The sequence below is a fragment of the Henckelia pumila genome, chromosome 2 (genome assembly GCF_033568475.1).
Source record: "Henckelia pumila isolate YLH828 chromosome 2, ASM3356847v2, whole genome shotgun sequence".
Classification (NCBI taxonomy): Eukaryota; Viridiplantae; Streptophyta; class Magnoliopsida; order Lamiales; family Gesneriaceae; genus Henckelia; species Henckelia pumila.
Genome location: NC_133121.1, coordinates 83,347,186 through 83,419,274, shown reverse-complemented (window position 1 = coordinate 83,419,274; position 72,089 = coordinate 83,347,186).

Below are 72,089 nucleotides of genomic sequence, written 5' to 3'. Positions count from 1 at the left end.
TGATGATATCCTTAAATCTAGAGGATTTGCTTTAGCTTCTATGTGTCAATGCTGTAGGGAACAAGAGTGTAGTGACCCGTATCCAGAATTAATGATTAATGAGTAATTAATCATGCAATCATGTTTAAAATTAGTAAAACATGATTAAGGAATTTCCAAAAGGCTCTAAGGAGTTCAAAAATGGATCTAGAACACTAAAAAATGGTCGGGACGGTTCCGAGGGTTCGGATGGTTCGGATTCCGAACCGGGTTAGGAGGCTCCGAACTGGATCGGAGGATCCGAACCTAAGATCGGAGGATCCGAACGGGTTTGGGGGATCCAAACTCGGATCGGAGGCTCCGAAGATAATGCGTAATGGGTGACATCATTGATGGGACTTCGGGGATCCGAAGTCAGGAATGGGGGCTCCGAACAGGAATGGAGGCTCCGAAGTCTCTCCTCTCTTCTCTCTCGATTTCTAGGCCTTCAAACTCAGATATAGGGAGATCTAGGCGCCCTATCGGGATTCCAAAAGTGGCGCAGCGATCTAGACGTCGTAGCGGAGCTGTGGCCTAGTTTTGAGGCTATCGACAGCAAAGGGCTAACGACAGACGCAGGTATAGCTTTGGCTTCCTAAAAATATTTAGGAGTATTCAATAGCTTAGTTAAGGCTTTTAGAGCTTAATTATTGATGCATGGGTAATTACATTGTAGTAGCAGTAGACTGGACTAGTAGGCTTGGAGTCTAGACCAGCGGAGTTAGGTTTTGACCAGTAGTGTTAGAGGTACGTAAGTACTGACCGAGATAGCCGGCATGATATATTTTCATATATGTTGCATGAGTATGTGCTATATGTTTTATCATGTTTTAGCATGTTTTACCGCCTTAGCACATGCACGATTTTACGTATGACTGCATCCCGAGAGATGTGAGTCATTGACAGTATCCATAGGGAACAGTGATCTCATGTTGGAATCGAGTCAGGTATGACAGTTTCCATATGGGACTTGTATCATGTTTTGGATTCGGGTCAGGATGGGGTTGGCTCAGCTCTGATATAGAATATATGAGTACCCCACGGAGTCGCTCTCTAGCCGGTACTGTATATTCCTGGCGCCATGAACAAGTGTTTTACCTGGGATTTTAAATCATCTGTGTGCGCATATTTGTACATATATCATTGCTTTCGTATTGAGCATAGTCGCTCACGCCCCTGTGTTTGGGTATTGTGGTGTACCTTGTGGCGGGGCAGGTTTGAGGCTGGACGGTCCAGGCGGCTCTCAGCAGGATTGAGGATCCAAGAGTGTGAGGTTTTAGAGAGTAGGGATTTGTTTACCCTGAACCTTCGATTTGGTTGTATAATGATATTTATACACTTATTTTATCGTCGGTTATATTCTGCCGATTGGATTTGTTGTATTTTAAATTATCCGCTCCTTATGCTTTAAGTATTATTGCATGCGCTTTATTATAACTCTGATTAGATAGTGGATCCGGGTTGGGTCACTATAATTTCTGGTATCAGAGCGCATTGCACTGGGAATTTCATAAAAGCGGATTAAGTAATTATCTGTTCTTATGCAACAGATGACAAATTACGATGAGAGCCACGATAGCGTAGGCGGCGGTCAATGGGGCGATCCGAATGATCGTAGACGTCGTCGAGGTCAGCATGAGAAGCACAGGCGAGTTAGCATGCGCAGATTTAAGGAGGTTAGCCCGAAGCCCTTGATAGGTGGTGAGATGCCTGAGGAGGCTGAGAATTGGCTCGAGAGGATGAAGCAGTGTTTTCAGGAGTTCCGTTGCACAGACGAGGATAAGATGGAGATTCTTGCCTTTATGCTTGAGGGTCGAGCGAGGAAGTGGTGGAGATCTACTTTTGCACCATTCATAGCAGCGAGAGGAGTATCTACTTGGGGCGAGTTTCGTACAGCTTATTAGAGATTGTATTTCCCTTCAGCTCTTCGACAGGCAAAAGCCAGTGAGTTACTGAGTCTGCGACAGGGTACGATGACGATCGAGGAGTACCAGCAGAAGTTCTTTGATCTGCTACCTTATTGTCCTCACATTGCTGATAGTTCTATGGCAAAGTACGACCATTTCCTTCAAGGTCTGAACCCTGAGATTCATTGGATGGTTGCTGTGGGCAGTGATATGACCTACAAGGGCTTGGTGGACCGTTGTCGCCAAGCAAAGGACAGTATCAGGAGGAACAGGGGACTCTTCTCTTCTTCTTCCAGGTCAACGAGTGCCAGTACTTTGGGTCCGAAAGGACAGTCTTTCAAGAAGACAGGAGGTACTTCTTCTTCTTCATGTGGATATGGTGGAGTGCATAATTTTGGTGGTCAGAGACCGAACCGATGTCGTTAGTGCAGACGCAGGCATCCGCCATGACAGTGTGGTCGATCGACCAATGCATGCTTCCAGTGTGTCCAGGAGGGTCACATGAAGAGGGATTGTCCGATGCTTATTGGGGCAGCGAGTGGTTCAGGAGGTTCTCAGGCATCTGTTCAACCACCTCAGTACCAGCAGCCACCTTATCAGCAGCAGTATTCTCAGCAGCATCAGCAGCCGCAGCAGTCTCAGCGACAGCCTACTCAGACTCCTTCTCGTGGTTATTCTTCTTTGCGGCCACATGCCCAGGGTCAGGTCTTTGCGCTTAACCAGGAACAGGAAAAGGCTGACAGTGATCGGATGATCGCAGGTACCTGTAGTTTATGTGGTTTTCCTGCGTATGTTTTGATTGATACTGGTGCATCATATTCTTTCGTATCAGCACGTTTTGCTAAGAAGTATAAGTTGACATTTATTCCCTTAGACGTGTTGATAGTGGTTTCTACTCCTATGGGTAGCGAGATTTTAGCCAAGCATCTACTTGTGGGTTGTGTTTTGGATTTTGAGGGGCATCAACTTAGTGCTAACCTGATGGTTATAGCTATGGAGGATTTTGATTGCATAATTTGGATAGATATCTTGACTGCCTATCGAGCGATAGTGGATTGCTATCAGAGGTTTGTTCAGTTTCGTTCGGAGGATGACGAGTCTTGGTATTTCTATGGTGAGGGAGCGCGACCCCCGATGCCAGTGGTTTTTGCTCTGAAGGCCCGACGTGCTTTAGAGTCTGGCGGGGAAGACTGCCTTATCTACGACATTGACGCATCCTTAGGGGAACCAGATATCCGAGAGATACCAGTGGTTCGTGATTTTCCAGATGTGTTTAAGGAGGAAATTCCAGGTTTGCCACCAGTACGGGAGATCGAGTTTGGCATTGAGTTACTGCCAGGGACTGCACCGATTTCCAGAGCTCCTTATCGTTTAGCGCCATCAGAGATGAAAGAGCTGCAGAAGCAATTGCAAGATCTTCTTGATAAGGGCTACATTCGACCCAGTGTTTTGCCATGGGGAGCCCCAGTGCTGTTTGTCAAAAAGAAGGATGGTTCGGTGCGGTTGTGTATCGATTACTGTCAGTTGAATCAAGTGACAGTGAAGAATAAGTATCCTCTTTCGCGGATAGATGATCTCTTTGATCAGTTGCAGGGTACTTCTGTCTATTCGAAGATTGATCTTCGGTCTGGATATCATCAGTTGCGAGTTCGGCAGGAGGATGTTTCTAAGACAGCATTTCGTACACGGTATGGACACTATGAGTTTCTAGTGATGCCGTTTGGTCTGGCGAATGCTCCAGCTATTTTTATGGATCTGATGAACAGGGTGTTCCGCGAGTTTCTAGATAAGTTTGTGGTAGTGTTCATCAATGATATCTTGGTTTATTCTCGCAGCATGGATGAACATGCCTATCATCTATACACTGTACTCCAAGTTTTGAGAGAGAGGTAGTTGTATGCGAAGTTGAGCAAGTGTGACTTCTGGATCGACCGAGTTCTATTCCTTGGTCACGTCATTTTTCAGGAGGGCGTATCTGTTGACCCTAGCAAGACAGATGTTATTCTAAATTGGTCGCATCCGACTACAGCTTCTGAGATTCGTAGTTTTCTTGGTTTGGTAGGATACTACCGGCGTTTTGTGGAGAATTTCTCTCAGATAGCTAGGCCTTTGACACAGTTGACGAATAAAGATGCTTCTTTCGTGTGGTCTGAAGCTTGTGAAGACAGTTTTTGTGAGTTGAGACGTCGTTTGATGACAGCTCCAGTTCTTGCTCTGCCGTCTGGATCAGGTGGGTTTGTAGTCTACACTGATGCTTCTTTCCAGGGTTTGGGGTGCGTGTTGACTCAGAATGGCCACGTGATTGCTTATGCTTCTAGACAGTTGAAAACTCATGAAGAGAACTATCCCGTAAATGATCTAGAGCTTGCAGCCATTGTCTTTGCTCTGAAGAAATGGCGTCACTATTTGTACGGAGAAAGATTCGAGATCTACACCGATCATAAGAGTTTGAAGTATCTGTTCACTCAGGCTGAGTTGAACATGCGGCATCATCGTTGGATTGATCTGTTGAAGGATTATGATTGTGAGATCAATTACCATCCAGGTTCATCGAACCCCGTTGTTGATGCGCTTAGTCGCAAGATTTATGTTAGTTCCCTTCGTACCAGTTCGGTTTCGAACGCAGTGGAGGAGTGTTGTTCTTTGGGATTCACGTTCCGTCATAAGAAAGAACAGCAAGGGATTCGTGTTTCTTCTGTGCATGCAGAGCCAGCCTTGTATCGACAAATTCGGGAAGCTCAGAATTCCGATCTGAAGACTCAGAAGTTAGCCCGTTTGGCGGAAGGTGGTAATACTTCTGGTTTTCATATGCAAGGAGACGATCTGTTGTGTCTTTCTGGTCGAGTTGTAGTACCCGAGGATTCTGCTTTGAGGGATGAGATCCTATCGCAAGCTCACCGCAATAGATTCTCTGTACATCCAGGCAGCATGAGGATGTATAAGGATCTTTGCACTCGATTTTGGTGGAAAGGGATGAAGCGCAATGTCTATTAGTTTGTATCCCGATGCCTTGTGTGTCAGCAGGTCAAGGCAGAGTTTTGATGACCCGGAGGGTTACTTCACAGCTTAGAGATTCCTGACTGGAAGTGGGAGCATGTGACGATGGATTTTGTCACCCACTTGCCTATGTCTTCCAGGAATTGTGATGCTATTTGGGTTGTTGTGGATTGATTATCTAAGTCACCGCATTTTCTTCCCTATAACCGCGATTATACCTTTGATAGGATGGCACAATTGTATGTGCGGGAGATCGTTCGATTGCATGACATTCCGTTGAGCATTGTCAGTGATAGAGATCCGAGATTCACCTCGAAATTTTGGGGTAGTTTTTAGCGAGCCCTTGGTACTACTTTGAGCTTGAGTACGGCTTGTCATCCAGAGACGGATGGACAGTCCGAGCGTACTATTTGCACTTTAGAGGATATGCTTCACGCAGCGGTGATGGATTTTGGTCCAGCGTGGCATGATCATTTACCATTGGTGGAGTTCGCTTACAATAATAGTTTCCATCGTAGCATTGGCATGGCACCATTTGAGGCTCTTTATGGACGTCGTTGTCGTACCCCTCTGTTTTGGGACGAGGTTGGCGAGCGTCAGGTTGAGGGTCCTTAGATGATTCAGCAGATGACTGATGCAGTGGAGTTGATCCGACGCAGGATTAAGGTGGCCCAGGATCGACAATCTAGTTACGCGAACACTCACTGGAGGCCGTTACACTTCGAGGTAGGGAAGCATGTATTCTTGCGTGTATCATCTTTCCAGAAGGTGATGAGGTTTGGTCGCAAGGGTAAGCTGACACCGAGATATATTGGTCCTTTTGAGATTCTCGGAAAGGTTGGGGACGTGTCTTATCGTCTGGAATTGCCACCAGTTCTTTCGGGGATCCATGATGTGTTCCACGTGTCCTTGTTGAGACAGTACGTGGCGGATGAGTCGCATATTTTGCATCCGATCGAGGTACAATTACATCAGGATCTGTCGTATGTGGAGAGACCCCTACGGATTCTAGACAGGAAGGAAAAGGTACTTTGTAACAAGCGTATACCGTTGGTGATGGTACAGTGGCAGCGCAGAGGTACAGAGGTAGCTACTTGGGAGTTAGAGAGCCGGATGCGAGCCGAGAACCCCGAGTTATTTTGAGATTTTGTACTTCTTTGTATCAAGTTTGTACTTGTTCAGTTGTAATAAAGAACATTCGTGTTGAGTTTTGTACTTTTTCTCTGACTTTAATTTCGAGGACGAAATTTCTTAAGTGGGGAAGAATGTAGTGACCCATATCCAGATTTAATGATTAATGAGTAATTAATCATGTGATCATGTTTAAAATTAGTAAAAAATGATTAAGGAATTTCCAAAATGCTATAAGGAGTTCAAAAATGGATCCGAAACACTCAAAAATGGTCGAAAAGGTTCCGAGGGTTCGGATGGTTTGGAGGCTCCGAACGGGTTCGGGGGATCCGAACTCGGATCAGAGGCTCCTAAGATAATGCGTCATTGGTGACGTCATTGATGGGACTTCGGGGGATCCGAAGTCAGGATCAGGGCTCCGAACAGGAACGGAGGCTCCGAAGTCAGGAACGGAGGATCCGAACCAGTTCGGAGGATCCGAAGTCGAGTTCGAACGGCCCGAACTGTAGCTATAAATAGAGGATCCGAAATTCATTTTCTTGCACCTCTCTCCTCTCTTCTCTCTCGATTCCTAGGCCTTAAAACTAAGATCTAGGGAGATCTAGGCGCCCTATCAGGATTCCGAAAGTGGCGCAACGATCTAGACGTCGTAGCGGAGCTGTGGCCTAGTTTTGAGGCTATCTACAGAAAAGGGCTAACGACGGACGCAGGTATAGCTTTGGCTTCATAAAAATATTTAGGAGTATTCAATAGCTTAGTTAAGGCTTTTAGAGCTTAATTATTGATGCATGGGTAATTACATTATAGTAGCAGTAGACTGAACTAGTAGGCTTGAAGTCTAAACCGGCGGAGCTAGGTTTTGACCAGCAGTGTTAGAGATACGTAAGTACTGACCGAGATAGCCGGCATGATATATTTGCATATATGTTGCATGAGTATGTGCTATATGTTTTATCATGTTTTATCATGTTTTACCGCCTTAGCACATGCACGATTTTACGTATGACTGCATCCCGAGAGATGTGAGTCATTGACAGTATCCATAGGGAACAGTGATCTCATGTTGGACTCGAGTCAGGTATGACAGTTTCCATATGGGACTTGTATCCTGTTTTGGATTCGGGTCAGGATGGGGTTGGCTCAGCCCTGATATAGAATATACGAGTACCCCGCGGAGTCGCTCTCTAGCCGGTACTGTATATTCCTGGCGCCATGAGCAAGTGTTTTACCTGGGATTTTAAATCATCTGTGTGCGCATATTTGTACATATATCATTGCTTCCGTATTGAGCATAGTCGCTCACGCCCCTGTGTTTGGGTATTGTGGTGTACCTTGTGGCGGGGCAGGTTTGAGGCTGGACGGTCTAGGCGGCTCTCAGCAGGATTGAGGATCCAAGAGTGTGAGGTTTTATAGGGCAGTGATTTGTTTACCCTGAACCTTTTATTTGGTTGTATAATGGTATTTATACACTTATGTTATCGTCGGTTGTATTCTGCCGATTGGATTTGTTGTATTTTAAATTATCCGCTCCTTATGCTTTAAGTATTATTGCATGCGCTTTATTATAACTCTGATTAGATAGTGGATCCGGGTTGGGTCACTATAGTCTTTTGATCACATATTTATTGGGAGTGTTCCTGAAGTGGCGGTTTGGCAATTCTTTTCTAGCATCTTTCGAGTTCAGAATTACCATTATTTTGCTAATTGGAAGGTAGCGGATGATTGGAACAGAGAAGAGAACATCATGGAATTAATTTCGTTTATGATTATTTGGTTTCTTTGGCGAGCGAGAAACGAACACAAGCACAAAGAGAGTCGCATCCACTCGGTCAGGATTATTTTGCATATTAATGAGTTTATATTTTCTATTGGCCATTCAGGTTTGCTCAGAGCTGCTCACTGGACAGGTTATGTTGAAGTTGCGCAGTCCTTGGGGTTGAACTATTCGATTACCCGAGCTACTTCTATTCGGGTGATTCGATGGTTGCCTCGTGCATTTGGGGAATTCAAGTTGAACTCGGACAGTTGTTCGAAAGGAGGGGGCAAGTCTGGGATTGGTGGCATTGTCAGGGATCATAGTGGCAAGCCGATCATTGCATACCATGACCACATTGGCTATGGTACGAATACGAGAGTTGAAATACTAGCTATTTTGAAGGGTTTGCAGATTTGCAAACTTTATAATCTGTTCCCACTATGGATCGAAGTTGACTCTATGGTGGCTTTAGCTATCTTGGATTCGGATAACACAGCTTGGGAGCTTAGTTGTAGTCTAACACAGATTCAGGGGATCTTAATATATTCAGTGGTTTGAAATTTACATGTTTATCGGGAAGCCAATGTTGCAGCGGATGAATTAGCTAATATGGATTTGGCTTATGGTTCGGTCATCTTGCAACCACAGGACATACAAGGAATACTCAAGAGTATTTGCATATTAGATAAATCTAGTCTACAGTATATTAGAGTTAAAACAGTCTGTAATTGAGTTTGTTGTTATTTTTTCATTTTTGAATTTTTTGGCTACTTCACTATTTTCGAATTGCTTTGGATTTTGTAATTTCTTGAGAGGTCTTGGCCTAGTCCCTCTCTCTTGTATTTATCCTTTTATCTAATAAACGGGCAGGGTCCGCCAACCCCCCCTTCCCACCCCCCCGCCACCACGGGCGGTGTTTTTTTTTTTTTTAAAATGAAGTTAAGTTGGTGTTAGCTCTTTTCCTTTTAACTTATTTTTTTCCGCTGTTTTGATTGTTCTGAGAGACCTCCTTCATTATTATTTACATTATTATCTTATTTGACAACTATGGTCAGAAGTTTCTTACCTCTTAACTTGTTTGTTTCTAAATAATCTATTTAGTAAAGTGTTTGATTTTTACATTCAGGATGGAGTTTAATATTGTAAGAGTGGGTGCCCAGTGAGCCAACTGTATGGCTATGGGCTTTGTTGACTCTTTGTATAAACAATCTTTTGTTTAATATTATTTACACTTTTATGGCAATGACTTTATATTACTTCATATTGTTATATTGTGATATACTATTGTTGTTTTGATAAAGACCTTGAATATACTATAGTGTACGTAAGATGTGGTAGAACATGGAGATGTCTATCATGAAATACATCTTATAGTCACTGTATATTCTAAAACCGTTCCTAGTCGATTGAACCGTCCGATAATAAGGATAAGGATCGCTCGAGTTTGAGACTAGCATTTGCGATGCGGAGTACCACGTTTCATTGGTAGGGAACATGGAGATGTTCGAAGCATGCAAATGGATATTCATAGGATGAATAGTCGAACTACCCTATCCGGACTTTCCAAGTGGTTATCACTTATCGAGTGGATAAAGTCCGCGGTTTTGGTTGTACACCATTAGTCCTTACGACTTGAAACATCATGGAGACTCTATATGCTAGTACTGTGCTTTGACTCGTTTACCGCCTCTGAGGGGGTCATCAGGTGTCGAGATTGGGTACAGTTACGACACATATAGGAGTCAATGCATTGTTGTCAAGGATTCACCACATACTTACGAGTGTGGATATCCTATGCGATCTGAGGAGATATTAGTGTGACAAATCTCTGGCCAGAGTACTTGATGTGATTTAAGAAATGGTTTCTTAGTAGCACATGCGATGTCACTAATTTGATCTTCAAGATGTATTGCATAGTTATCGAATCTTGAGCGACTCTCGATATACCAATGGTTGTTGATTCGATCGGGATATATGGATGAAGGGACCGTACTGTACGTTAACCAAAATCTACTGGTTCTTGTAGGCACTATCAGTGATACCTAGGGAATCATGGGGCGATGTTGCTAGGCGCTTTACCATGATTCGTTGGGCAAGTCGGAAAGTGTTGTTCCGAGTCACAAGGAGTTGTGAGCCCACGGCTAGCTGTATCCCTGAACCATTGAGGGTCACACAGTGTAATGGAGTTTTAATCCCCGTTGAGATAGTTAAATTTAAAGAGTTAAATTTAATGAACTAAGGAGTTGGACTTCTTAAATAAGAGTAAGGGAGTAGGATTTCCTAAAATGACATAGGGATGGACATTTTTGGAAACCACTGAATTCGGATTCAGGAAAATTTATTTTGACTTTAAAATGTGCAGAAATGGTTTCTGTGCACATTGGTGAAATCAGTTCATCAATCGGAGTCACGATGAATTTTATATTAATTTCTGAACGAGCGGGCTTTGCTTGTCGGGCCCCAGCTTATGACTAATGGGCCCTAAGGTGTTAGTGGCCTGCATTATAAATAAGTTATTTCAGTACAGAAATTACACACAACAGGTCATAATTTTTGAGACAGGATTTTCGAAACCCTAGCCCCTCTCAAAAACGTTTTCGGCCGCCTCTCCCTCCCTCTGCCCGAGAAAATTCCGGTTTGTGATTTTGAATCGCAGTAAGGAATAACGAATCAAATTCGTGTATTCTCTTCGCAGAAAACTTCTGATAGATTTTCTAGTGCAATCTATCAGAGGGATTAAACCTCTGTTCGTGGACCTGATTGAAGGCGTTCATCGGTTCCAGGGAGAGACAACAAGAGCAGAATTGTTCTGTTGGTGTCCATTAATCTCGTTGCGAGATTTGAGGTAAAATTTATTTAATTGTTATTTAAATTTTACACACACGTAATTCAATCGATGAACGGTTGATACCCATACCATGGAAACGTTCCATGAAAAATTTTTAAACTTCCGCTGCACCGGGTATCAATCGTAATTGGTCTGGGAACTCGCCAGTTTTCCAACAGTGGTATCAAAGCCAGGTTGCTCAGATCAATCGATTGAATTAATCAATTGTACAAAATTTTTGAGTCTCGGTTTTTGAAACAAAATAAATATTTTTAAATAAAAAAAAAATTTTTTCGGGGCAAAACCCGGGCAGCGATTGGATCGCTGCCCGGTGGGGCAGCAATTGTTGCTGCCCCGGGCGGCGCACGGCGCCGCCCAAAGGGGGCGCACGGCGCCGCCCAAGGCGGCGACCGTCGCCGCCCAGGGCGGCGCACGGCGCCGCCCAGGGCAGCGCTGTGCGCTGCCCAGCGCAGCGCAGCGCTGGGCGCTGCGCAGGGCGGCGCTCGGCGCCACCCAGGGCAGCGCACGGCGCCGCCCAGGGGCGGCGCCAGGCGCTGCCCTAAGGGGGCAGCCGGGCTGCCCCCGGCCCGCGCCCCGGGTGCGGGCCGGCCCGGGAGTGTCCCGGGCGGCCCGCGGGAAAAATTATATTTTTATTAATTTTAATATTTAAAATTTTATTTTTGGTCCGGTCAAAAATTGTTTTTGATTGGTTCACGAGATTTCGGATCGAATTGTTCGAGTCCGTAAATTTTAAAATTGATTTTGGATAAATTTGAATTTTTGGAAAATTTTAATATTTTATCCGTAAATTGAATTTTGAAATCAATTATTTTGGTACAATTGATGATAAGATATGATCTTATGATATATTGAGTAAAATATGATTTTATTTGTAAAATTGGATTTTATAGATAAAATATGATTTTATTTGATATGGAGATAAAATATGATTTTATATGTGAAATGTGATTTTATATATAAAATATGATTTTATCTTGTTTAAATTTGAATTGCCACAGCATGTTATCCAATAAATTAATTTTGAATTAAATGTTATTGGATAAGGATGATCGATTGCCATGACCAATTTCGTAGGTGTATGTTAGGAATTTACATTTTGTCTTTATTGTTGTTGGTTTTATTAATGGGCCTGGTTTATGGCCCGATATGAATGTCATATGTAATAAAAGTGGGCTTGGTTTATAGCCCGTTCCCACCCCCTAAAAATGTATCCCCTACTTGTCATTGTTATTTATTGTAAATACATTAGATTTAGTGGGAGATCAAGATTTGAAGATGGTGGGCCCAGCAGACAATGAAGACTGAAGAAATGTAAATTGGAAGCATATGTAATAGGATTGCATTTGCATACTGCATATTACCTAGGATTGGACTAAGACCCGTGATTGGCAACCACGGGTCAATTAGAAATGGAATCGATCATCCTATATAATATGTGATATTATGATTGTATGCATGTTTAGACATAAATTGCGTGAATCCGGCAATGCATGCAATAAATTAAATATGATGAGACAAATATTTTTATAAATAAAATCCCTCATTTTAAATATGATTTAAAATTTATATCAAGATAAATAAAGGAAATTTAAATATTGTTTAAATGTTCCTACCTTCCATCAACGGTCAATGTATGTGATGCTACCCGCGGATACGGTCCGGCTCATATTATTGGGGGGGCCCGTCCGTCGGAAAGCTGTACATTGGATCGACAAATGTTGTAAGTTGGGTGGAACTCCCATGGGATCGGCTCATATTATTGGGGGATCCACATGGCGACCGTCCATCACAACTTAATATTGATGGGTCATCTTGACATGTCACTTTAAACGGCGTCATATTATTGGGCCCTTATTGGACATGAGGTAAATACATGGGGGTTGCTTTGGAAGCAATTGGGCTCTACCTTTTGAGAATTATGGTTGGCTGATATTATTCGGGACCATAAGTTTGTCAATTGGACTCCATGTTCTCACTAAGGAAAAAGTTTCCCGTTTTCACTAGAGGGTGGTGAAATCGTTAAAATAGTGGGAGTGAGATTCATAAAATAAAATTCGCCAATTTTATGTCTTAGTAAATTATTTAAACAATCATCGATAATTGTCTGTTTTATCTCAGTAATCCACATGCTTCTGTTCTCCAACAAAACAAACTTATTGACGCAAACAACACAGAATGATTCCATAAGTTAAGATTGTCCTAAGTTCGGAAAAAGATTTTCTAAGTGTTAGAAAAGGCTTCTCCGAAAACAGCCCCGGCTAATGTAACTGCCGAAAGGTTGGCCGAATTAGAGAAATGGTTGGACCATGATCTCAAGGCCAAATGTTACATGAAAATTGGACAAGTCTAAACAAGTTTGCCATCACTGCAAGAAACCCGGTCATTGGAAACGTAACTGCAAGGAATACCTCAAGCAGTTGCGAACTGCAAAGGGTATGTTTTACATTAAAATGTTTTTCTTAATACTACTTCTTGGGTATTGGATACCAGATTAGATCTCATATTTGCAATGAGTTGCAAATGATGACAAGAAGTAATAGGCTAAGGATGGGTGAGACCCAGTCAAGGCTCGGGAATTGTTCCAGAGATAAATCCAAAGCTATAGGAGACATTTTTGCAGAACAATTTTAAGTTTTTGAGAGATGTTTTATTTGTTCCAGATTTGATTAAAAACATTATTTCTGTTTCTATGCTTGATAGAGATAGTTATTCTTGAAATTTTGTGAATGGGATTTGCAATATTTACAAGAATGAATGTTTGATTGGAAATGGACAACTTGAAAACGATCTATACAACTTAAAACTAAAAGACGTTCCAATTAATTATTTTGATAAACCGGCTACAACAAACAAAAGGAAAATCGATAGTCAAAACCCGGCAAACCTTTGGCACGCTAGACTAGGTCATATTTCCTCAAGGAGGATGAACAAGCTAGTGGGAGAGGGCATGTTTGATATGTCTGATATTAACTCTCTACCTACTTGTGAATCCTGCCTAAAAGGGAAAATGACTAAATCTCCTTTTAAGGGGAAGCCTGAACGTAGTCAAAATCTGTTGGATTTGATCCATACAGATGTTTGTGGTCCATTTAGAGTAGGGACTCAACATGGCCACACCTACTTCATTACCTTTACTGATGATTATTCTAGGTATGGGTATTTATATTTAATGAAATATAAGTCTGAAGCATTTGAAAAGTTCAAAGAATTCAAGGCTGAAGTAGAAAACAAGCTAGGTAAAAGTATTAAAGCACTTCGATCGGATCGAGGTGGAGAATACTTGAGTACCGAGTTTTTGGACTATCTAAAAGAGAATGTGATTCTCTCTCAGTGGACTCCTCCTATGACACCACAGCTTAATGGTGTATCGGAGCGTCGTAATCGAACTTTGTTGGACATGGTTCGATCCATGATGAGCTTCACTGAGCTTCCACCTTCGTTTTGGGGCTATGCGCTTGAAACGGCGGTATTGTTGTTGAACAACGTCCACACTAAAGCAGTGGACAAAACACCATACGAGTTATGGAATGGCAAAGCTCCTAAGTATTCGTACTTGAGGATTTGGGGATGTCCTGCTTACGTGAAGCGGACAGTGGGAGATAAGTTGGATAGTCGATCCAGCTTGTGTTATTTTGTGGGGTATCCGAAGAATTCAATCGGATATTATTTCTATTATCCTGCTGAAACAAAGGTGTTTGTTTCACGGAATGCCACCTTCTTGGAGAAGGAGTTCTTATTGGATAAGAAAGGCGAGATGATGGAACTCGAAGAAGTTCGAGAAGAACCCGAAATACAAAATAACGATCCCACACCTCAGGAACCATTGCTGGACACGCCTGCACCTAGAAGATCCGAGAGGACTTCTAGACCTCCAGTTCGATATGGTCTTCTTCTTGAAGAGGGTCAAGATGAACCCGACATTGGATGTGATCCAAGAAGCTTCAAGGAAGCAATTTCTGATGCGGATTCGAATTTATGGCTTGAAGCTATGCAGTCAGAATTGGATTCGATGCATACTAACCAAGTCTGGTCTTTAGTGGATCCTCCCGATGGAATTGTTCCAATAGGGTGTAAATGGATCTACAAAAGAAAGCTTGGGCCTGATGGTAAGATATTGACTTACAAGGCGCGATTGGTGGCGAAAGGTTATACTCAAAGGCAAGGAGTTGACTATGATGAAACCTTTTCACCAGTCGCAATGTTCAAGTCCATAAGAATCCTAATTGCCATAGCTGCATGGTATGACTATGAGATATGGCAGATGGATGTGAAGACTGCCTTTCTTAATGGAGACATTAAGGAAGAAATCTATATGAAGCAGCCTGAGGGGTTCACATCCATGGGAAGCGAGCATAAGGTATGCAAGCTTCAGAGATCAATTTATGGTCTAAAACAAGCATCAAGAAGTTGGAACCATAAATTTGATGAAACAATTAAAGATTTTGGTTTCATCAAGAACCCGGAGGAACCTTGCGTGTACAAGAAAGTAGTTAAGGATGCGGTGACATTCTTAGTACTTTATGTTGATGACATCCTACTCATTGGGAATGATGTAGGGATGTTGCAGTCAACAAAGATATGGTTATCAGGTAGATTTTCGATGAAGGATTTGGGTGAGGCATCCTACATTCTTGGGATACAGATCTATAGGGATAGATCTAAGAGAATGATAGGACTCACTCAATCAACCTACATCGATACCATATTGAAACGGTTTTCAATGGATGGGTCCAAGAGAGGACATCTACCCATGTGTCATGGAGTTTCTCTATCCAAGTCTATGTGTCCCAAGACTGATGCAGAGATAGAGAATATGACACATGTACCATATGCGTCAGCTATAGGTAGTATCATGTATGGGATGATATCTACCAGACCGGATGTAGCATTTGCTCTGAGTGTCACGAGCAGATATCAGTCTAATCCTGGTCAGATGCATTGGAAAGCCGTGAAGGACATTCTTAAGTACTTGCGAAGGACTAAGAATATGTTCATGGTTTATGGAGGACGAGAACTCAAACTGGAAGGCTATACCGACTCTAGCTTCCAAAGTGATGTGGATGACTCGAAGTCAACCTCTGGATTTGTGTTCATGCTCAATGGTGGTGCTGTCTCTTGGAAGAGTTCCAAGCAGGACACCACAGCGGATTCCACCACTGAGGCTGAATACATTGCAGCATCAGCTGCTGCTAAAGAGGCCGTTTGGATGAGGAATTTCGTCCAAGAGTTGGGCGTCATTCCTGAATTTGTTGGTCCAGTCCCGGTGTACTGCGACAACACGGGTGCCGTTGCTCAAGAAAAGGAACCAAGGTCTCATCAAAGATCCAAACACGTACTGAGGAAATACCACATAATCCGGGAGATTGTGGAAAGAGGAGACATCAGTGTCGAACGAGTGGCCTCTGCAGACAATATCGCTGATCCACTTACTAAGCCTTTGCCAGGACCATTGTTTGACAAACATCGCGAAGCAATGGGTCTACGTAGTATGACTAGTTGGCTATAGGGCAAGTGGGAGATTGTAAGAGTGGGTGCCCAGTGAGCCAACTGTATGGCTATGGGCTTTGTTGACTCTTTGTATAAACAATCTTTTGTTTAATATTATTTACACTTTTATGGCAATGACTTTATATTACTTCATATTGTTATATTGTGATATACTATTGTTGTTTTGATAAAGACCTTGAATATACTATAGTGTACGTAAGATGTGGTAGAACATGGAGATGTCTATCATGAAATACATCTTATAGTCACTGTATATTCTAAAACCGTTCCTAGTCGATTGAGCCGTCCGATAATAAGGATAAGGATCGCTCGAGTTTGAGACTAGCATTTGCGATGCGGAGTACCACGTTTCATTGGTAGGGAACATGGAGATGTTCGAAGCATGCAAATGGATATTCATAGGATGAATAGTCGAACTACCCTATCCGGACTTTCCAAGTGGTTATCACTTATCGAGTGGATAAAGTCCGCGGTTTTGGTTGTACACCATTAGTCCTTACGACTTGAAACATCATGGAGACTCTATATGCTAGTACTGTGCTTTGACTCGTTTACCGACTCTGAGGGGGTCATCAGGTGTCGAGATTGGGTACAGTTACGACACATATAGGAGTCAATGCATTGTTGTCAAGGATTCACCACATACTTACGAGTGTGGATATCCTATGCGATCTGAGGAGATATTAGTGTGACAAATCTCTGGCCAGAGTACTTGATGTGATTTAAGAAATGGTTTCTTAGTAGCACATGCGATGTCACTAATTTGATCTTCAAGATGTATTGCATAGTTATCGAATCTTGAGCGACTCTCGATATACCAATGGTTGTTGATTCGATCGGGATATATGGATGAAGGGACCGTACTGTACGTTAACCAAAATCTACTGGTTCTTGTAGGCACTATCAGTGATACCTAGGGAATCATGGGGCGATGTTGCTAGGCGCTTTACCATGATTCGTTGGGCAAGTCGGAAAGTGTTGTTCCGAGTCACAAGGAGTTGTGAGCCCACGGCTAGCTGTATCCCTGAACCATTGAGGGTCACACAGTGTAATGGAGTTTTAATCCCCGTTGAGATAGTTAAATTTAAAGAGTTAAATTTAATGAACTAAGGAGTTGGACTTCTTAAATAAGAGTAAGGGAGTAGGATTTCCTAAAATGACATAGGGATGGACATTTTTGGAAACCACTGAATTCGGATTCAGGAAAATTTATTTTGACTTTAAAATGTGCAGAAATGGTTTCTGTGCACATTGGTGAAATCAGTTCATCAATCGGAGTCACGATGAATTTTATATTAATTTCTGAACGAGCGGGCTTTGCTTGTCGGGCCCCAGCTTATGACTAATGGGCCCTAAGGTGTTAGTGGCCTGCATTATAAATAAGTTATTTCAGTACAGAAATTACACACAACAGGTCATAATTTTTGAGACAGGATTTTCGAAACCCTAGCCCCTCTCAAAAACGTTTTCGGCCGCCTCTCCCTCCCTCTGCCCGAGAAAATTCCGGTCTGTGATTTTGAATCGCAGTAAGGAATAACGAATCAAATTCGTGTATTCTCTTCGCAGAAAACTTCTGATAGATTTTCTAGTGCAATCTATCAGAGGGATTAAACCTCTGTTCGTGGACCTGATTGAAGGCGTTCATCGGTTCCAGGGAGAGACAACAAGAGCAGAATTGTTCTGTTGGTGTCCATTAATCTCGTTGCGAGATTTGAGGTAAAATTTATTTAATTGTTATTTAAATTTTACACACACGTAATTCAATCGATGAACGGTTGATACCCATACCATGGAAACGTTCCATGAAAAATTTTTAAACTTCCGCTGCACCGGGTATCAATCGTAATTGGTCTGGGAACTCGCCAGTTTTCCAACAAATATGCCTTGAAGTTCATCCCAAACATCAAAACAACAGAACTTGAAACACAATAGGCAACAACTCGAAAAAAGACGAAGAAAATTTTTGTAAGTAAAGCCTCCTATAGCTCCTAAACAGTCCAAGAGTATATTTTGGGACCATTGTGAGAAGAGTACAAGAAAGTTGGTTGATGAAATCATACAACAAATAGAGATATGAAAATATTGCAAAGTTGAGATCCCAACAGTTTATGAAAGTACCAGTGGGTTAAAAACCCACTTAGTAAAGATGTGTAAGTTGAGTCCTCTCTACGAGGCGAGTACAAATGATAAAGTTCAAATTGTATTGATGAATGAGACTATAGGACAAGGAGTGCCTTGGTTCCTCATAATTTTAATCAGAAAATATGGATTTGAAATTGTCAAGTTATGTGATTGTTGATGAAGTGTCTTTTAGGGTTGTTGAATGGTAGGGATTTGTAGAATTATTGCATGAATTACAACCGAGATTCAAGATCTCTGGTCGAAATAAAGTTGCAAGTATGGCTTATGATTTTTTCTTAGTTTAGAAAGCTAAGATACAAAGTTTTATCGGAGACCAAAAGGTAAGTATCACAACCGATACTTGGAAATCCATTCAAAACATAAATTACATGGTAGTGACATCTCATTTTTTGGATTGTGATTGGAAGTTTCATAAAAGAATAATTAACTTCATAAAAATCAATAGTCATGCCTGAGAAGAAATTGGTAAGATGGTTGGGGTTTATCTGAAAGAGTAGGGGATATAAAAAGTCTTTTCAATTATAGTAAAAAAATACTTCATCTAATGGCACTGCAATTGATTACTTGAAGAAAAGAATGAAAAGTGAAAACACATTGTTGTTTGAAGGAAAATACTTGCATTTGAGGTGTGTGTGTGTCATATACTTAAATTAATTGTCAAGGATGGCCTGAAGGAGCTTGATTCTTCAAATAAAGACATAAGGAATGCAATTATTTTTATTCATTATTTTCCATCAAAGTTGAATAAACTTAGGGAGTTTGTCGTGCTAGCCAAGTTTTCTAGTACATCAAAGGTCTCTATGGATGTCAAATCAAGGTGGAATGCAACTTATAAAATGTTTGAAATTGCATTAAAATATAGAAGGGTGTTCGAAAAGATGGCCGAAGAATGGTTTCCTTTTGTGAATTATTTTTGTGAAAAAGAGGAAAAGGGTAAAGAAATAGTGGGGCCTCCAATTGTTGATGATTGGGAGAATGCAAAGACTTTTGTACATTTTCTGAAAAAGTTTTATGATACCAATTCAAAGCTAAGTGCATCTAAAAGTCCTACCTCCCAATTGATTTATCAATCAATGATTGCACTACAAGTTGAGATTGAGAGAAAGAGAAGTGATGATTCAGATCAAACTCTTAAAAAGGTAGCATGTGCTATGAAGTTAATGTGTAGTGACCCTTACCTGGATCATCTACTAAACAGAACTTAGGCATGCAATTAACTTAATAAGACAGATATCAGAATAACTTGCGGAAACCATAAATAAATACAATCCCAAGGAAAGGAATCTGTAATTTTATCCAAATAATATATAACCAAATCGAATAGCTGTATCAACCCAAAACAACAGAAATAAAACCTAGACGAAGCTCCAGCTGGCCAACCACTGCCTAGCACCTCTTGGATCCACCCGCCTCGTCCAATCGCAAACCTGCCCCATGGATAGGGTGTCCAGAAAAATAGAGTACGAGACGTGAGCATAAAACGCTCAGTACAAGAGTATGAGTATACATGCATGCAAAGTGAACTCCATATAAACTTGAGGTCAAGGATCAAATAAAAGAGACAGACCGGGCCCTGGTATGTAGCATGCTGTGCCGTCGCTTCAGGAGGTGGCTCCCATACCATAATACAAGTGGATATGCCAGACCCAAATTGATGGAAGTCCAACCACTAACAGGATAGGGAAAAACCCTACTAACAGACATCTCGAAGGAGATAGCTCAGTATGCAAATGAATGCAGCATAAATCAATAACATATAAACCATGCAGTCACATAATATATGCATACTCAGTCAGGATATCTCGAACAGTACTTTCGTACCTCAAATACTAGGCAAGTGCTATCAGCCCTAGGTCCACGCCTATAACCCGCGCTACACTGCCAAATGATACTACTATCATTATAGCGCTCTAAAAGCCTTAACTAAGCTAAAGCATACTCCTAAATATTTTTAGGAAGCAAAATCTATACATTCGTCCGTTGTTAGCCCTTTGCTGTCGAGTGCCTCAAAACTAGGCCACAGCTCCGCTACGATGCCTGGATCTCTATGCCACTTCCGGATTCCCGATGGAACGCCTAGAATTCCCTAGATCTGAGTTAGAAGGCTAAGGAATTGAGAGAGAAGGGGTGATTGGTGCGTCTAAATCTGAATCTCGGCCCTCCTATTTATAGACGGAGTTCGGATCGTCCAAACTGGACTTCGGAGCGTCCGAACATGATCGGAGCGTCCGATCTCGACTTCGGATCGTCCGATCCCAATATTACGTCATTGCTTATATCAACATAATGACGTCATCCATGATGACTATCGGCAGCAAGATCGGAGCGTCCGAACCACTCTTCGGAACGTCCGAACCCTGACTTCAGACCGTCCGATCCTTAACTTCGGAGCCTCCGAACTCGACAACCTTCAAACCATTTTCAAGTGTTCTGAATCCAATTCCGGACTCCGATAATCCATTAAGAGTTCCCTTAATCACGTTTACTCTTACTTAATAGGATTAATGATTTGATTACGCTAAATCACTGATTTTGGGTACGGGCTACTACATTCTCCCCCACTTAAGATGTTTCGTACTCGAAAATAGATCTCAAGTACTGAATGTAAAACAAAAATCAGAAACAGTCTTCATTCAAATCAAACGTTTATAAAGTTTTGCAGCTGAATACATCTTAAGAAAGAAATCAAAACAACTCAGGATGGTCTTCACGCATCCTGTCCTCAAGCTCCCAAGTAGCTTCCTCAATGCCTCGGCGCTGCCATTGAACTAAAACCAAAGGAATGACTTTGTTCCGGAAAACCTTATCCTTATAATCCAGGATACGAATAGGTTTCTCAACATAAGTCAAATCCTTGCTCACCTGAACCTCAGACCGCTGCAGAATATGAGACTCATCCGCCACATACCGTCGCAATAAAGATACGTGGAACACGTCGTGAATACTGGAAAGATACGGTGGCAAAGCTAGTCGATAAGCCAAATCGCCAATGCTCTCCAAGATCTCAAATGGACCGATAAACCTGGGAGACAACTTGCCCTTAAGGCCAAATCTGAGAATCTTGCGGAAAGGTGACACTCTCAGAAACACTTTCTCCCCGACATCGAACTGCAAAGGCCTACGCTTGGTATTAGCATAGCTGGCCTGACGATCCTATGCAGTCTTAATCCATTTCTTGATCTGATCAACAATGTCTATTGCCTGTTGGATAAACTCTGGTCCCTCAGCCTGTCTCTCCCCCACTTCTTCCCAGAAGAGTGGAGTACAACAACGTCGCCTGTACAATGCCTCAAAAGGTGCCATCCCAATACTAGTATGATAGTTGTTGTTGTACGCGAACTCGATCAATGGCAAATGATCATGCCAGGCTGAACCAAAATCCATGACGCACGCTCTAAGCATATCCTCCAAAGTACGGATAGTGCGCTCTGACTGACCATCAGTCTCCGGATGATAGACAGTACTCAAACTGAGAGTAGTACCCATCGCACGCTGAACACTCCCCCAGAATCTAGAAGTGAACCTAGGGTCCCGATTGCTGACAATGCTCACAGGCACTCCATGAAGTCGAACGATCTCCTGAATGTACAACCGAGCCATACGATCCACATTGTACTCCCAGCTATAGGTAATGAAATGCGTTGACTTGGTGAGTCGGTCCACCACAACCCAGATAGCATCACAGTTCCTCGGGAATACCGGCAAATGTGTCACAAAGTCCATTGTGATAAACTCCCATTTCCATTCAGGAATAGGCAGACTGTGAAGCAATACTCCAGGTCGTCGGTGCTCTGCCTTGACCTGTTGACACACCAAACATCTCGAAACAAACTGATAAACACTGCGTTTCATTCCCTTCCACCAGAAACGAGTACGTAGATCCTTATACATCTTGTTGCTCCCAGGATGAATACTCAACTTAGTGCGATGTGCCTGAGACAAAATCTCCTCTCGCAACTCTTCATCCTGCGGAATCACAAGCCTACCAGACAAACACAGAAAGCCATCTGACTGATAATGAAATCCAAACGAGCTACCTTCGTTAGCTAGACGAGCTAAACGCTGGGTCTTCGAATCAGACATCTGAGCATCTCGGATCCGTGAATACAAAGCTGGCTCAGATAGTATCGCAAACATCTGGATACTCTGCATACCTTTCTTATGCTTGAAGGTATAACCTGAAGTACAACAGTCATTGATCGCACTAGACATCGAATAAGTCTGAAGTGCAGATAGTCGCACCTTGTGACTCAAAGCATCAGCGGTGAGATTAGCAGCTCCCGGATGGTACTTAATCTCGCAATCATAGTCCTTAAGCAAGTCCATCCAATGTCTCTGCCTCATGTTCAACTCCGCCTGAGTGAACAAATACTTGAGACTTTTATGGTCGGTGAAGATCTCAAATTTCTCGCCATACAGATAATGACGCCAGATCTTCAAAGCGAACACAATGGCTGCTAACTCCAAATCATGGACTGGGTAGTTGTCCTCGTGAAGCTTCAGCTGTCTAGAAGCGTATGCGATCACATGCCCATTCTGAGTCAGGACACAACCTAACCCCTAAAGAGAAGCATCAGTGTATACTACATACCCTCCAGATCCTGACGGTAATGCCAACACCGGCGCATAAGTCAACCGCCGTCGAAGCTCACAGAAGTTCTCCTCACACACGGAGGACCACTCAAAATCCACACCCTTGCAGGTAAGCTGCATCAAAGGTCGAGCTAGCTGAGAGAAGTTTAGAATGAAACGACGATAATACCCTGCTAGACCCAGAAAACTACGGATCTCAGCAACTGTCGTCGGACGCGACCAATTAAGCACCGCCTCAATCTTGCTTGGATCAACAGAAATTCCTTCCCTGGATATGATATGGCCAAGAAAGACCACTCGATCCATCCAGAACTCACACTTGCTCAGCTTGGCGTACAACTGCTCATCTCGAAGAGTCTGCAGTACCAACCGCAAGTGAGAAACATGCTCTTCCATATTACGCGAGTACACCAAGATGTCGTCAATGAAGAACACGACAAACTTGTCCAAATACTCCCTGAAGACACGGTTCATCAGATCCATGAATATAGCCGGCGCATTAGTCAAACCAAATGGCATCACTAGGAACTCGTAATGCCCATAGCGAGTACGGAATGCAGTCTTTGCTATGTCCTGATCACGGACTCTCAACTGATGATACCCAGATCTCAAGTCAATCTTGGAGTAAACTTACGTGCCCTGCAGCTGATCAAACAAGTCATCAATACGAGGCAACGGATACTTGTTCTTCACAGTGACTCGATTCAGCTGCCGATAGTCAATGCACAACCACATAGACCCATCCTTTTTCTTCACAAAAAGAACAGGAGCTCCCCAAGGAGATACACTAGGACGAATGTACCCCTTGTCCAAAAGATCCTGTAGCTGATTCTTCAATTCACGCATCTCTGATGGAGCCAGATGATACGGTGCTCGAGAAATAGGTGAAGTACCCGACATCAACTCTATGCCAAACTCGACTTCCCTAGCAGGAGGAAAACCCGGAATCTCATCAGGAAATACATCTGGGAATTCATCCACAACAGGAATGCTCTCTATCCCAATACTCTCAGCGGACAAATCAACTGCATAGATAAGGTAGCCTTCCCCGCCAGACTCTAGAGCTCGACAGGCTCTCAAAGCTGATATCAAAGGCATCGGGGATCGCGCTCCCTCTCCATAGAAATACCAGCTATCACTCCCCTCCGGATAAAAGCGTACTAATATCTGATAGCAGTCCACTGAAGCTCGATAGGTAGTCAACATATCTATTCCCAGAATGCAATCAAAGTCAGCCATCGCAAGAACCATGAGATTCGCTAACAGAATGTTCCCCTCGAACTCTAAAAGGCAACCCATCACTAGACGCTTAGCCAAAGTAGATTGGCCCGTCGGAGTAGAAACAAACATCACTACATCTAGTGCAATGCATGGTAACTTATGCCTCTTAACAAAACATGCAGAAATGAAGGAATGAGATGCACCAGTGTCAATAAGTACAAGAGCAGGTATACCATAAAGCAGAAATGTACCTGCGATGACTTTCTCATTCTCCTCCACTGCCTGATCATGTCTCAGGGCAAACACCTGGCCAGAAGCTCGTGGCCTCAAATGAGAACTCCCAGCAGGCTGTCCCTGCGACCTCTGCTGAACGGTGGCCTAAGAACCAGATCCTGAACCAGAATCAGAACCAGAACCGCCTCCCCCAGATAGTGGACAATCCCTCCGGATATGACCAGTCTCTCCACAACGGAAACAAGCTCCAAAAGCTCTATGGCACTTGTCGGATGGATGGTTCTTCCCACAGTGATCACACTTGTCCTTCTTACCGAAACGGACAACACCAGCAGATCCAGAGGAAGAAGAAGTAGATCCAAACTTCTTGAAAGATTGGGCACGAGGACCAAAAGAACTAGCAGGTCTCGACTGAGAGAAAGAATTGTTCCACCGAATGCTGTCCTCCGCCTGGTGACAACGGCTCACCAAACCCTCGTAGGACATGTCATCACCAACCGCCACATGGTCATGGATCTCAGGGTTAAGGCCCTGAAGGAACATATTATACTTCATCTCGGAGCTGTCGGCAATCTCGGGGCAATAGGATAGCAGATCAAAGAACTTCTGCTGATACTCATCAATAAACATGGCTCCCTGTCGCAGACTCAATAGCTCGCCCGCTTTCGACTGACGGAGTGCAGGAGGAAAATACAGCTTCTGAAAAGCTGTGCGGAACTCGGTCCAGATGGCCACTCCTCTCGCCGCAACAAAAGGTGCAGAAGTAAACCTCCACCACCTACGGGCTCGCCCATCTAGAAGATAGCCAAGGGTCTCCATCTTTTGCTCTTCGGTGCAGTGGAAAGTCTGAAAAGTCGTTTCCATGCGGTCAATCCAATTCTCCGCATCCTCCGGAGACTCACCTCCAACTAAGGGCTTAGGCCCCATCTGCAAGAATCGACGTAAACTGAAACGGTCCTCATCTCGATGACGATGGCGACGTTTCCGACGAGGCTCCCGGTCCGCTTCACCCCAACGCCCACCAATACTGCCATGAGAACTCTGGTCGTCACGATCTGCCATCTACAAACATACCTCATGATGAGACTAAATCCCAAGAATACTTTTGCATGCTCTGATACCATAAATATAGTGACCCTTACCTGGATCACCTACTAAACAGAACTTAGGCATGCAATTAACTTAATAAGACAAATATCAAAATAACTTGCGGAAACCATAAATAAATACAATCTCAAGGAAAGGAATCTGTAATTTTATCCAAATAATATACAACCAAATCGAATAGCTGTATCAACCCAAAACAACAGAAATAAAACCTAGACGAAGCTCCAGCTGGCCAACCACTGCCTAGCCCCTCTTGGATCCACCCGCCTCGTCCAATCGCAAACCTGCCCCATGGAATTGGGTGTCCAGAAACACAGAGTACGAGACGTGAGCATAAAATGCTCAGTACGAGAGTATGAGTATACATGCATGCAAAGTGAACTCCCTATAAACTTGAGGTCAAGGATCAGATAACAGAGACAGATCGGCCCCTGGTATGTAGCACGCTGTGCCGTCGCTTCAGGAGGTGGCTCCCATGCCATAATACAAGTGGATATGCCGGACCCAAATCGATGGAAGTCCAACCACTAACAGGATAGGGAAAAACCTTACTAACAGACATCTCGAAGGAGATAGCTCAGTATGCAAATGAATGCAGCATAAATCAATAACATATAAACCATGCTGTCATATAATACATGCATACTCAGTCAGGATATCTCGAACAGTACTTTCGTACCTCAAATACTAGGCAAGTGCTATCAGCCCTAGGTCCACGCCTATAATCCACGCTACACTGCCAAATGATACTACTATCATTATAGCGCTCTAAAAGCCTTAACAAAGCTAAAACACACTCCTAAATATTTTTAGGAAGCAAAAGCTATACCTTCGTCCGTCGTTAGCCCTTTGCTGTCGAGTGCCTCAAAACTAGGTCACAGCTCCGCTACGATGCCTGGATCGCTATGCCACTTCCGGATTCCCGATGGGACGCCTAGAATTCCCTAGATCTGAGTTAGAAGGCTAAGGAATTGAGAGAGAAGGGGTGATTGGTGCGTCTAAATCTGAATCTCGGCCCTCCTATTTATAGACGGAGTTCGGATCGCCCAAACTGGACTTTGGAGCGTCCGAACACGATCGGAGCGTCCGATCTCGACTTCGGATCGTCCGATCCCAATATTACATCAGCATGATGATGTCATCCATGACGACTGTCGGCAGCAAGATCGGAGCGTCCAAACCACTCTTCGGAACGTCCGAACCCTGACTTCGGACCGTCCGATCCTTAACTTCGGAGCCTCCGAACTCGACAACCTTCAAACCATTTTCAAGTGTTCTGAATCCAATTCCGGACTTCGATAATCCATTAAGAGTTCCCTTAATCACGTTTACTCTTACTTAATAGGATTAATGATTTGATTACGCTAAATCACTGATTTTGGGTACGGGCTACTACATAATGTTAGTTCGATCAATCAGAGGATGTAATTATTGATTTTATGCTTCAGTAATTTCAATTATATTGAGAGTGCAATCTTATCCTTTTAGTGGAGTAGAATAAGATCAATAAATTATATTGATTAATCATGAGTTGATTAGATCAAATTAATTTATTGGAGCTTAATTTAATTGGGTCCGATCAGGTCCCTTTTGTGGCTATAATATAAACTCGAATAAATTATATGAGTTATAATTTATGGAATTCGTAGGAATAAATTAATATGATAATAATATCATTATCTATGAAAAGTTTGAATTAAAACTTTACTGATATGATAAGATATGATACGATTTGATAATCTATTAATTTATGGAAAATAGATAATTTCATATTTAATATTTGAAATTTTCTTATCTTTTTATACTAGTTTATATAACGTAGTCTGGTAAAAAGTTGTGACCACACACAAATAATCCTACGTTCTAGTTTTAGAGAACACTGGAGAAGGCTTGAAGGTTTGAAGTTTTGAGGCGCAGATCCGTTCCAGACAAAAGATCGTTAAAGCACGCTTCAAAGGGTAATCCTTATTTTTTTGTTTGTTTAATTAATTAATTCGTGTTAAATACGTAGAACAGTCATGATCTTGTTTTATGAAATTATTGAAATCACATAAAATTAATTCTTGTGATTCGATTTTCTCAGTCTTGGCTAACATATGGTATCAGAGCCATAAATTTGTTCTTGTTTAATTATTACTTATTGCTTTAATTATTATGTGTTTTATATGCCATTCATATATCATGCCATGTAGATTGCATAACACCGCTTTAGGTATTACAGTGTCATGCATATTTTTTTATTTATTTTTAAATTTTTATATAGACAATAAATACTATGATTAATAATTGAACTATTTTATAAGTTAAAATAGTTAGGATATTATTAATCGGATAAAACCCAAAATTATTTTTCTAGAAAAATATTAAGTGTGAGAGGGTGCATTTTATATGAACCCATGATCTCTCTTATTAGTCCATTAGTAAGAATTTTTGTATGCCTCGTGCCAATTTCTTTGATCTCCCTATAGGAGGGCTGCATTGTTTCGGTTACTTGATTGGACCCAACACGGTAATAATTTTAAAGTAAAATTAATTATGTTCATCCTATAGATGACATAATTAATTAAGTACTTGAAAAAATAATCAATATAAGGGTATACACTTAAGTCAATGACATTGTCAAAAATTCCTATAGAATATTCTAACAATGTATTTTTGATGGCCAAAATCAAGCAATACAAAATTAATATTGTATGAAATGCTAGATATATTGAATTTTGTGGGAGGGTCCCAGCCTGACTATAAATATTATTTACTTTTCCAAAAGAAGAGTATACTTTGATTTTGGAGTTTTAGGTCATTACTATATTGTAGTAGTTTTTGGGTCTACTCATGCATTTTTCATGCATAACACATGTCATTTTATTGTATGCGTTGCTCATTTAATTTATTTTAGTTTCAGAAAAAATGTCTGCAAATTCACTGTCACTGTCCATGCTTTTAACTATTACCAAATAGTTGGGAAGAAACGTAATTTGATGATTGTCTTAACTACGGAGAAACATAAACACGTGCTTAATGAAAAATGTTCATCGGTGCCTCGACGGAGTCCACGGCAGAACAAAAGCATGCTTATGATAAGTGGATCCGTTTTGATGAGATGGCTTGTTGCTATATTTTGGGATCCATCTCAAACGTGTTGCAACAAAAACATCAGAATATGGAAACCGCTGTAAAGATCATGGAAAGCCTTCAGGAAATGTTTGAGCATCAAGGACGCCTGGCATGTCAAGCAGCCATCAGGAACATTATGAACATGCACATGAAACCTGTGATTTCCATGAGGGATCATATGCTTGCATTGATCGGTCAATTCAACGTGGCTGAGTTTTAGGAGCTGAAATCAAATCAGAGACTCAAGTTGACATGAAACTTGAGACTCTCCCTGAGATTTTCTCATAGTTCAAGGTTAGCTATAATATGAACAAGCTAAACATGTCCCTGACAGAGTTGATGAAGGAACTCCAGAGTGCTGAAAGTGTTCTTAAAACTCAAAGTGTTGATGCACTTACTGTTGCTTCTATTGGGTCATCCTATTCCAAACCGAAAGGTAAAATTGAAAATAAGAGGAAGAAGCCTAACAATAAGGGTCCACAACAAAAGACAAAGAAGGTCAAAATAGATGGCAAGACCAAAGGAAAATGTTTTAATTGTGGAGAGAAGGGTCATTAGAAGAGGAACTGTACAGAATACCTAGCTTCCAAAAAGAAAGGTGGTGGTGAGTTATCATTTATTGAGTCTTGTTTAGTGGTTGATTCTACGGATACTTGGATTGCAGATTTTGGAGCCACTAATCATAAATGCAATACATTGCAAGGGTTCCAAGTAACCAGAGAGCTCAATGAAGGAGAACACACTCTTAGAGTTGGCACAGGAGCTGTGGTGTCTGCAAGAGATGTTGGAGTTGTTTATCTTTATTTTTCGAATAAAAAACATTTGGTTTTGAGAAATTTTTATTATGTTCCTGACATTACTAGAAATTTGATTTCTGTTGCTTTATTTTTTAGACAATGATATTTTGTCCATTTTTCACAAATGGTAGTTGATATTTCGTTGAATAAAGATCTTATATGCAAAAGACATTTGAATAATGATTTGTATGTCTTAAAACCTGTTGACAGCTCATTGTATCACACTCAATCCAACAAACAAATAAAATTATATCCCACTAATTAAAGTTACATGTGTCACTTGAGGCTTGGTCATATCAACCTTAATAGGATTCAAAAGTTGGTAAAGGTTGGTACTTTAAGTGATTTAAAAGTGGAATCCTTGCATGTATGCGAATCTTGTTTGAAGGGTAAAATGACTAAGAGATCCTTTAAATCTAAAGGACATAGAGCCAATGAAGTTTTGGAATTAGTGCACACTGATGTATGTGTACCAATTAGTGTTCAAGCTAGAGGCGGATTTGAGTACTACATCACCTTCACCGATGATTACTCAATATATGGTTATGTTTACCTAATGTCTCACAAATCTGAAGCTCTTGAAAAATTCAAGGAATTCAGAAATGAAGTGGAAAAACAATTAGGTAAGAGCATAAAAACACTTCGATCAGATTGAGGTGGTGAGTATCTATCCAGTGACTTTAGAGCATACTTATCAGATAATGGGATTTAATCCCTATTGAGCGCACCATACACTCCTCAACAGAATGGTGTCTTAGAAAGGAGAAATAGGACTTTGTTGGACATAGTTAGATCCATGCTAGGTTTCTCTAAGTTCAGTACATCCTTTTGGAGATATGCTATTCAAATTGCAATATACTTATTGAACATGATTCTTTCTAAGTCTTTCTCCAAGACACCCCCTAGAATTGTGGAATGGGCGTGTGCCTAATCTAAAACATATTCGGATATGGGGATGTCCTGCGTATGTGCTCAAGAGAAATATGGATAAAATGGAATCTAGATCAGAAGCATGTGTGTTTGTTGGATATCCTAAGGGAACAAGAAGATACTACTTCTATAGTCCTCATGAGTGTTGCTCATTTAATTTATTTTAATTTCATTCATAACACATGTCGATTCCATTGAACCATTACTAACGATATGCGCTTATTACGAAGTACCTTCTCCTTTCTGTCAAGGATCCTGAAGGTCTCTCCATGTATGACAGATCTTGCTCTAATTAAACCTCTGTCGGATGAAACACATGCGACTCATCCGCAACATACTGTCTCAGCAGGGACACGTGGAACAAATCATGAATGCCAAAAAACAATAAGGTGGAAATGCTAAACGATAGACCACATCTCCAACTTTCTCAAGAATATCGAATGGTCCTATGAATCTCGGGGATAACTTGCCCTTTAATCCAAACCTCATCACTCTACAAAAAGGTGAAACCCTCGGAAAAACATGCTCTCCTGGCTGGAACTGCAACGGTCTATGATGCATGTTAGCGTAACTAGCTTGTCAATCTTGGGCAGCCTTGATCCTCCTCCTGATCAAATCTACCACATCAGTCATCTGCTGTACTAACTTCGGACCTTCAACCTGACATTCGCAAATCTCGTCCCAAAACAAAGGTGTATGACAACGACTTTCATACAGAGCCTCGAACGGTGTCATGCCGATAATACGATGGTAACTGTTATTATACGCAAACTCAACCAACGCCAGATGGTCATGCCAAGTTGGACCAAAATCCATCACCGTAGCTTTAAACATATCCTCAAGAGTACGAATCATCCTCTTAGTCTGCCCATCAGTCTTCATATGACAAGTTGTACTCAAGCTCAGAGTTTTACAAAGAGTATGCTGGAAGCTACCCCAAAACCTAGAGGTAAACCTCAGATCTCTGTCGCTAACAATACTCAGTGGAATCCTATGCAAGCGGACAATCTCCTACACATATAGACGTGCCATCCAGATTGCATCACAATTCCTGGAAGACCACGACAAGTGGGTGACAAAATCCATTGTCATATGCTTCCACTTCCAATCAGGGATCTCTAAACCCTGAAGCAAATCTCCGGGTCGTCAAAATTCTGCCTTGACCTGCTGACACAGAAGGAATCGAGACACGAACTGATACACGCTATGCTTCATTCCTTTCCACTAAAATCTCGTCCGTAGATCCTTATACTTCTTCATACTGCCTGGGTGAACAGAGAATCTACTACGATGAGCATGGAACAAGATCTCATCCCTCAGTATGAAATCATCAGGAACTACCACACAAACAGAAAGACCCAACAAACCATCAGCCTGGAGATGGAAACCAGAAGTATTCACATCCTGAGCTAATCGTGCTAACTTTTGAGTCTTCGAATCGGCAATCTATGCCTCTCTGATCCGAGTATACAAAGCTGGCTCGAAAAGCATTGAAGAAACATGAATCCCCCGTTGCTCCTTCTTGTGACAAAAATTAAACCCCAAGGAACAACACTCCTCTACCACTCGCAAAACTGAGCTGGTACGAAGGGAACTCACATAAACTTTACGACTAAGCGCATCAGCAGCCGGGTTTGAAGAGCCTGGATGGTACTTGATATCACATTCATAGTCCTTCAACAGATCCATCCAGTGAAGCTTCCTCACGTTCAAATCAGCTTGAGTTAACATATATTTCAAACTCTTATGATCCGTGAAGATCTCAAACCTCTCACCTTACAAATAATGACGCCAAATCTTAAGTGCAAAACAATGGCTGCAAGCTCCAAATCATGTATGGGATAATTCTCCTCATGAGTCTTCAGCTGTCTGGAGGCACAGACAATCACATGTCCATTCTGAGTCAACACACACCCAAAACCCTGGAGAGAGGCATTGGTGTAGACTACGAATCCACCAGATCCAGACGACAATTCTAGCACTGGAGCTGTCATCAAAAGATGTCGCAACTCGCGGAAACTCTCTTCACACTCTGTAGACCAAACGAAAGAAACATCCTTCTTTGTCAACTGTGTCAAAGGACTGGATATCTGAGAGAAATTCTGTTACACCTTAAACATATACAAATCTCGTGTAATGAGATTAATGTTTTTAATGCATTAACAAGTCTCAAAATATTGTGTTTTGATGATTACAAAACTCGGTTAATTATTACTAACACTTTAAAGTGAGAAATTTGCAGATAATAATATTTTTGTGTATGGACAAAATTGGAAGCAAGAACCGATAATAAAAAATTGGAGATAAAATTTGAAATGTTCGAATTTGCCCAGGTTCGGACGGTCCGAAGACGGTTCGGACCATCCAAAGATTTTTAAGCATTTACAAATTGTTTGGATGACAAGCTCGGAGGCCACGAAAGACTTGTTCGAATGATCCAAAGCCAGTTAGGACGGCCCGAAGTTTTTCTGAAATTCAATATTGCTTAGAGGCACTCTCGGAAGGCACAAAAAGGCACACTTCAAAAGCCCCGAAGTCAGGATCGGAGGACCCGAACTCCTTTACGGTGACTGAAGATTTTGTTGGAAGAAATTTGCTGGAATGAATTTAATGCTGCCGTTTGGACGACCCAAAGACCTGTTCGGAAAATCCGAATAGTGCAACAGCCGCAGAAATTTGAAAATCAATCAGTGAATTTCGGAGGACCCGAAGACCCGTTCGGAGGATCCAAACCTGCTCGATTTTGCAACTATAAATAGAGGCCATTCCAAGCCATTTGAGATATCCCAATTCACTCTCATCTCTTGCAAGCATCTTCTCTCATTCAAAGCATTCTATCAAGAGTTATTCGATATATTCGCTCAAAAATCGAGAGTTGTTTGTAAAAATCATTTGTGAGTTGGTTGTGCGATCATTGTAAACACTTGAGTGTAAAGCCAAGTGTGTTGTGTGATTGTTGAGGCTATCGTTGGAGCCCTTAAGGCCAAGTGTATCAAGTTGTATCGGCGCGGTGATCGTGTTGAGTTGTACGGCTATCCTTGGAGCCATCAAGGCCAAGACGTTCAAAGTGCTAGTGGATCCTTGGTTAATCGATCTTAACTAAGAAAGGGAGACGTAGAAGATTTATCGTCGAACTTCCATAAACATCTCTTATCCTTTTTACTGCTTTATTTACTTTACGCATTTATTTACCGCATTTATTTTGATTGATTTAAGTCTTCCGCTTGATTATTAGCATAATCACTTTAAATTGCTAAAGTTGCCATTAGAACCTAAGTCCCCCTCCATTAGGTTCTAACAAGTGGTATCAGAGCCATCTTTTTACAAAATATTTTCAAAAAGGCTCTATGGAAAATCTAGCGAGCGATTATGATCAAGGGCAAAACCAATCGTCCTCCTCTTTTCAACGGCATAAACTACGGCTATTGGAAAAATCGAATGTCCCTATATATCCAATTCGTAGATTATGACCTTTGGAAAGTAACAGTGAAAGGTCCCTACATACCTGTGAAAGAGGTTGAAGGGGTTCAAATTCCTAAGGGAATGGATGACTTTTCAAAGGAGGATATGAAATTAATTTCTCAAAATGCTAAAACTATGAATATTTTGCATTGTTCCCTAGATATGAATGAGTACAACTGGATCTCGATGTGCTCCTCCGCAAAAAATATTTGGGAACAAATTGGAGATATGCCACGAGGGAACCAACCAAGTCAAAGAGACAAAGATAGATCTTCTAAAACTCAAATACGAGACATTTGAGAAGGATCCCAATGAAGACGTAGATACAATGTTCCGGAGACTCTCTCAAATCATCAATGAGCTAGCCCAACTTGGAGAACAATATCCAACCAAGCAAGTGTGGAGGAGAGCTCTGCGCGCCTTACCCAAGGAGTGGGGTGCCAAGAGAATGGCCATCATTGAGTCCAACAAAGGCGACACCACTTCCTATGATCTTGATCAACTCCATGGGACGCTAAAAACCCATGAGTTAGAAGTGTCTACAAGGAAAGAATCAAAGAAGGAGGATGAGAAGACCAAGGCAAAGGGGATTGCTTTAGCCAGCCACGTCGACGAAGAATATGATGATGATATGACACTCTTCACAAGAAAATTCAAACGATTCATGCGAGGAAACAAATTCAAGAAAGAGAAGAAGTCGGACAAGGAAGTAACATGCTACAACTGTAAAAAACAAGGCCACTATTCAAATGAGTGTCCCCTCAAGAAGAAGGTTGACAAAGTCAAGAAGAAAGCCCTAATAGCAACTTGGAGCGACAACGATGATGACGAGGAGGAAGCTAACATCTGCCTCATGGCGAGGAGTGATGAAATCGTCTCCGACGACGATGATGAGGTACCTTCCTACGATGAATTAATATATTCTTATAAACTTATGTTTGACATGGCTAAATCACTTAGAAAGGAAAATAGAAACCTAAAAAATGAATAAAAAAATCTAAGGAGCATGAAAACCTAAGATTAAAGATGACATAGCTCACTTAGAAAAGTCATTTGATAAATTCAATGTTAGTAGTAATAAATTGAATAATTTACTAAGCATGCAGCAATGTAGCTTTGATAAGGGTGGAATAGGGCACGATAAGAAATCTATAGACTTTGCTAGCCTTATTTCTAAAGCTAAAATGAGATCACCTCCTACATGCTCTTACTGTTGTAAAATAGGACATGCTACAAATAAATGTAGATCTTTGAAATATCAATATGATAAAAAGAGCTATATGAAATGGAGGCCTAAGAGTACTTAACAACTCATCAGTCGGCATTATGAGAACATGATCTAAGGGAGTTCATCATAGACAGGTTTAAACTGCCTTGACTTTCAATTGGTCTTCCTGATGAACACTGCTCTGTCCAAAAAAATAGGTTTTTAAAGAGGTCATAGCCCTACCTACTACTGGGAGCACTCTTGGAAAGTTTCGATGATGTCGCTATGAGAGACTGAACTCTTAGAAGTCCATTTTGTATCTCTCTTTTCTAACACCGTGGATCCAAAAGAACTAAAAGGTACCAAAATCAATTCTTGCAGGGAAATAGGAAAAATGTTCTCCCTAGCATATGGTATCTATACATTGGATGTTCTAGACATATGACGGGGAACAAGGAGCTACTCCAATCTGTCAAACCAAAGGAGAAGGGAACTGTCACCTTTGGAGACAACATCAAAGGAGTAATTGAAGGAATCAGCTCAATAGATATATCTAAATCTTGTTTGATTGATGATGTACTCTAAGTGAAAGGACTTAAGCATAATCTACTAAGCATAAGTCACTTGTGCGATAGAGGTTATGAAGTCAAATTCACTCCCCAACACTACACAATATCACTCACGACTGACAAATCCATAAATTTCAAAGGATATAGAAGTGAAAATGTTTACAAGGTTTCTTTAAATAATTTATCTTTATCAAATATTAAAATCCTTGTATCCTTGAATGTTGATGACAACATTCTTTGGCATAGACGATTAGGTCATGTTGGTCCTAGTACCATTGAAAAACTTTTTAAACTTGATTTAGTTGTTGGTATGCCAAAACTCAATTTAAAACTAGATTATGTTTGTGATGCGTGTCAACTTGGCAAACATACAAAGGAATCTTTTAAAAGCAAAATTTTTTTTTCAACTTCTATGCCCCTTGAACTTCTCCACCTAGATCTATGTGGTCCCTCGATGAACGCTAGCCTAGGAGAAAAGCTTAATGCATTTGTCATTGTGGATGATTTTTCACGTTTTACGTGGACATTGTTCTTATCCCACAAAAATGATGCCTTTGATTATTTTAAAACTTTTGTCAAATGTGTTAAGAATGAAAAAAATCTTTCAATAAAGCAGATCCGGAGTGACCATGGAACTGAATTTCAAAATGAGATTTTTACAAATTTTTGTGAAGAAAAAGACATCGGTCACAATTTTTCTTGTTCTAGGACTTCTCAACAAAACGGGATCGTTGAGAGGAAAAATAGGACACTTATGGAGATTGCGAGGACCATGATATTTGAGTATTCTCTACCAAAATATTTTTGGGCTGAAGTGATGAACACTACCTGTTACATCATCAATCGTGTATTAATAAGGCCCATTCTCAAGAAAACTCCATATGAATTATGGAGAGGGAGAAAGCCTAACATTTCATATTTTCGCGCTTTCGGATCAAAATGCTACATTCATAATAATGGTAAGGATAATCTTGGTAAGTTTGATGCCATGTCTGACAAAGGCATCTTTCTCGGATATTCTACCTCAAGTAAGGCTTTTAGAGTATTTAATAAATGTAACTTATTAGTTGAAGAATCTATGCATGTTATATTTGATGAATCTATGTCTGTAGTTTATCTTACTACTAACGATGATGTAGAATTACTCGAAGAAGAGATGACTTCCTCAAGCCTAAATGATATAGATGTTTCTGTTGAGGAAAATCTACTACCGAAGGAATGGACACTCCACAAAGATCACTCTATGGATCTTATCATATGAAGTCCTTCGAAGGGATTAACCACTCGATCCTCTCTTAATAATATTTGCAATTATTTTGCTTTTGTTTTGCATGTTGAACCTAAGTGTATTGATGATGCCTTGTTAGATGATTCTTGGATAATTGCCATGCAAGATGAATTAAATGAATTCAAGCACAATGATGTTTGGTGTCTTGTTCCTAGGCTGCATGATAGATCTATTATTGGTACTGGGAATTTAGGAATAAATTTTATGAGCATGATACTATCACTAAAAATAAAGCTAGGCTTGTAGCGAAAAGATATAGTCAAGAAGAAGATATTGATTATGATGAAACATATGCTCCTCTTGCCCGACTTGAATCTATTCGTATGCTACTTGTTTTTGCCTGCTCTAGAAATTTTAAATTATTTCAAATAGATGTCAAAAGTGTCTTTCTAAATGGTGATTTGAAAGAGGAAGTTTACATTGAACAACCTGATGGCTTTGTTTATTATTTATTGCCTGATCATGTGTATAGATTAAACAAAGCTTTGTATGGTTTGAAACAAGCTCCTCGAGCTTGGTATGAAAAACTGTCTACTTTCCTTCTTTCAAATGGTTTTTTGAGAGGAAAGATTGACATTACTTTATTTACTAATAATGTCAAAGATTATTTATTGATTGTGCAAATTTATGTTGATGAAATAATTTTTGGTTCTACTAACGAATCTCTCTGTCAAGAATTCTCCAAGCTTATGCAGGATCACTTTGAGATTATCATGATGGGGAAACTTAACTATTTCCTCGGATTGCAAATCAAACAGTGCAAGGATGGGTTCTTTGTGAACCAAGAAAGTATATCAAGGAGATTCTAAATAAGTTTGGGATGGAGAACACAAAATCATCATCCATGCCGATGAGCACAGCAATCAGACTCGACAAGGATGAAAATGGTAAATCTGTAGATCAATCTTCTTTCCGTAGTATGATTGGCTCCTCACTGTAAGCTACTGCTAGTAGGCCAGACATTATGTTTAGGAAACTGTTTGGTTTCTTGGTTTTCAAAAAAACAAAATTGTGTTGCGTTGTCAACAACCGAAGCCGAATATATGGCTGCCGGTAGTTGTTGTGCGTAAATTCTTTGGATGATGCATCAATTGCTCGACTATGACGTCTCTCTTTCAAAAATCCCTATTTTCTAGCGCCATATGTCTAACAAAGAATTCGATTCAACACTCACGCACCAAACATATTGACATTCGTCATAATTTTATTTGTGACCACATCGAACGAAATGAAGTTGAACTTCAATATGTTGACACGAAAAATCAAATTGCCGATATTTTTACAAAATCACTGGATGAAAACACTTTTATTCGTTTGCGTGGTGAACTTTACATGATTGAGTTGTAATCGCTTGTAGACATAAAATAAATTTAATGTCACATTAAGGGGGAGCTTAATATTAAATCTGAGCAATTTAATTTTGATAATATAAATCAATTGTATTTATTCAAAATTAAAAAGCTCACATTTTATGTGAATTATTTGGCTTAAAACTTTATTGCAAAATATAATTTAATCAAAAAATCATTTTTGAAATCCTGTCATTGGCCAGTTCGTGTAACGCCCCGAAAAATAATTAACGAATTAATTGGAAATTAAAATAATTATTGAGTGGATAAAATAATTATTATTGCCAAATGAGTTATAGATTGTATTCATAAAATACACTTGACAATTAGTCAATGAGTTTGACTATTTTTGGATATCTGGAATATTGGCATTTTGAATAATTATTGAGATATTGAAATAAAAAAAAATTATTTATGCCAGATAAATTAATTTGGAAAAAAATTACGAGTCCAATTGACTGGTCAAAGTCAATAATTTCAAAAATGGTATTAATTGATGTTGGATGTGTGTATCAGAAAAACATCAGATTAGAGACTAATTTTATCAGTTGAGTATCAAATAAATTATTCCGAGACCCGAAAATATTGGATTACTATAAATAGAAAATCAAGGACGGAACATCATAAAGGAAAACACAGATTATAGATTTTTCCCAAATTTTCCCCAATTTTTGGATTCACTATAGCAGTCTCACGTTTGCCATCGCCGACCGTTCACTGGAGCACCGATCAAAGATCCAATCAGTCACTTTGTAGAAAACATCAAACCAAAGCTATTGGTGTAAAGAAATCAACGATCGGACGGTTGGATTGTCGGGACATCGAGTTAGAACAGACGGGTTCTGCACATAATTCGGTTTCACTGTAGCAGTCTATGTTTTTGATTTTTTCGGCAATTCACCGGAGCTCCGATCTAAGATCCGAACGGTCAGATTGTAGGAAAGATCAATAAATCTATTGGTATAAAGAAATTCAAAATCCAACTGTTGGATCGCCAGGAAATTGACAAAGAACAGACGAGTTTGGCGAAGGTACTATTCATCGTCTTCTTCGCCGAGATTTTCACGATTCAAGCTTGTTTTTGTTAGTTTTTGAATTTCTAAATGATAGTAGGTGATGTGTAGAACATTTCCCGAGCTTATTGTAGTATTTTTGGTGAAGAAATCGAGCTAATCGGAGCTGTTAAAGTTCACCGGAGTTGCCACGTTTTTCTCAGATCCCGGCCGCCTCGATGATCAATTCCGGTCGTGGCCTAGTGCGTTGGAATCGTCTTGTCGAGCTCTAAAAGCCTGAAAAATTTCAGAATTTTGGAGTGGTTTTACAATTTTCCGGCGACTGCCGCTGCACCGCCGCCGTCATCTTCTCTAATTTTCCGGCGACCTCCGATGAGTTAACCATTTTTTATCTTCTCGACGTAATAGGTCCAAATATCCAAGTTTTGAGTCCAGATTCAAAGCCGTTAAGCAGTGAGAACGCAATAAATTTTGCGAATTTTTGGTCAAAGTTTGACCATAGTTGACTAAGGTTGACTTTTGACCATTATTTGATTTTTCGCAGATCGAAAGCTAGTTGAGGATATTTAGAGATAGAAATCAACGGTTAGGGATTTGAGCTTTCCAGAATTATGAGATTCCCGAGTCACGATCTACGAAACTGGTTAAGTTTTCGTGCGTTAGAAATGCAAATGCATGTTTCTATCCATTCTTGCTCACCATTTAAATCATATGTACAAAGTTTTATGCATTAAGGGTATGTTGGAGTGCATGGTATGTGGTTTAGAACAAACTCATGAAAACATGCATATGACTCAAGTTATGATGTATTTCTGCCATTTACTTGTTCAAGTCTGCTGATCCATGGGTTGGAGTTTGAGTTAGGGTCCTTATGGTCGGGTTATTTTATTTTTGGGTTTCGAGTAATTTAATTAGTTGTTTATGTGGCTAATTATTGGATCATGTACTTGGTTAGCTTTAATGCATAATTGGGCTAAGTTATGATTCAGGTCAGATTAAAAGTTTATGGGCTAAATTAAGTTATTAACGAGCTAGCTTAAGTTGATGAATCAATTTTTAAATTAATGAGTCAGCTTAAATTGATAACGGGCTATTCTATAAATTTATGGGCTTAAATTAAGGGGGGTCAGCAGCTCGAACAAGTTTATGGAAATAAATGATCTGTAAATATACATTTAATTCGTGCATGTATTTTTTTAGATATATATATATATATATATATATATATATATATATATATATATATATATATAAGTATGAATTTTATGAAAAATAATTAAATATATATTTACGGGCAAATTTTCATGAAATAAAGAAATAATGATAAATTTTAAGTACATACATACATGAAATATTTTTATGATGTGTTTATGATTGAGAATTGAGAATGAAAAATATTTTTATGGAAATTGAAGTGATGTGGCGACACAGAGGTGGTTTACCACCGGCACAGAGGTAGTTCTACTACCGGCATAGAGGTGGTTTTACCACTGGCACAAAGGTAGTTTACTACCGGCATATATGTGATTATTTATCGCCGCATATGTTGGTTCTTTTAGACTGATCAGTCGGCACAGTTATTAGTCACATTCATGGATATGACCATACTCAGTTTTTATGATTATGACATGCTCAATTATGCTATGTATGATTAGTTATGATGTATGTATGACTGATGATGCATTATTTTAAGATCATGAACGTATATGATATATTCACGATATTTATAAGTGATTGCATGTGGTTTCATATTTGTTATTACTGGATAGAGCATGCTGAGCCTCTAGGCTCACTAGATTTAGATGATGCAGGTGTTTATGAGTATGATGATGATGAGGAGGTCCCTACTTGCAATGAAGGCGTATGAGTATCTAGTGCAGCTAGTACACCCGTGACCGATGCTCAGTTTATGTTAAGTGGTTTTTGAGATTTAAAGCAGTTATTTCCGCACATGTTTTAATATTTTCTCTTTTCACAGTTTATTGGTTTTGAAATGTTTTGCGTATGCATGAGTTTTGCATATGCATGGATTTATGAGAGTATATTATTTAAGTTTTTATGTTACGAATCTTGCATGCAAGGATTTTTTTAAAAAAAAATTAGTAGCAGTTGCGGGTCTTTTTAGTTGGTATCACAACATGGTCCTTGGAGGGTGACTAGCCTGCTACGTGGAGCTCAGAAGCCGAAATTCCAGTCTATAAGATTTTAATGCTTTAAGTTATGTTTTACGTATGAGACACATGAGTTATGTTTTCACTGAAATATGTTGTTAGGACTTTAAGTTAAGATACTTAGTTACATATAGCGGTTGCGTGTGGAGTTTATGGACATTGCAGTGCGCCTTTGAAACGTGTTTTACTTGAAGGATGTCAGGATGTTTGCGAGAATGATAGATCCGAGAAAACTATAATCTAGAATGTGAATTAACCACTTGGGATTGTTATTTTATATTGCATATGCAATATAAAAATTTGAGATTGAATTTTTATTTGCCTATAAGTTTGATAGTTTTCGCGAATAATTTTTTTGGTGAATGCTTGGTCTAAGTTGCGTTGATCTCAAGATTTGTACGTAAAGTTCATTATGGATATAAATATTTAGGACATGATTTTTAGGAGTTATGATGTATTATATGAGTACTATAATTTTAGTAAGTGGCGAACCAAATTTGGGAATCGAGTATGTTTAGGTTCGAACTTTAGATGCTAATTGATTCGTAGTAGTTGCTCTAGAACTATTGTCTTTATCTGCTGGAAAATCTTCTGAGTGCAGGAAATATTCGCATTAGAGGTATTGCTACAATTGCATTGCTAGATTCTGGAACTACGCATTCACTTATCTCTCAGACGTTTATTAGTATGGTTGACATTATAACCGAGGTATCTAGTATGGGTTATGATGTTACCGTACCTTCTTGGGATATTCTATTCACTTTCACCGTGCTCAATGGATTAGAGTTAAAGCAACAGAGGAATGCCGTGGAAGCTGATCTGGTTGTACGGTCGATGACAGGATTTGATCTTATTCTAGGTATGGACTGGATGACAGTCAAAAGAGTTTCGGTTGACTTTCAGAAGAGGACAGTATCATTGAATTCTAAGAACGGAGACCCAATTATTTTTTTTATGCAGCTCAGAGCAACAATACCCTGCACATCATCTCTCGTGTACGTGCGAAGAAGTTATTACTTAGGAGTTGAAAGGGGTTTCTTTACTAGTTCTACTGAGAACGTAGAAATTGTATGCGACTTTCCAGAAGACTTTCAGGAGAATGTTGACAGAATTCCCTAATTCGAGAGGTTGCGTTCAACATTGAGTTTCTGCCAGGCACTGTGCCTATCTCTAGGGCACTGTATTGTATTGCTCATACTGAGAGGAAAGAATTTAAGGAGCAGATTCAGGAGTTGATAGAGAAGGACTTCATTCGCCCTAGTTTCTCACCCTGGAGTGCACCAGTGCTTTTCGTGAAGGAGATGGATGTCAGTATGAGGTTGTGCATTGATTAGAGAAAGCTCAACCGTGTGACAATTAAGAACAAGTATCCACTGCCGAGGATAGAGGAATTATTTGATCAGTTGCAGGGAGCCTCGGTATTCTCCAAGATCGATCTATGATCTGGATACCGTCAGTTGAGGATCAGAGATTCTGACGTGTCCAAAATTGTTTTCCGGACACGTGATGAGAATTATGAGTTTTTGGTGATGCCATATCTAGACAAGTTCATCATTGTGTTTATTGATGAGATCTTGATCTACTCTAGGAGCATGGAGGAGCATAGACAACACTTGCAGAAAACTTTGCGCATCCTGATGGAGCATCCCTTGTATGCGAAGTTCAGCAAGTGTGAATTTTGGCTCGAGCAGGTGGAATTTCTTGGGCATATTGTTTTTAAAGACGGAATAGCAGTGGATCCACCTAAGGTTGAGACAGTTGTCAGAGATTCGCAGTTTCTTGGGTCTAGCAGGATGCTACAGGAAGTTCATTAAGGGCTTTTCATCTATTGCAGTACCCTTGATATCCTTGACCAAGAAGAATGCGAAGTTTGTGTGGAGTTCTGATTGCCAAAGGAGTTTTGATCAGCTTAAGGAGGCACTCACTTCTGCTTCAGTGTTGACAATTGCCAGTAGAACACAAGGAGTTAGTGGTGTACACAGATGCATCTAAGATGGGCTTAGGCGCCGTACTTATGCAGTGTGACAGAGTGATTGCTTATGCGTCGAGATAGCTGAAGATTCATGAGCCGAATTATCTGACGCATGATCGGGAACTAAGCATTCGTTCATATCACATATGTTTATTAGGAGAGTATGCATTATACCTGAGGTTTCTAATACATGTTATAATGTTACCGTACCTTCTGGAGAGGTTCTTTCTACCACATGTGTGCGCAGTGAAAAGTAGTTAGAGATACAAGAGCAGCCAATGAGAGTTGATCTAGTTGTACTGTCGGAGTCAGGATTTTAATTATTTATCATATGCGGACGATAATTTTTACTAAATGGCAAAGTCAAGTACAAGTTCTATTGCTATATGAAGAATCCAGTCATAGTGAAGAACAATTATGCCGTGACTAGAATCGATGGTTTATTTGATTAGTTGTCGGAGTTTCAAGGTTTGACAAGATCGATTTGCTATTTGGATGCCATCTGTTGCAAGTTACAGAGAAAGACGTTGTTAAGTTTGCATTTTGAACACAATATAAACATAACTTAGCTGGTATTACTAGTCTACTCGAACATCAAATCGAACAACATGAGGATGTTACATGGGTAGCATCAGGGTAAACTATCGGAAACACTAAATTCATACCAGGATCTATAACATACTACATGACAAGAATTGAGAATTTGACTGAACTTAGAAAAATTCTATCATTATGAAAACCCAATATAAGGGAAGAACAATGAGTACAAGAAAATCCAAGAATAGAGAAAAAAGTTGGGGTGGATATTCACCGGCAAATAGGAGGTACATGAGAAGGATTATCAAGATGGTTATAATGCAAAACATCGAAAATGCCATCTTCTTCTTCGAGATCTTGAGGAAATTACTGAGGATAGGAAGAGTGAGTTGAATGGTCATATTTATATGGCGAAATGAGGAGACAACCAGCCGTTTGGCTACCGTCTTCTTTGACTTTTGGCGTTTGAATCATGTGTCCGAAGATATTGAGGATTTTTCTGATCCGAATTAGATTTTAAAGCGGATTTTCAGCCGACTTGGAAAGTTATGTTTTGATCAGATTTAAGTTCGACATTAGAATCAGAAGATTTATGCTTACCAACGACGAAGAGACCTCAAGTTGCCGTTGTTGACCACGTCTCTGTGAGAAATTCACCTATGAAGGACGTGATGCATTTTTTGTAAGAGCGGCAAGCTCATTCCGAAGTTTATTGGTCCTTTCGAAATTCTGGAGAGGATTGATACGTTATTCTACCATATAACACTACTACCTGTGCACTGTATTCCACGTATCGATGTTGCGGAAGTATATCCCAGATCCATCTCACATACTAGACTAAGAACCTCTGGATTTGACACCAGACTTGTCGTTCGAGGAACGACCAGTGCAGATCTTAGCACGTGAGGAGTGGAAGTTTAGGACGCGAGTTCTTCCCATGGTCAAGGTCCGATGGCTGAATCATTCAGAAGTGGATACTTGGGAGGCCGATGTTGATATGCGGACACGTTATTCAGAGACTTTCAGTTTGTGTTTCAATTTCGAAGACGAAATTCCATTTAAGAGGGAGAGAATTGTAACGCCCCGAAAAATTATTAACGAATTAATTGAAAATTAAAATAATTATTGAGTGGATAAAATAATTATTATTGCCAAATGAGTTATAGATTGTATTCATAAAATACACTTTACAATTAGTCAATGAGTTTGACTATTTTTGGATATCTGGAATATTGGCATTTTGAAATAATTATTGAGATATTGAAATAAAAATAATTATTTATGCCAGATAAATTAATTTGGAAAAAGATTACGAGTCCAATTGACTGGTCAAAGTCAATAATTTCAGAAATGGTATTAATTGATGTTGGATGTGTGTATCAGAAAAACATCAAATTAGAGACTAATTTTACCAGTTGAGTATCAAATAAATTAGTCCGAGACCCAAAAATATTGGATTACTATAAATATAAAAACAAGCACGGAACATAATAAAGGAAAACACAGATTATAGATTTTTCCCAAATTTTCCCCAATTTTCGGATTCACTATAGCAGTCCCACGTTTGCCATCGCCGACCGTTCACCGTAGCACCGATCAAAGATCTGACCAGTCACTTTGTAGCCAACATCAAGACAAATCTATTGGTGTAAAGAAATCGACGATCGGACAGATGGATCGTCAAAAAATCGAGTTAAAACAGACGGGTTCTGCACAAGATTCGATTTCACTATAGCAGTCCAAGTTTTTTATTTTTCCGGCTATTCACCGGAGTTCCGATCAAAGATCCGAAAGGTAAAATTGTGGGAAAGATCAAGACAAATCTATTTGTATAAAGAAATTAAAAATCCAACTGTTGGATCGCCAGGAAATCGACAAAGAACAGACGAGTTTGGCGAAGTTACTATTCATCGTCTTCTTCGCCGAGATTTTCACGATTCGAGCTTGTTTTTGTTAGTTTTTGAATTGCTAAATGATAGTAGGTGATGTGTAGAACATTTCCCGTGCTTATTGTAGTATTTTTGGTGAAGAAATCGAGCTAATCGGAGATGTTAAAGTTCGCCGGAGTTGCCACTTTTTTCTCAGATCCCGGCCGCCTCGATGATCAATTCCGGTTGTGGCCTAGTGCGTTGGAATCGTCTCGTCGAGCTCTACAAACCTGAAAAATTTCAGAATTTTTGGAGTGGTTTTACAATTTTCCGGCGACCGCCGCTGCACAGCCGCCATCTTCTCCAATTTTTCGGCGACCTCCGACGAGTTAACCATTTTTTATCGTCTCGACGTAATAGATCCAAATATCCAAGTTTTGAGTCGAGATTCAAAGCCGTGAAGCGGTGAGAACGCATTAAAGTTTGAAAATTTTTGGTAAAAGTTTGACCATAGTTGACTAAAGTTGACTTTTGACCATTATTTGATTTTTCGCAGATCGAAAGCTAGTTGAGGATATTAAGAGACAGAAATCAACAGTTAGGGATTTGAGCTTTCCAGAATTATGAGATTCCCGAGTCACGATCTACGAAACCGGTTAAGTTTTCGTGCGTTAGAAACGCAAATGCATGTTTCTATCCATTCTTTCTCACCATTTAAATCATATGTACAAGATTTTATGCATTAAGGGTATGTTGGAGTGCATGGTATGTGGTTTAGAACAAACTCATGAAAGATGTATATGACTCAAGTTATGATGTATTTCTGTCATGTACTTGTTCAAGCCTGCTGATCCATGGTTTGGAGTTTGAGTTAGGGTCCTTATGCTCGGGTTATTTTATTTTTGGGTTTCGAGTAATTTAATTAGTTGTTTATGTGGCTAATTATTGGATCATGTACTTGGTTAGCTTTAATGCATAATTGGGCTAAGTTATGATTCGGGTCAGATTAAGAGTTTATGGGCTAAATTAAGTTATTAACGAGATAGATTAAGTTGATGAATTAATTTTTAAATTAATGAGTCAGTTTAAATTGATAACGGGCTATTCTATAAATTTATGGGCTTAAGTATGAATTTTATGAAAAATAATTAAATATATATTTACGGGCAAATTTTCATGAAATAAAGAAATAATGATAAATTTTAAGTACATGCATACATGAAATATTTTTATGATGTGTTTATGATTGAGAATTGAGCATGAAAAATATTTTTATGGAAATTAAAGTGATGTGGCGGCACAGAGGTGGTTTACCACCGGCACAAAGGTAGTTCTACTACCGGCATAGAGGTGGTTTTACCACTGACACAGAGGTAGTTTACTACCGGCATAAAGGGTGATTATTCACCGCCACGTACGTTGGTTCTTTTAGACTGATCAGTCGGCACAGTTATTAGTCACATTCATGGATATGACCATACTCAGTTTTTATGATATGACATGCTCAATTATGCTATGTATGATTAGTTATGATGTATGTATGACTGATGATGCATTATTTTAAGATCATGCACGTATATGATATATTCATGATATTTTATACGATATGTGCTTGCATGTGGTTTCATATTTGTTATTACTGGATAGAGCATGCTGAGCCACTAGGCTCACTAGATTTAGATGGTGCAGGTGTTTATGAGTATGATGATGATGAGGAGGTCCCTACTAGCAATGAAGGCGTATGAGTATCCAGTGCAGCTAGTACACCCGTGACCGATGCTCAGTTTATGTTCAGTGGTTTTCGAGATTTAAAGCAGTTATTTTCGCACATGTTTTAATATTTTCTCTTTTCACAGTTTATTGGTTTTGAAATGTTTTGCGTATGCATGAGTTTTGCGTATGCATGGATTTATGAGAGTATATTATTTAAGTTTTTATGTTACGAATCTTGCAAACAAGGATTCAAAAAAAAAAAAATTAGTAGCTGTTGTGGGTTTTTTCAGTTCGGGCCCTCCGAACACTAGCTGGACCATCCAAGCTGTCTCGCGCCTTTTCAGTTTAAAAATTTCAAAATTCCCTCCGAATGGTCAGTTCGGACCCTCCGAACTTAGCTTCGGGACGTCCGATCCCTGAGCGGTAAAACTTCAAAATTTAACCGCCTTACCTTCGGGTCGTCCGGAACCATTCGGACAACACGAACTCAATTTGAACTGTTCGAATTCTTCGAACTCAATTCGGGCCGTCCGAACCCTAATACAGCCTGTCAGATAAGATGAAATCTTATCACCTCGGTAATTAGGATCGGGCCGTCCGAACCTACGTTCGGACCGTCCAAAATTTCCTCTCTTCTCTTGCTTAGTCCGAAATTTAGCCTACAAAATGCCTGCCAAACGCCGTCGTGATCAAGCCAGTTCTAGTCGCCCAATTCCTATCCATGATCCAAACCTACCTGCTGTTTCACGTCCTATCCCGGACGATTACCCCTCTCGAACTATTTTACCCGATCGTATTTTCGATGTCGCTTATCTTGTGACATCTCATATCCTCTTGCTGCCCAGCATTGGGAATCCTTTTTTCAGCCCTCCATTTCAGATTTTATCTTCCCTGCTCTTATGTATGAGTTCTATGCCAACCTAGAACTCGAACTTGGCGATGAGCTTCACATTGCTACGATTGTTCAGGATCGGCATGTTCCTTTTTCAGTCTCCAACTTTGCTGAGTTGTTCCAACTTCCTACAAAGGGACCCAACCTCTACTTTGGTCAGGGATGGCCTCTGGACGATCCTACTTTTGATCGAGATGAGGTCCTTTCTACTATTCTTGGTCGTCCAGCCACTGCTGCCGATGATCGTCTCCTTTTGAAACAACTTCGTCCTGATTATCAAATCATCCAAAAATTGATCACCTCTTCCATCGTTCCCCGCAGATGATAAGGTGCTCTAGAAATCGGCGTTGTCCTTGGCAACAACTCAATGCCAAACTCTACCTCACGAACTGAAGGCAATCCTGAAATCTCGTCAAGAAACACATCCGGAAACTCTCGGACCACTGGTATCTCCTTAATGTCTAAACCCTCTAAGGATGCATCAATCGCGTAGATAAGATAGTCTTTCCCGCCAGACTCTAAAGCACGCCTTACTTTCAGAGAAAAAACACTGGCATCGGGGGTCGCTCCCCCTCACCATAGAAATACCACGCATCCTCATCCTCAGGGCGAAACTGGACAAACCTCTGATAGCAATCCACTACGGCTCTATAGGTATTCAAAAAGTCAATCCCAATAATGCAATCGAAATCATCCATCGCTAAGATCATCAAGTTAGCACTCAAATGATGACCCTTAAATCCCAAAAACAACCTACCACTAGACTCTTAGCCAATACCTCCTGAACCATCGGAGTCAAAACAACTAACAACACGTCCAAGGGAACATACGATAGTCTAAATCTCTTAACAAATCAAGCTGATATGAAAGAATGAGATGCACCAGTATCGATCAAAATGCATGCAAGAAAACCACACAAACTAAAGGTACCTACGATCATGCACTCGCTATCAGCCTGAGCCCGATCCGAGTTCAACGAAAATACTTGCCCCTGAACACGAGTTGACAAAGTAGAATGACCACAAGAAGAAGTCTAAGGATGCTGCTGTTGCGGCTGCTGCTAGACGGTAGCCTAAGAACCTCCACCGCTACCAGAACCACTCGCTGCTCCCATATGGTTAGGACAGTTAGGGGTGATCAAGTTTTTTCAAAAACCGCCAGAATCGTCCGCCCCAAACCGCCGTATCTTATTTTTCAAAATAACCGCGATTTAAAAAAAAAACAAAGAACCGCACCGCCATGTTGGTTCGGTTATAATATTTTGATAAAACCGAACCGCCCCGAACCGTGGTATATAATTTTATTTATTTAAGGTTTTACTTAGCGTGAGGATTAAGAAATATCTTGCAAATATTTTATATTTACTAGAATTAAACATATAGCAATCATTATTTGCACACGAAAAGCAATATGTAAAATTTCTTAAAATTATTGTTATTAGGCAATAGGCATTATTTTTTTACTTTAATTATGCTTATATTTTTATTACTTATACATTTGGAGGTTTTGATTCTTTTCTCAAGCAAATAAAGAAGTTTTAGAGCAAGATCACATATTTAGTGATTAAAGTTTGAAAGTGACAAATGTTTGGGATGTTTTGAACTGAATTTGTAATTTTTTTTTGAAACAAATACTATGATAAATGTTCATTTGTTATGGTTGCATGCTTAAATAGAAAGACTATATGAAGGGTCCGAGGCTTAATAAAAAAACCGCAAACCGACCGCAATCGCAAAAAACCGCCAAAACAATTTTACATATAAAACCGCAAGAAAAAAAAGAAAATATAACCGAACCGCAATTGGCAATTCGGTTTTAATTTCTTCAAAAAAACCGCCAAACCGCACCGTGATCACCCCTAAGGACAATCCTTCTTCACTGGATGCACGATGACACTGGCCTGGAGGGTGTCTCCTACTAAACTGCTCACAACGACTATCCTTCTGATGACCAAAGCGGTAAACACTGCCGGATCCTGAAGAAGAAGAGGAAGTAGCACCCTGCTTCATAAACGACTGGGCTCGCGGACCCAAGGAACTCGAAGGTCGAGAAGTCTTCAAATCTCTCCTTGCCTCAAACTGATCTCTGTCTGGGGACAACGGTTCACCAAGCCCTCATACGACGTAGGATTGTCACAAACAGTCACCTTGTCAAAGATCTCTTGGTTCAGGCCCTAGAGAAAATGGTCGTACTTCGCCTCAGAACTAGAACCAACATGCGGACAGTAGAGAAGTAGATTAATGAACTTCTGCTGGTACTCATCAATGGACATCGTCCCCTACTTCAGACTAAGAGCTCTATTGCCTTCGCTTGATGAAGCGCTGGAGGAAAATACAACTGTCGGAAAAACCTGCAGAAATTGGCCCACGAAACATAACCTTGCTCATGAAGAGTTTGAGCTGACGCAGATCTCCACCACACACGAGCTCGACCTTCCAACAGGAAAGTAGCAGCCTCCATATTCTGCTCCTCCGAACAATCAAAATCATGGAAACAGTGCTCCATCCTCTCAAGCCAATCCTCTGCTGCCTCAGGAGTCTCGCCTCCCACCAAAGGTTTATGACGAGCTGAAAAAAATTATGCAACTCAAATCGTCGTTTACCCTCTCTACGATGGCGTTGCGCTCGCTGACGTGTAGGAGGATCCTCGTCACCCCAACGTCCAATGCTACCATGACTCTCAAAGTCTCTATCAGTCATCTGAAAGGATAATGGTACATTAAGAACCCAAAGAGCCAAAACTAAATCCCAAGAATATCTTATGCATGTTTTGATACCAATAAATGTAGCGACCCAACTCGGATCCGCTACTAATCAGAAGCTAATTAGGCATGCATTTAACTTAAGAAAAATATAATTAGAATTTAACAACAAAAATATAAAAATCCCAAAACAACCAAGTCGGAGGAATACAACCGGCACAAAAACCCATAAATAAACACTGTATAATACAACCAAATAGAACAGTATATCAAATCCTTAACAACTAAGGAAAACTCACTACAACTCCGGCCCTTCGTCTCCAACCTGCCGCGATCCTCCGGCGTCGCCCAAACTGAGACCTTCCTCGTTGAATAGGGTTTCCAGAAAATACATAAATACTGGACGTGAGCGACTATGCTCAATACGAAAGCAATGATATATAAACAAATATGATGCAAGAATGACTTAAAACCCAATAAAACTCAGTCTGATCAGGGGCGCCAATCGAATATGCAGTACCGACTAGAGAGCTACTCCGATGGGTACATCCACATACTTGTCCTATCACCGTAGCATCAGTCTCCACCATCGTGGCGTCTTCCGGTGATAGAAAAAACAATACGAGGCTGAGCCTCCCCCACATGACCCACCTCTAAAAGAGATGCAGTCTAGAATAATCATGCATGTGCTAAAACAGTAAAATATGGCACATAAAATGCAACATAGAAGTGTATATATCATGTCAGCTATCTCGGTCAGTAATTACGTACCTCAACACCCGAATCTCTAAGATCACAAGTCTAGATCCAAGCCTACAAGTTAATACTATCCGAGTCACTATTACTGTTCTAAAAGCCTTAACTAAGCTAATAGATACTCCTTAAAAGTACTAGAGACTCAAAGTTATACATGTGTCCGTCGTCAGCCCTTTGCTGTCGAAGTCACAACTCCTGGACACAGCTCTGCTACGACTCTTGGAACGCCTTGCCAACTCCCGGGGTAATCCTAGAAGGCTAGGAACCGCCAAAAAGGACAAAGAAACAAGATAAGAGAGGTGGAAGATATGCAAGGAAATGATCTCTCGATCCTCATATTTATAGGCCATGATCGGAAGCTCCGATCCACCTGATCGGAAGCTCTGATCCCTGATCGGTGGCTCCAATCTCTGCATGCGTGCCACGTGCAATGGTTCTTCGACAAGTGTCCCTGACTGCTGTTCGGAAGCTCCGATCACCCTTCGGAAGTTCCGATCTCCAGCCCAGATGTCACCCATGACCTCGACCTTGGCCACGACAAAATCTTGTCTATGAATTTGATTTTGGTTTCCAAGTTTAAATTCATTTTTACTTACGACATTTACTTTTGGAAATATGTTGATCTAGTGGGTCGGGATTGATGATTTCTTATTAGCATCTCGTTGTTCTTTTCCGCCACAAGAAGACATACGATAAGTTCAGAATATCTCGTAAATCCACGCACTCTATATTGTTGTTGTAGAGTTATATTTGATGCGTGAAAAATAAAAAATGTTTTCTCAAGAATTTTTGATTTCGTAACCTCATGTCCACAAAATTTTAATTGTGAGATTATTCGAAACATTGCCGAGTTATAATCACCAACTTTCTTAAAGTCTTGGAATCTTAACGTATTTCATTCATCATGAGCGATCGAAAGTATAACTTCCCTTATATGTTCAAATATTTCCTTTAATCCTTTCCATAAAGCCATGAGATCTTTTTTAATGAAATATTCACATTTTAATCCTTCATCAAGATGTCAACGTAAAAATATCATAGCTTTTGCTTTATCTTTTGATGATGAGATATTATTTTCTTTAATGGTATCATTTAGACCCAATAACTCAAGATGCATTTCTACATCGAGAGTCCATGGAATATAATTTTTTCCCGTAATGTCAAGCGCAATGAATTCGAGCTTTGTCAAATTTGATATGGTGATACTAGAAAAAATAACAACGCATTTTAAAGTTTTAAATCTATTAATATGGCAATATAAAAATAACGGATAAACTATAAGTACAAACATGCTTAAAATTATTAAAGAAAAAACGTGAGACGAATATTCTCCGATAAATACAAGACTAGTTAGTATAATAACCAAAATAATTATAAAAAAATAACCTTGAATGAACTATCTTCTTCTTCTTCTTCTTCTTCTTCTTCTTTAAGTAGAGAAATAAAATTGATGAAGAATAATTTTTTAGGGAGGAAGAGTAAATTTGGAGTGATTGAATGTGTTTGAAAAATCATATTTATAGGATAAAAACTAACCGTTTTTATGACCGTTTATAATAGATGCAAATACAAAATTTTATGATAGTTAAAAATTTAATTTGTTTGTGTTATTTTATAAAATTAGACTAAAAATAAAGGTATGTATTTGCATAATTTTACAGTAATAATGTGATGTATATAATATTAAACATAGTTAAATAATTTGTATATCACATCACATTATTATAATGAGGTGCCAGTGACTCCTTTTATATAATAGTGTGACATTATACAGATATAGTTAATATATAGTCATTATATAACATGATATTATATATTAAAATATATACACAATAAAAATATATAAACAATAAAATAATATACAATGTAAACTACGTTATTATAATGAGCTGTCAGTGACTACTTTTATATAATAAAATGATATTATATATTAAGAGATATACACAATAAAATTGTATAAACAATAAAATAATATACAATATAATCATATCACGTTATTAATATGAGGTGTCAGTGAATACTTTTTTATAATAACATGATATTATATATTAAGATATATACACAATAAACATATATAAACAGTAAAATAATATTCTTACTTGTTGAATATTCTTACATTTTATTTGTGTTTTGGAGCTTGGAAAAATATGGAGAACCTCAGAGCTTCGTGCTGATAACGTGTTGTAAAAAGTAAAAATTTACGGTAAAAATTAAAATTATCAAAATCTTAAAATATATCAAACTTCACAATATATAAAATTTTCTTCACTCAATTGTGTCCTTCTTCACAAATGTAGATGTCTATTTATAGAATCTCATTCGAGAATAGTACAAAAATACACATTTAATAATTTTACTATTTACTTTGACTTTTATACACATCTTAATCAACACATATTTATTTTCAACATTTTCAACTCTTATTTTCAACACAAATAAATATTATATTTACTATTTTATAAAAGTTGAGGCCATGATAAAACTAATTTTGGTGTGTCAATCACACCAAAATATGTTTTTCCAATTTCACCCTAAACCTTCTATTACAAAAAATTAATTAAGTTTGTGGGTTTAGTGGCAATTTAACTTTAAAACTTCACACACGTAACGCGTGTGCCACGGTTGCTAGTGTATATATATATAAATATAAATATAATTAATAAGGACCAAATAAATGTTGAAAATTGAAGAAGTTAATTAAATTTTAAATTCATGTTTACACAAAGGTAATTTTGTTAGACCTTTCTTGGTAGTCTCCAACAAGCATGAACAAAAATACATCCCTATTAACATATTTATCTCCTGTGGCAAATAATCTTGAACCCATATTTCAAAAATCTTGAACAACACAAATCATCTCTATGCATGTAACTCGAAACAAATATATATATATATATATATTGAAATTAAACAAAATATATATATTTTACTTTCAAATATATTAGACAAAAACACCAATAAAAATAAAGCAAATAAATATGGATAAAATTTTATTATTATCATCTGAATAACATAATTATTTGATCTAATTCCTTCAGTGACATTCTCTCTGGCAAGCTTTGAAACAGGCAAGCGTAGGAGGATCAAAAGCATTGGTTCTGATGCATCCCTCGTAGCAGTACTTTAAGCACTCTTCTCTAGTACTCGCATCCGCAATGTTAATGGCGAAAAGCGTCACCACGATTAATATTGCAACCACAAGCACGACTTCTTTGCCCTTCATTTCGTTTCTCTTCCCTTTTGCTCCTTCACTTGTTTGATTTGTGGAGATAAAGAAAGGCCCGCTGATTCTCTAGGGTATTTATAAATCAGAATTATTCTTATCAATAAACGTAGATTATATATTATATTCAACAAGATATTATGAATATATTTTGGGAAAATTCATTGTATATATATGGTCATTACTTATAATGCACGAGATCCACAGATATGCAAATAATATATTCTGATTTTATTCTATATTTAGTTGCTCCCGATCTTCTTACATATCAAATGTTTTACGGGTTCTCTGAAAAATAAAAAATAAAAAATAAAAAAAAGTCAATTTTTGTTTTTTATCCGTCGTTTAAAGTGACTAATAATTGAAACAGATTTTTATAAAATACCGTTTTAAGTTGCCTTCTATATTGACTAATAATTTTAATTTTATAAAAAGTTTGAAAATGAAATACTAAGGCTGATTAATATGTACAATATTTAAGTATCAACACTAATATTAATGACGGTTTATGATAAAAACTTTAACGGTCATTATTGAGTGACATAATATTTTTATATGATGGAAAACCCATCGCTAAAAATCTATATCGGTTAGCCGAAGTTTGTAAAAAAAAGTCATCTGTCCATATCTTCATTTCACAAAAAAAGACTATCCTTATCTCATGTGATAACATTCTCGATTTAAACTCTCATGCATATATGAGATAAAATGATATTTAAAGAATTTGTCGAATGTGATTACATTCTCGATTTAAATACTGAGATATCTGAATGGTGCTCGGAGTATTGGCTGGCAAGAGCTGAAGGTACAATATTCGTCTGGCTAGATGTATTCCTTAGGGGTGTGCATTAAACTATTCAAATCGAAAAAACCGATCGGATTGTAAATTTCGGTTTTTTTTTGGTTCGGTTTAAATGATTTTTCGGTCGGTTCTGGTTTTGATTTTCGATATCTTCGGTTTTCTATCCGATTTACGGTTCTAAGTTTAAAAAAAAGAAAAAACTAAACCGACCATTTAAAATATAATAAATAATAAAAAAATTAATATATGTTATTTTCATTAGGTTTACATATTTGCCGCCTCTCTTCTTGACTTTTCACGTTAATCCCTAACATTAGGAACGGATCCAGGAATTACAGTTAGGGGGGGCTTGGACTTATATATAAATATATATACATATATAATAAAAAAAAATCCATTATATTATGTTGTTCAATGAAGTTGTGCCCTACGAGATTTTTAAATATAAAATTCATCTATAATAGAATCTACATCTTTAGTTAAATTTCGCTCGATATAGAGTGTCAAACAATCGACAAGAAATTCATCTTCCATTTTATTACGAAGTGCCGTCTTCACATGTTTCATTGATGAAGAAGCTCGCTCAGTAGTGGCGGTAGAATATTGAATAAAATTAATATCAACAAATATTACGGTAAAATATTGAATAAAGTTAACAACGAAAAAAGAAGAAGAATGAGCAGCTTTCTATATTTTAATACCTCAACTAAAAGCAAGGCCAATCAACCAAATAAACGATTTTATGTTTGTGTGGAATTCGGATAAATTTTCAAAGAAAAACGCCTGTCACGGCACATGAACAATACAAGGGTAAAATATTAAAGAGATGGACTGGGCTTGAATTAAGGTGCGGGCTGGACTTAGTTAGGTAAATTTTTTTTAAAAAAAAAAAGGGCTGGGCTGCATGCAGCCCATTATAGCCCTTGAAGACATCCGTCCCTGCCTAATATGGTAATCGTCAATCGCTATATATTTTTTATTTTATTTTGATTTCTGTAAGATAACTAACAAATTGGTTACAAAAATCATAGCTATGCCTATTTTTATTAATTAATTTTGATGTTTTAAGATATTAAAAAACTTGATGTGATCGTGGTTTTTTATTATTATATATATTTTTAAATAATTTAACATACAACTTCATTTATAAGTTAAATTCTTACTCAAACCGTAATAACCGACCGTAATAACCAAAACCTTAATAAAAATAACCGAACCAAACCGAAATAAAATGGTTTGGTTTCGGATTAGGAATTTGAACAACGTAAACCGAAACATCGAACCGAAATTTATTAAAACCAAACCGAACCGACCATTGCACACCCCTAGTATTCTCTGACATTATTATAACAGACACCTAATATTCTTTTATTCTTGCAATTCGGCTATATTTTCTTTTATTCCTACATCTCCCGGCCCTTCTTTCACTCAAGGAAAGAATTAACTAGAATACTTTGGTATTACAAACACTGTATGAACCGAATCCAATATTAGAACTTCTCTTTTGCCTATTTCAGATCCCCTAGCACACCGCAAGATAAGACAACAAGTCTTGTCAAAATACAACAAACACAAAGTCACTATTTGACTCATAGATTCAAACTATCAAACTTCTTCTTCGAAAGCCTTTTGTATGAAGGGGTCGAGAAGCTTTAAAGAGCCCTTTATTGATCCTAAAGATCTAATGTATTTGATGCCCCAAAAAAATATTTGGGTTTGGTCCGACCCGAATCTGACAACCCATGTTCTTGGAAAAGTGCCCCGAAGCCCGTTAAACCTTATTACATGCCAAAGCCCCATGTTGGAAAAGTACCAAACCAAGGAAAAAAGTAATGGTCATGCATGGTCCAAACCCAAACTGCTGAGGCCATTAGGTCGAGCCCTGTTTGGGCATGGTAGACGCCCGACCCAGGCCCAATACGATGAGTTTGGAAGATTAGAAACGCTTGAGAATCCATAACGGGTGAATAGAATCCCGATAAATCCGAGATTATGATGAGAATATTAAGTCATCTAAGAGTCCTAGTCGTCATGGTACTTGAGTCTTACTCACGTTAGTATCCTACCTTGGGTAGAGTCGTGCCTTATAAGAATTCTACCATAGTAAGGTAACTTACCCCTCCAGTCTCTATAAATATCGGGTATCTATTATGGTTTTACACATTCACTTTTTCTCATGTATTCACTCACTCATATTCTCTTGCTCTCAATTTTGTTACGCTCTTCGTCTTCTTAGCGCTGACTTCGGTATCGTAAGGGTCACGCCGAACACACCTTCGGCGCCCCCTAACTTAGTTTCTGTCAGTGCAGAACCACTTTGTGTCCGACCCGACCCGCTTTGTGAGAGATTTGAAGATCCACTCTACCACACCGAACCTGAGGTAAAATTTTGGTATCATTAATTGGCGCCATTTGTGGGAATTTGAAGAAGAGAGAGTAGAGATGGCTAACGAGAATGGAGGAAATCCCCCTATCGACCCGACGGTACTCAATCAACTGATTGCCGCCTCTGTGGAACAAGCATTAGTAGGTAGGGTGCTGCGATATTTACGCTCGCAAGCGCACGATTGTCAAGTTTTAATATAGTAATGAATAGAGTATCGTTTCCATGAGGGGTAGTATTTATAATTATTAATTAATTGTAATTAAAATAGTCTAAACTTTATCTAAAAAATTAATAATTGAGAAGTTTGTAGAAAAATAAAATAAGTAATGAATTTTTGTAGCATGCACACAATTTTCAGAAATTATCACTAAGAGGAAAAATGGTTTAGAGGTTTAGATTTCACCTGATTTCGACAACAATCACTCCTATTTTAATGAATTTCCTTCAATTAATAGCCAATAACACTTAGGTTATTCTATTTCTCTCTCCCGAGTGTCAAATAAAGTGTATCAACTACAGTTCAATTCCAATATCCCTATTAAGAATCTAATTGTAGTGATATGTGTAAAACAATATTCTTTTTAAGGCTCTGTTAAAGTTATATACTCTCCCGAGCTATATAAAAAATTAACAGTGTTATTTCTATCGGTCCTATTCAAAATCTCTCTCCGGAGTGCCGGATTCCAAATAAATATAATAAATAAATTATTGATCAAGTAATTGAAACGACAATCAATACTAGAAAAATAATTAATCTAAGGGAATTCAATTCAATAAAATTAAAAGGTTGTATCATGCCTACACAAGATTCCATCCAACCCCTAGACTAAGAAATTTAGTTCATAATAAAATTCAAATAAAGTCACATCATGTTCGGAAAAGTAGACATCAATTCAGAATTTAATAAATATAAAAGAAAAAAAACAAAGTCGAATTTGCGATGCCGTGTCCGGTCAATCGATCTTCAGTATTTGTTATTCACGTTAAGAGCAGATTTTCCCTTCAAATTTTCACGATCAATCTCCCCCAAATTATCTTTAAGTTGTACGGCGGCTCCCCTTCATTTCTGACTCTCCAATTCCTTTTATACGTTGCAAGCAAAGCCCAATAACCAGCCCAACAAAATCTGAAAGTTTCCTTCTCGAGAATTTAAAAACTCTGATAATTTCTATGGCGCGGGCGCGCATTTCTTTCCGAGCGGACGCGCAGTAATCTCTGATTTAATTTCCTAAGCTCACAAGAAAGAGCGCTACTTCGCTTCTTTCTCTCTTCCTTAGAGCTCCAAAGTAGCGCTATAGAGCTTTCTCAAGATTACAGCGCTTCATTCTTCTTCCTTTCTTTGCTGCTTATTTCTTTTACTATCTTTTCTCTTCTACAATCTTCTTTTTATCCTTTTTCCCTCACCAATTTTTTAATTCCATACATGCACACAAACAACAAAAACAACGCATAAATCTGCTTGAAACAAAGCAATTAATAATTAAAATCATAAACGAATTAAGTGCATAAAATGCACTTATCATAGGGATATGGCCAATCCACCTCCTCCCGACCAGGATGTGCATTTAAAAGAAATCAGAAAGCTTAAAGAGGAGATGTAACTCTTGAGGAAATAGAAGTCCGGGTATCTAGCCGCGCTAGTCCGAAACGTGTAAGAGTGGGTGCCCAGTGAGCCAACTGTGTGGCTATGGGCTTTGATGACTCTTTGTATAAACAATCTTTTGTTTAATATTATTTACACTTTTATGGCAATGACTTTATATTACTTCATATTGTTATATTGTGATATACTATTGTTGTTTTGATAAAGACCTTGAATATACTATAGTGTATGTAAGATGTGGTAGAACATGGAGATGTCTATCATGAAATACATCTTATAGTCACTGTATATTCTAAAAACCGTTCCTAGTCGATTGAGCCGTCCGATAATAAGGATAAGGATCGCTTGAGTTTGAGACTAGCATTTGCGATGCGGAGTACCACGTTTCATTGGTAGGGAACATGGAGATGTTCGAAGCATGCAAATGGATATTCATAGGATGAATAATCGAACTACCCTATCCGGACTTTCCAAGTGGTTATCACTTATCGAGTGGATAAAGTCCGCGGTTTTGGTTGTACACCATTAGTCCTTACGACTTGAAACATCATGGAGACTCTACATGCTAGTACTGTGCTTTGACTCGTTTACCGACTCTGAGGGGGTCATCAGGTGTCGAGATTGGGTACAGTTACGACACATATAGGAGTCAATGCATTGTTGTCAAGGATTCACCACATACTTGCGAGTGTGGATATCCTATGCGATCTGAGGAGATATTAGTGTGATAAATCTCTGGCCAGAGTAATTGATGTGATTTAAGAAATGGTTTCTTAGTAGCACATGCGATGTCACTAATTTGATCTTCAAGATGTATTGCATAGTTATCGAATCTTGAGCGACTCTCGATATACCAATGGTTGTTGATTCGATCGGGATATATGGATGAAGGGACCGTACTGTACGCTAACCAAAATCTACTGGTTCTTGTAGGCACTATCAGTGATACCTAGGGAATCATGGGGCGATGTTGCTAGGCGCTTTACCATGATTCGTTGGGCAAGTCGGAAAGTGTTGTTCCGAGTCACAAGGAGTTGTGAGCCCACGGCTAGCTGTATCCCTGAACCATTGAGGGTCACACAGTGTAATGGAGTTTTAATCCCCGTTGAGATAGTTAAATTTAAAGAGTTAAATTTAATGAACTAAGGAGTTGGACTTCTTAAATAAGAGTAAGGGAGTAGGATTTCCTAAAATGACATAGGGATGGACATTTTTGGAAACCACTGAATTCGGATTCAGGAAAATTTATTTTGACTTTAAAATGTGCAGAAATGGTTTCTGTGCACATTGGTGAAATCAGTTCATCAATCGGAGTCACGATGAATTTTATATTAATTTCTGAACGAGCGGGCTTTGCTTGTCGGGCCCCAGCTTATGACTAATGGGCCCTAAGGTGTTAGTGGCCTGCATTATAAATAAGTTATTTCAGTACAGAAATTACACACAACAGGTCATAATTTTTGAGAGAAAAAATCGAAAACCCTAGTCTCTCTAAAAGAAAATTTCGGCCGACCCCTCCCCCTCTGCCCGAGAAAATTCCGGTCTGTGATTTTGAATCGCGGTCAGGAATAACGAATCAGATTCGTGTAATCTCTTCGCAGAAAACTTCTGATAGATTTTCTAGTGCAATCTATCAGAGGGATTAAACCTCTGTTCGTGGACCTGATTGAAGGAGTTCATCGGTTCCAGGGAGAGACAACAAGAGCAGATCAAATCTGTTGGTGTCCATTAATCTCGTTGCGAGATTGGAGGTAAAATTTAATAACTGTTATTTAAATTTTACACACACAATAATTTAATCGTTGAACGGTTGATACCCACACTATGGAATTGTTCCATAACAAAATTTTTTAAACTTCCGCTGCACCGGGTATCAATCGTGATTGATCTGACCGCCAGTTTTCCAACAGTGGTATCAGAGCCAGGTTGCTCAGATCAAACGATTAAATTAATCAATTGTACAAAATTTTTGAGTCTCGGTTTTTGAAACAAAATAAATATTTTTAAATAAAAAAAAAATTTTTCCGGGGCAAAACCCGGGCAGCGATTGGATCGCTGCCCGGTGGGGCAGCAATTGTTGCTGCCCCGGGCGGCGCACGGCGCCGCCCAAAAGGGGCGCACGGCGCCGCCCAAGGCGGCGACCGTCGCCGCCCAGGGCGGCGCACGGCGCCGCCCAGGGCAGCGCACAGCGCTGCCCAGCGCAGCGCTGGGCGCTGCGCAGGGCAGCGCTCGGCGCTGCCCAGGGGCGGCGCTCGGCACCGCCCAGCGCAGCGCACGGCGCCGCCCAGGGGCGGCGCCAGGCGCTGCCCTAAGGGGGCAGCCGGGCTGCCCCCGGCCCGCGCCCCGGGTGCGGGCCGGCCCATAAGTGTCCCGGGCGGCCCGCGGGAAAAATTATATTTTTATTTAAAATTAATTTTAATATTTAAAATTTTATTTTTGGTCCGGTCAAAAATTGTTTTTGATTGGTTCACGAGATTTCGGATCGAATTGTTCGAGTCCGTAAATTTTAAAATTGATTTTGGATAAATTTGAATTTTTGGAAAATTTTAATATTTTATCCGTAAATTGAATTTTGAAATCAATTATTTTGGTACAATTGATGATAAGATATGATCTTATGATATATTAAGTAAAATATGATTTTATTTGTAAAATTGGATTTTATAGATAAAATATGATTTTATTTGATATAGAGATAAAATATGATTTTATATGTGAAATGAGATTTTATATATAAAATATGATTTTATCTTGTTTAAATTTGAATTGCCACAGCATGTTATCCAATAAATTAATTTTGAATTAAATGTTATTGGATAAGGATGATCGATTGCCATGACCAATTTTGTAGGTGTATGTTAGGAATTTACATTTTGTCTTTATTATTGTTGGTTTTATTAATGGGCCTGGTTTATGGCCCGATATGAATGTCATATGTAATAAAAGTGGGCTTGGTTTATAGCCCGTTCCCACCCCTAAAAATGTATCCCCTACTTGTCATTGTTATTTATTGTAAATACATTAGATTTAGTGGGAGATCAAGATTTGAAGATGGTGGGCCCAGCAGACAATGAAGACTGAAGAAATGTAAATTGGAAGCATATGTAATAGGATTGCATTTGCATACTGCATATTACCTAGGATTGGACTAAGACCCGTGATTGGCAACCACGGGTCAATTAGAAATGGAATCGATCATCCTATATAATATGTGATATTATGATTGTATGTATGTTTAGACATAAATTGCGTGAATCCGGCAATGCATGCAATAAATTAAATATGATGAGACAAATAATTTTATAAATAAAATCCCTCATTTTAAATATGATTTAAAATTTATATCAAGATAAATAAAGGAAATTTAAATATTGTTTAAATGTTCCTACCTTCCATCAACGGTCAATGTATGTGATGCTACCCGCGGATACGGTCCGGCTCATATTATTGGGGGGGCCCGTCCGTCGGAAAGCTGTACATTGGATCGACAAATGTTGTAAGTTGGGTGGAACTCCCATGGGATCGGCTCATATTATTGGGGGATCCACATGGCGACCGTCCATCACAACTTAATATTGATGGGTCATCTTGACATGTCACTTTAAACGGCGTCATATTATTGGGCCCTTATTGGACATGAGGTAAACACATGGGGGTTGCTTTGGAAGCAATTGGGCTCTACCTTTTGAGAATTATGGTTGGCTGATATTATTCGGGACCATAAGTTTGTCAATTGGACTCCATGTTCTCACTAAGGAAAAAGTTTCCCGTTTTCACTAGAGGGTGGTGAAATCGTTAAAATAGTGGGAGTGAGATTCATAAAATTAAATTCGCCTATTTTATGTCTTAGTAAATTGTTAAACAATCATTGATATATGTCTGTTTTTCTTTTCAGTATTTCATACAATGAATTCGCGAATTCCATTATTCTCGATCCTCGAACAAAACAAGTTGACTGGCGCCAACTATACGGAATGGTTCCGGAAGTTGAAGATTGTCTTAACTTCGGAGAAAATGCTCTACGTGTTAGAGAAAGCACCTCCGAAGGAAGCACCAGCTGACATAAGTCCGGAGGAATTGGCCAAACTTGATGCATGGTGTGACCATGACATCAAGACCAAATGCTATATGCAAGCCTCGATGTCTGATGAACTCCAGAGGCGATTTGAGGACACGGTGAATGCTGCTGACATTCACACGCAACTCAAGGAACTTTTTGGGGCTCAGTCGAGGGCTGAAAGGTTCGCTACTGTTAAGGAGTTGATGACGTGCCGCATGCGTGAAGGGACTTCGGTCCGTGATCATGGGGTACGAGTGATTTGGCTCATACAGAAGTTAGCGACCCTTGATTTGGTGTTGGAGCATGAACTCAATGTGGACTTGCTGCTTCTATCTCTTCCTTCTTCATTTGATGGATTCGTGATAAATTTTAATATGAACAAGATAGAGGCCACCCTTGAAGAGATGGTCAATATGCTCGTTACATATGAATCCACACTTAAGAAGGATAAGCCAGCTTTCTTGGTGGGCTCCTCATCTTCTGCTAAGAAAGGGCCAAGTATGAAGGGCAAGAAACGTTCTGCCCCACCCAAGAAAGTGGAACCCGAGAAGAAGCAAAAGACAAAGGCTTCAAACAATGGAAAATCCAAGGATGTTTGCCATTACTGCAAGAAGCCGGGTCATTGGAAGCGCAACTGCAAGGAGTATCTTGAGCAGTTAGGAACTGCAAAGGGTATGTTCTATATCGAAATAAACATGTCACTTAATACAACTTCTTGGGTATTGGATACCGGATGTGGATCTCACATTTGCAATGATTTGCAGGTGATGACAAGAAGTCGCAGGCTTAGAATGGGTGAGACCCAGCTGAGGCTCGGGAATGGTTCCAGAGTTGAAGCTACGGCCATTGGAGATGTTTGTTTGATTTTGCAGAATGGTTTTAATTTATTGTTGAGAGATGTTTTATTTGTGCCAGATTTAATTAAAAACATTATTTCTATTTCTATGCTTGATAGAGATGGTTATTCTTGTAATTTTGTGAATGGGATTTGCAATATTTACAAGAATGAATGTTTAATTGGAAATGGACAACTTGAAAACGATCTATACAATTTAAAACTAAAAGACGTTCCAGTGAATTGTATTGACAAACCGGCGACAACAAACAAAAGGAAAATCGATAGTCAAAACCCGGCAAACCTTTGGCACGCTAGACTAGGTCATATTTCCTCAAGGAGGATGAACAAGCTAGTGGGAGAGGGCATGTTTGATATGTCTGATATTAACTCTCTACCTACTTGTGAATCCTGCCTAAAAGGAAAAATGACTAAATCTCCTTTTAAGGGGAAACCTGAGCGTAGTCAGAATCTGTTGGATTTGATCCATACAGATGTTTGTGATCCATTTAGAGTAGGGACTCAACATGGCCACACCTACTTCATTACCTTTACTGATGATTATTCAAGGTATGGGTATTTATATTTAATGAAATATAAGTCTGAAGCATTTGAAAAGTTCAAAGAATTCAAGGCTGAAGTAGAAAACAAGCTAGGTAAAAGTATTAAAGCACTTCGATCGGATCGAGGTGGAGAATACTTGAGTACCGAGTTTTTGGACTATCTGAAAGAGAATGGGATTCTCTCTCAGTGGACTCCTCCTATGACACCACAGCTTAATGGTGTATCGGAGCGTCGTAATCGAACTTTGTTGGACATGGTTCGATCTATGATGAGCTTCACTGAGCTTCCACCTTCGTTTTGGGGGCTATGCGCTTGAAACGGCGGTATTGTTGTTGAACAACGTCCACACTAAAGCAGTGGACAAAACACCATACGAGTTATGGAATGGCAAAGCTCCTAAGTATTCGTACTTGAGGATTTGGGGATGTCCTGCTTACGTGAAGCGGACAGTGGGAGATAAGTTGGATAGTCGATCCAGCTTATGTTATTTTGTAGGGTATCCGAAGAATTCAATCGGATATTATTTCTATTATCCTGCTGAAACAAAGGTGTTTGTTTCTAGGAATGCCACCTTCTTGGAGAAGGAGTTCTTATTGGATAAGAAAGGCGAGATGATGGAACTCGAAGAAGTTCGAGAAGAACCCAAAATACAAAATAACGATCCTACACCTCAGGAACCATTGCTGGACACGCCTGCACCTAGAAGATCCGAAAGGACTTCTAGACCTCCAGTTCGATATGGTCTTCTTCTTGAAGGGGATCAAGATGAACCCGACATTGGATGTGATCCAAGAAACTTCAAGGAAGCAATTTCTGATGCGGATTCGAATTTATGGCTTGAAGCTATGCAGTCAAAATTGGATTCGATGCATACAAACCAAGTTTGGTCTTTAGTAGATCCTCCCGATGGAATTGTTCCGATAGGGTGTAAATGGATCTACAAAAGAAAGCTTGGGCCTGATGGTAAGGTATTGACCTACAAGGCGCGATTGGTGGCTAAAGGTTATACTCAAAGGCAAGGAGTTGACTATGACGAAACCTTTTCACCAGTTGCAATGTTCAAGTCCATAAGAATCCTAATTGCCATAGCTGCATGGTATGACTATGAGATATGGCAAATGGATGTGAAGACTGCTTTTCTTAATGGAGACATTAAGGAGGAAATCTATATGAAGCAGCCTGAGGGGTTCACATCCATGGGAAGCGAGCATAAGGTATGCAAGCTTCAGAGATCAATTTATGGTCTAAAACAAGCATCAAGAAGTTGGAACCAGAAATTTGATGAAACAATAAAAGATTTTGGTTTCATCAAGAACCCGGAGGAACCGTGCGTGTACAAGAAAGTAGTTAAGAATGCTGTGACATTCTTAGTACTTTATGTTGATGACATCCTACTCATTGGGAATGATGTAGGGATGTTGCAGTCAACAAAGATATGGTTATCAGGTAGATTTTCGATGAAGGATTTGGGAGAGGCATCTTACATTCTTGGGATACAGATCTATAGAGATAGGTCTAAGAGAATGATAGGACTCACTCAATCAACCTACATCGATACCATATTGAAACGGTTTTCAATGGATGGGTCCAAAAGAGGACATCTACCCATGTGTCATGGAGTTTCTCTATCCAAGTCTATGTGTCCCAAGACTGATGAAGAGATAGAGAATATGACACATGTACCATATGCGTCAGCTATAGGTAGTATCATGTATGGGATGATATCTACCAGACCGGATGTAGCATTTGCTCTGAGTGTCACGAGCAGATATCAGTCTAATCCTGGTCAAATGCATTGGAAAGCCGTGAAGGACATTCTTAAGTACTTGCGAAGGACTAAGAATATGTTCATGGTTTATGGAGGACGAGAACTCAAATTGGAAGGCTATACCGACTCTAGCTTCCAAAGTGATGTGGATGACTCGAAGTCAACCTCTGGATTTGTGTTCATGCTCAATGGCGGTGCTGTCTCTTGGAAGAGTTCCAAGCAGGACACCACAGCGGATTCCACCACTGAGGCTGAATACATTGCAGCATCAGCTGCTGCTAAAGAGGCCGTTTGGATGAGGAATTTCGTCCAAGAGTTGGGCGTCATTCCTGAATTTGTTGGTCCAGTCCCGGTGTACTGCGACAACACGGGTGCCGTTGCTCAAGCAAAGGAACCAAGGTCTCATCAAAGATCCAAACACGTACTAAGGAAATACCACATAATCCGGGAGATTGTGGAAAGAGGAGACATCATTGTCGAACGAGTGGCCTCTGCAGACAATATCGCTGATCCGCTTACTAAGCCCTTGCCAGGACCATTGTTTGACAAACATCGCGAAGCAATGGGTCTACGTAGTATGACTAGTTGGCTATAGGGCAAGTGGGAGATTGTAAGAGTGGGTGCCCAGTGAGCCAACTGTGTGGCTATGGGCTTTGATGACTCTTTGTATAAACAATCTTTTGTTTAATATTATTTACACTTTTATGGCAATGACTTTATATTACTTCATATTGTTATATTGTGATATACTATTGTTGTTTTGATAAAGACCTTGAATATACTATAGTGTATGTAAGATGTGGTAGAACATGGAGATGTCTATCATGAAATACATCTTATAGTCACTGTATATTCTAAAAACCGTTCCTAGTCGATTGAGCCGTCCGATAATAAGGATAAGGATCGCTTGAGTTTGAGACTAGCATTTGCGATGCGGAGTACCACGTTTCATTGGTAGGGAACATGGAGATGTTCGAAGCATGCAAATGGATATTCATAGGATGAATAATCGAACTACCCTATCCGGACTTTCCAAGTGGTTATCACTTATCGAGTGGATAAAGTCCGCGGTTTTGGTTGTACACCATTAGTCCTTACGACTTGAAACATCATGGAGACTCTACATGCTAGTACTGTGCTTTGACTCGTTTACCGACTCTGAGGGGGTCATCAGGTGTCGAGATTGGGTACAGTTACGACACATATAGGAGTCAATGCATTGTTGTCAAGGATTCACCACATACTTGCGAGTGTGGATATCCTATGCGATCTGAGGAGATATTAGTGTGATAAATCTCTGGCCAGAGTAATTGATGTGATTTAAGAAATGGTTTCTTAGTAGCACATGCGATGTCACTAATTTGATCTTCAAGATGTATTGCATAGTTATCGAATCTTGAGCGACTCTCGATATACCAATGGTTGTTGATTCGATCGGGATATATGGATGAAGGGACCGTACTGTACGCTAACCAAAATCTACTGGTTCTTGTAGGCACTATCAGTGATACCTAGGGAATCATGGGGCGATGTTGCTAGGCGCTTTACCATGATTCGTTGGGCAAGTCGGAAAGTGTTGTTCCGAGTCACAAGGAGTTGTGAGCCCACGGCTAGCTGTATCCCTGAACCATTGAGGGTCACACAGTGTAATGGAGTTTTAATCCCCGTTGAGATAGTTAAATTTAAAGAGTTAAATTTAATGAACTAAGGAGTTGGACTTCTTAAATAAGAGTAAGGGAGTAGGATTTCCTAAAATGACATAGGGATGGACGTTTTTGGAAACCACTGAATTCGGATTCAGGAAAATTTATTTTGACTTTAAAATGTGCAGAAATGGTTTCTATGCACATTGGTGAAATCAGTTCATCAATCGGAGTCACGATGAATTTTATATTAATTTCTGAACGAGCGGGCTTTGCTTGTCGGGCCCCAGCTTATGACTAATGGGCCCTAAGGTGTTAGTGGCCTGCATTATAAATAAGTTATTTCAGTACAGAAATTACACACAACAGGTCATAATTTTTGAGAGCAAAAATCGAAAACCCTAGTCTCTCTAAAAGAAAATTTCGGCCGACCCCTCCCCCTCTGCCCGAGAAAATTCCGGTCTGTGATTTTGAATCGCGGTCAGGAATAACGAATCAGATTCGTGTAATCTCTTCGCAAAAAACTTCTGATAGATTTTCTAGTGCAATCTATCAGAGGGATTAAACCTCTGTTCGTGGACCTGATTGAAGGAGTTCATCGGTTCCAGGGAGAGACAACAAGAGCAGATCAAATCTGTTGGTGTCCATTAATCTCGTTGCGAGATTGGAGGTAAAATTTAATAACTGTTATTTAAATTTTACACACACAATAATTTAATCGTTGAACGGTTGATACCCACACTATGGAATTGTTCCATAACAAAATTTTTTAAACTTCCGCTGCACCGGGTATCAATCGTGATTGATCTGACCGCCAGTTTTCCAACAAAACGTCCCCTTTTCTCCCGATATATTGGAAGCAGAGCTCCCTAAAAACTTCAAGTTTCCGCATATAGGGGAATACGATGGAAAGGGGGATCCGAAGGAGCACTTGTCTCGTTTCGAGAATGATGCATTGTTGTATAGGTATTTCGATCCGATTAAGTTTCGAGTCTTCCTCACCATTATGATAGGGCCAACCCAACAATGCTTTAACCTACTTCGCCTGGGGATATTTATGAGTTCAAGGACTTTAGCAAAGCTTTCTTTCACCACTTCGCCGACCTTGAGGGCTTGAGGGCATACATTAGAAGATTCAGTGCCCTAGCCTTCGAGGTGCCGGCCGCCACAACTGATTTACTTGTCAGTGCCTTCATCCAAGGGCTTACTACCGAGGATATCCTAAAATCGTTGATCAAGAAACCGCCCGTGACGTACATGGAATTACAAGCCCGTGCTAAGAAATACGTAAATTTTGAAGAAATACAAGCCTCTCGATTGAATAAGAAGAAAGATCATTTGAAGAGTCCCAAAAATTTCTGGCCTTCCATCATACCTTAGAGAAGCGGACCATCATCCCGACCCGAACTGCTGTGGCAATTCGCTTCTTTCATGCCCCTAAGGATAAGCAAAACTCGAGCCCTCCAGATCTGTGAGGATAAAAAAAACTTCTACAAAGGCCCTCGTGGAGTGAGCACGAGCCTATGAGGACAAAATCATACAAGTATTGTGACGTTCACAATGAATACATGCACAATACCAATGAATTTCAACAATTGGAGCAAGAGATTGAAAGGATAGTTCAACAATATCTAGGGATGAAGGTTATATTGGCATGACAAGGAGAAGGGTAACGAACCAACAAAAGGGGGTGGGACGGTCTTGATCACCCAGATCAAAGGAAAATTCCTGACCCACCTCGGGGAAAATTTCAATGCCCAAACCAAAATCAGCCAGGCAATAATCAAAGTCCGCCCCCTCACACGAGGGGAGTTATTAACATGATTTCTGGAGGACCAACAGATGAGGATTCCAACCGAGCGAGAAATATAAGCATCAAAAACTAAAAAATATGGAAATTGACGACAAGGTAGCTCGGATGGGCCCAACCCTTTCCTTTGGCCCAGAAGATTTGGAAGGTATATCTGACAGCCATAACACTATTTATCAGGGCTATGGTGGCCAATTATGATGTAGCCCGGATCTTCGTTGATTCGGGAAGCTCAGTTAATGTACTGTTCCAAGTGACAATAAACCGGATGGATTTGGGAGAATACAAAATGGATCCAGTGGTGACCGTACTATTTGGATTTACCGGACATGAAATTCGTCCTATAGGATTGATCAATCTACCACTTACTTTGGGCAAGACACACCTTTGGAAAACAAGAATCGCCAGTTTCATTGTGTTGGATGCACCGTCAGCATACAACGCCATTCTGGGAAGACCAGCTGTGACCACTTTCAGGGATGTGGCCTCTGCCTTGCACAAGAAAATAAAATTCCCAGTAGGAAAAGAAAGTCATCGAGGTGCAAGGAGACAAAAAATTCTCAAAAATGCTATGTAGATGAAGTTTGAATAGAGCAAAAAGTGGTCAAGACTGACAAAAGTGATCAACCCGGACCACGTGGTCGAGAACAGGTGAACATCCTTGAAGAAAATATCCCAGTCACCACGGAGGAAGAAAGCGATGAGATCTTGATCTCCCCTTCGACCGGGTAGGGTAAAGGTGGCTCGGACACTAGAAAAATCTCTCAAAGAGCAGCTGGTAAAATGTCTGATGGAGAATAAATATGTCTTTGCATGGGCCGTATCAGATATCTTAGGGGTGCGGAGAGAAATAATGGAGCATAAGTTGAACGTGATGAGAGAGAGTCGTCCTATCATTTAGAAAAAACGACATTTCGAACCAGAAAAGGATGCGGTGATCCAAGAACGGGTGGAAGAGCTACTGAGGGCTGGACACTTCAAAGAAATTCACTTCCTGATATGATCATGGATAGCCCTTTAAGTAATCGAGTTGCTAAGAGAGCTATGAATTTGTTGGAGTTCCTGGAAAGACCGATATCAAGGAGTCGAAGCGAAAAAAAGTTTAAGAAAGTGATTCAAGGACTCGTGATGAACTATTATGAATCATCTACGAGTATGTTTGCAAGTCTTGAAAGCTTTGGAGAGCAAGAAAATCAAGTTGAAGGGATTTTTAACATGATTTGAGTGCAAGGAAATCAAGGAGACAAGACACGCTCGGACCGGACTTGTAGTGACCTGAATCCAGAATTAGTGATTAATAGGTAATTAATCAACTAACCATATTTAGAGTTGGAAAAACACGGTTAAGGAGTCTCCAATTGGGATTAAGGAGTTTAAAATCAAATTCAAGACGTCCGATAATGGCCCGAAAGGTTCCAAGTGGTCGGGAGGATCGGAGGATCCAAACCCTAGGATCGGACCATCCGAAGATGTAGAGTTCGGATGCTCTGATCAAGTTTGGAAGGGGGAAGCATCGGACGATCCAATCATGAGTTCGGACGATCCAAACTATTGAGAGTTCGGAAGCTAAAATTGAGTTCGGAAGCTTGGTGAG